Here is a 72,089-nt window from a genome sequence, read left to right as displayed (position 1 = left end):
AGAGGGAAAAGAAACAAAGAACAGATGAAAAAATAGAAAATTACAGACTTAAATCCAACCATTTTATTAAAGATCACAATAAGTGTAAATGATCTACACCCAAATTAAACGATAAAGATTTAAAATAAAATAATTATCTAAATAAAACAATTATCTAATTGCTGTCTATAAGAAATCCACTTCAAATATAAAGATTTGAATAAGTTCAAAGTAAAAGAATGGAAAATATATACTGTATGAACACTAAGCAAAACAAAGTTGAAATCACTATATTTAATAGATTTAAGAACAAAGTATCTTACCAGAGATAGAGGGATAATTCATAATAAAAGGGACTCAAAAAAACTTCAAATCTACAGACTCAATAAAATTTTCCAGTTGACCTTATACTGAACCAAGATTCTATAAATAAGATCTGAACAGCAGAAGTTAAGCCTCTAACATGGCAAACAAACTACCACTAACACTGCTATGATGTTTTAAAGTCAGGGAACAGGGACTTCCCTGGTGGTGCAGTGGTTAAGAATCCACCTGCCAAAGCAGGCGACACGGGTTCAAGCCCTGGTCTGGGAAGATCCCACATGCTGCGGAGCAACTAAGCCCATGTGCCACACTACTGAGCCTGTGCTCTACAGCCCGTAAGCCACAACTACTGAGCCCGCGTGCCACAACTACAGCAGCCCGTGTGCCTAGAGCCTGTGCTCTGCTGCAATGAGAAGCCCACACACTGAGACAAAGAGTAGTCCCCGGTCGCCGCAACTAGAGAGAGCCCATGCGCAGCAACGAAGACCCAATGCAGCCAATAAATAAATAAATAAATTTATTTAAAAAAAAAAAAATAATAAAGTCAGGGAACAGAAACAGCCAAAGAACCAAGTAGAAGGAATTATGCATAGGACAAAAAGAGACCCTTGTTATTTAAAAACCTTGTAAGATTTCCCACTAATACAAACAATAATGTAGAATATTTATTAATATTTCATATGGAAAGCAAAGAATATGCCTAAGTATTTGAGGAACAAGTCAAGATGGCACTTATCATGGGCCCAAAGATGAAAAATCCAAGAGAATTTTAAAATCAGTTTTCCAAGCTTATTACCTTTCTCCTACACTGATGCTTCTGACAGTCCCGCAACTTAACACACTTAGTTTCACAAAGATACGGTTTATGACACGGCATTCGTTTAGTATGCTTTCCACAACGACAATGCTTCTCCACTTCCTGGAAGAATCAAATAAATGCTATTAAAATTGACTTTCGTTGACATGATTTTTTTCACACTCTAATCTCTATAATTACTAAAAAATGAAAGAGAAAATTTTAAGACTGTTTTGTATGAAAGACTTTTAAAAAACTAAAGGAAAATTTCCTAAGACATTTGTTTGTTCCAAAAAGACTTCACAGAATTTCCATTATTAAATTTAGTAAAAATTTGATATTAAATAGTAAAACAACATCACACGTTAAAATCCCTTATATCTAGTTACACAATAACATCTACACATCTAGCTTCAGGAAAACAAGAAAACTGGATTATCTAGTAGTATGTGAAAACCAGAATGACATCTAGGCATTTTTTCCCCTATCATCCCTAGGCCTAATTCATCATTGCTTTGAATATCTTCTGAGGATAAACAATCCCACACTAGTCTACAAAAATGATAACATTCAAACTTTTACCAAGCAAAACAAAAAAAAGGTAATTTCAGATTTAATTGCTGGCATACTCTCCTGCTTCATCATAAATATTAGATCATGACACAGATGTTTATGAAAACAATTACAAAACAATCCCATTTGACATATTATGACAGATAGCTGTTAAAAGTAATCATTATAGGACATGACTAACTTGTCTACATGTTTCACAAGGACCTCGGTGACAACGCTGTGAACATCTGTGGATTCCACATTCAAGTACTTTGTCACAACTGTCTCCACAAGTTGGTACATCTTCTGTACAAGGCAAAGAAAACTCTAGAAGCAGACAAAAAAAATCAATATTAAAAATAACATACATTATTATAAAGTACTAATAACGTGCCATGTACTTCTGGATTCCTAGAAAATGACAGGTCTTTCAGACTATGAACTTTTGCATCTACATATTTATTGGAAAGTTAACTTTAAAGAAAATAACCCCTATATTTGTAAAGCTTATGCCTTTTAAAAAGAATTCGATACATGACAAGTTACCATTCTCAAGAAGCATATATATATATATATATTTTTTTTTTCCTTTCTTTGAGGTACGCGGGCCTCTCACTGCTGTGGCCTCTCCCATTGCGGAGCACAGGCTCCGGACGCACAGGCTCAGCGGCCATGGCTCACGGGCCCAGCCTCTCGGCAGCATGCGGGATCCTCCCGGCCCAGGGCACGAACCCGTGTCCCCTGCATCAGCAGGCGGACTCTCAACCACCGCGCCACCAGGGAAGCCCCAAGAAGCATATTTTTATGAGCTAACTACTTCAGAAATACTTTTCTAAAGAAATGAGTAAGCCCTTGTAAACTACTATGAAGAATTCTACAATATATAGAACAATAAAAAAAATTTGCTCTAAACAACCTCATAGGATGGAGGAAAAAAATAGATCTAGACTTAAAAACTATGAAACTGAGCTTTAACATAAACATATTATAACAAGTGTTTGCAATAATCTCATAAATATGTGTGCTGGTACTGGTGCTGAGTCAAGAAAGTGAACTCGAACTGTAACCCTTCTATGCCTTTATCTCAAAGTAGCCCAAACTAAATTCACCTATAATCTAATACCCAACAATAACAATAGCTTATAATCATTAGGTTTCCTTTATGTGCTGGCCACTATACTAAATACTTTACGTGCATTTTATCATTTAATTCTCACAATTATCTTATAAAGAAGGTACTATTACTGTCCCCATTTAACTTGAGAAAACTGCAGTTCATGAAGGTGAGATTTGAACCCACATACGCCTAGTCTTTTTTTTTTTTTTTTCAAATTTTAGCAGAGATTTATTCATGGATGGAAAAAAAGAAAGGGAGAAGGGGAGAGGAACTAAAAGGAACATATCTTGGAACACTTACATTCATCATAATCTTATTTAAACAGATTTACATGTGTCCGCACACTATTCAGAATGGTGACCCTTGGATAATCGAAAATAATGAATCTCGAAAAACAGCCTATTATTTTCACTCTACTTCACAGTTTTTTTCTGGGTTTTCTTGTCTGTTTGTTTGTTTCTTTCTTTATCAGCATGCAGAGCAGCTTATTGACATTTACTTCCCCAAATGACTTTTCCTCACTGGTTGAAAGAACTGGGGAGTTGGGAGGGGGTACAGATGGAAACCAAAGGTACACCTTCAATGTGCTTTGATGGACTGAAAAGCGGTTGGTCTGAGATTGACAAGCCCCCCATTTCAGAGGCTCAGGAAGTTTGGGCCCAAAATCTGAGTTCTTAATCCACTATGCTATATTGTCCTCTCATCCAAATGTACAGAAATCTAATATCAAATTTGTATTATTATTGAAACTACATTATGAGCTCCCAGAGAAATCTAATTTAATTAGGAAAGTACTCTAATTAGCATGATAAATAATTATAATCCCATTAAAGGTTTTTTAAAAAGTCTTACTTGACTTCTGACAGGGACAGAACCTTTTCCCAGATCGAGGACATTCTCCACAAGCACCTACATGGCAAACTTGCTCACACGTATGATTACCACATGGCAGTGTTTTCCCACATACCTAAAATAAAATGCAATAAGCACTAACGACTTAAAAGTTAACAAAAGACTTTGTACATGACATAATCGTTTCTCAGTCACAAATAAGCAACTTCTTTAGATTCCTCAAATTATTATGCTTTATATCTTACATAGGTATCACATGTATATATGCATAAGCATATACATACACATTTCTTATGCGCCAGGGAGTATATTTTTAAAATGTAATAAAGGAAAAAGAACATGCAGTTTCACATGGTCATCCACCAAAGATTTCCAAATGGTACTAAAACCATGCCAATTCTAAGACAATCTACAGAATCAATACTACTTCCAATTGGATTAACTCAAGAAGAGGGAAAAGAGGAAAGTACATACGTACTAAATCCAAAATTCAACAAATAGCTGTTAATTTGAAAAAAAATTAAAATGATATTAAATTGAAAAAGTTGCCTAAAACATGAATATAATGCATCTGAGTTGCTATTCTTCCTCTCCTTTTATCCAACTAAACCTCATTAGCATTTCTAATTGTTTATGCTTCTGTATACTTTAACACCCACTCCTCAAAATGCATATACACTTACTTGATCACAGTGCCACAGTGGACTTGCACAACTTCTTTCAGCTACTTGTTTGCCACAGACACACTTTTGCCTACTAACTCTTGGACAGGGTGGGCAACTTCCTAAAATCAAAATGATAAATTAGCATGGAATATTATAAAAGCAACACAGACTGCTTTGACTTCTGCTTAAGGCCGGAACACCTAACAGGTATGACCTTTTACCTGCATGACAAGGATTTTCACATTTATGTTGTCCACAAAGCAATTTCCGTCCACATGGCAGGTGACAGGACCATTCCTTAGCACTGCACCGACGAGGGATAGGTTTTGCTTTCTTACAATAACAAGTAGTTGTGACCATCTTAGGACAAGGAGGGCATGGACCTAGAATCCAATGAAAGGGGGAAAAAAAATCAGAAGTCAAAAGTAAAAATTTTCAGTTCCTACACGTATCAGTAATTTCTAAAGCTTTCCATACTGATACTTTAAAAGGCAATCTCTTCCAATATTTTCTTATGTAAACTTAAGTTCTGAGTTCAACTCTCACAATTTTTTTTACTTCAACATGAGAAGAAATAACCACCCACAATTAGAAATATAATATATAACTCACCTGGATGGCAGAGGAGTAAACACTTATGGCCACAAGGAGGTTTAAAATCTCTCTCACATACTTGGCCGCATGAATGAGGCACAAGCCACGGATCTAAAGGTGGATCTTCCACTTTGCCACAATAGCAGTAGTACCTACTAGGTGTGTCAGATCGTTTGTACTCAAACCTACATTTTGGACTATGAAGAATGAAATTGCTGAAGTTAATTTCAATTATAAAAGTGACATGAGGCAGAAATATAAATATACTTAATAACAGAGTATACACAATCAGTTTTATGTTAATGTAACCTCTGCTCCATCTTTATATTAGTAAGAAACAAGATTTTACTAAAATCAATTTCAACCATCTAGAAGAGCTCTGTCCAATAATTTCCTGAGATGATGGAAGTGTTCTATACCTGTCACGTCTAACACAGTGGCCATTAGCCACACATGGCTAGTGAGCACTTGAAATGTGGCTATTGCGTACAACTGAGGAAGAAACAATTTTCTATTTCATAATTTTTAAGAATTTAAATAACCACGTGTGGATAGTTGCTACCATATTAAACAACACATATCTAAAATACAGCTACAAAAGAAAGCAACATTAGCTTTCTACTAACAACCTGAACTTTATTCTTGAGATATTCATTCCAATTTTATAAAGTTCAATGTTTTAAAAGTTTGGTTGGGTGGTCTACAAATAAGCAAAATGTATTAGTAATAGCATTTTGAAGAAGAGAGACATCGGTTATAGGTAGGTAATACAGCAGCAAGAAACATGACTTAAAATCTAGAATTACGGGGAAAAATGTGTGAAAATAAACAAAGAATTTCGTATTTCTCAACATCTAATACAAAATATATATATTTCAAATGCACCTAGGTCAAAGAAAAGTTGAAATACTGTTGCACATTCTCTGCTAAAGCAGATTTTTACCTATCAAGATTAAAATAAAGCAGTTTTAGTCCTAGAAGCCAAACTAACATAATAAATATAGAAAATTTAATAAGATTGGATAATATACACCTGTAGTTTTTTGTTTATTTGTTTGTTTTCATTAAAATTAAAAAGAAAGGAAGAGAGAAAAAATGAAAACACAGTTTGGGAAACTCTGCCTATCCATGGTTATCTTTTTAAATAGATGAAATTAATTGGAATTAATTAAAATTCTCTTCTTGTTTCTTAATAATATAATATGAAGCATATTCCAAGTTTCCTGTGGGGAGCTGATTAAGATCCTTCCATGTTTGTTAATATACAGAGTAAATGCTCAGACAAATTTTAGACATTATTCATACGGAGAGAGGAAAAGAAATTGAAGGGGCTAAAGAAAATGGGAGGTGGGAGTGGAAAAGTAATTTTGTATATGTAAAAGTTTAATATAGATTATTAGAGAAAAATGTTATGTTTTAGTAGTAACTTATAGTAAAAGAAAATTCCGTCACTAGTCTGGCTTTCTGTCTTTGGAAAATTGAAACTTGAGAAGAGAGTCACATGAAAGAGAAGAATAGAGAAATTTTTGATGTTTTCTTTATAAAAAGACGTTTCTGCATTTTAAAATATTTAACTCTTTTTACCTAGCAAATCTTCTAAATTATGGTAAAAGTTTGGATCATTAATTCAAGCTGGAAGGAAGGAAAGTGACTTACAACCCAGCTAAGGCTACAGACCGTGACTTTAAAGTGATACCAATTTACTTAAGTGTGTTGTTTTCTGTATGAAGAAACAGAGAAGGCAAATTATAGTGGTCCTGAAGGAATGTGAGGCTATTGATTTACACCTGCAGTTTTGAGAGATTTTGAGGATAAAATCGGAAGTCATTGATCAAAATGTTAGAGGACAGTCTTGTACAATGTGATACCAATACATACTAAAAGGAGCTCCAGAGAGAAGTACCAGAATTTTGATGGATTCTATTTCTAAAGAAATGAAAGTTCTTTAAAAAGGATTACTAAGGAGTCGTTTTGCAGGGGAAAAACAGAGTCTGAATTATTTATTAGTTAGCAAAAGGAACTAGTAGTTATATAAACTGGGGTGGCGGGGGGAGCCATTAGCAGGTCTCATATCTTCACAAACCAAATGACTAATTGAAGGCCAAGCACGGATACTGAAACTGCCAATAAAGCAACTGAGGAGCTACAATTTTCATTTATTTTACAACTAAACATTCCAACTAAATTAGAAAAAGTTACCAAGGCCAGGGATAATCTCTCTTTCCAAAATCATCATCCGTCAAAGGAGAAGATACCAGAAACTGGCTGTCTTTAGCCCACTTCTGGATACAGGGCATGTGAAATATACAGAAACATCCTGAACAACTCCAAACCTAAGACAAAGGTATCAGAAATTAACAAGTATGCAATGATTTTTCTTTGATAATTCCACAATACTTTAAAATAAGCACCACACTAAACTATTTAAGAGCTACATAAGGATTAAGGAAAAAACTTTCCTTCCGGCATAACAGAAGAAATGTTCTTTATAAAAACTAATGTACATGTAGAACACTTTAAAGAAAAATAGTATTAATCATGCTGATTCATTCAGCTAGAAACAACTACTGCTAACGTTCTGCAGTCTCCAATTTTTTTGTATATATTTCATACTTTTAAAAAATGAGGTCATACTGTACTGATATATAACTTTATAGCCTTTTCTTTTAACACAGTATAAGCATTTACCCTTATCAAGTAGGTTCATACAATATGATATTTATAGCTGTACAGTAGATATCATGTTGATTTGTCTACCATAATTTAACCAAGTTCAGGTTGTTGGAAATTTAAGATTTTTCCAATTATAAATAACACCACAAAAAAATCCTTAAACACAAATATGTACATACAATCTCTATGTTGCCCTACAGTTATATAAAACCTATTAGTCTAGCACTTAATGCTAAATTCTAAAAATTAGGTGAGCAAAAAACTTCAGTGTGTGTATATATATACACACACACACACAACAAACACACATATACGAAATTTAACAGCTTAAGGAATAACAGAAATTAATTTTTTTAACCAGCCAATACTTTGCTATAACTGACAAAAATCAGTTCACTTTTCATCATAACATTTTGCAGTTGTTCAATAAAATCAGACATGGAATATATTGCATAAGCCGGCAGGAGCACTGAAAAAAAGCCAACTTCTTAGATTGAGTTCCCCCCAAAGCAGTGCCTAAGAAAAGAACTGGGATGCATAAGTAAAAGGCCAAGATAGGGAAGAGGAAATACCAATAAACTGTATATTGCTGAGCTGACTATCACTAAGGGCCAAAGTTCAGTCCTGCTAGGGATGCTCTGAAAAACCACGTAAAACATGCCTAGGACACCCCCAGCCCCAACCACTAACAAACAGGAGGCTAGGGCAGTCAACCCCCAGCTCCCTATGGTGGAATGCTGCCCCAACGGACATTAACTCTGCTCTGCACTACACCCATTTCCTGGCTGAGTCAGTTCTCAAGGAGAAAGCACTGAGGTTGGGAAAAAAAAAATTCACACACATAGCAAGTGTTTACAGTGAAACTGCATCCGCATGCAGAGAGCCTATTCCTCCACTGCAGCTGAAATCAGAGTAAGACAACCAGATGTGACTCAGGGCACCAAAGGCACCTGCGTCTGCTACACTATCCTACCCGATATATTTTAAATTTCTGATTCACTCTACACGACCAATCCATTTCACATCTGACCTGTCTTTCTTTCTCTAGGCAATGCTGCTATAATAGCAGTGGATTAAGCTGAGGTCTAAATGGTGAGTCTATCATATTCAGTCATCACATCCCCTTAATTGCTTTATTAATGCCCTTTAAATGTATATATACATAACTTCACCGTTAGGCCATAGCGTCTCTACGTACATGAGTTTTCTCTGAATCCATCTCTCCCCATTAACCCTAGCCACTTTCCACACAAGAGAAGCTCACTAATAAACTCTAATTGTCATTGCTAGGTTTTACTTCCTTGAAGGCAGGGAGCATATCTATGTTATTTTAAACCTGCTGAAAGTAATGAAATATAGTTTACTTAATATTTCAGTATTTATGGGAATCTCTAAAGTACTGATACTAAAAATGCTTTATCAAATTGACATATGCATTGACACTGAAAATATTTGCTTCATTTATTTTAATAGTGCTAAAAATATTGATTGCTCATTTAGAGCTATTTTTCTTTTAATTAAAGATTCCCAAAAATTGAGTATCAATTCATAAAGAGAATTCTCAAATGAAGTATTCTTAAACAAAAATAAGCAAAAAGAATAATAAATGGTTACAAATTATAAATGCAAAATAAGATATTTGGGGGAGATAACAATAATTTAGATAAGGAGAAAAACTTACTGCTTGGTTTCTCTTCACTGAAGCAATACAAATTAAGCATGTCATAGCCCCTGCTTGAAAAGCTTCATTTACATACTGTTTTGTTCGCTCTAACTCACGAACATCTCCATCTTGAAATTTAAAAATTGAAAACTTCAGGTTAAGCAACATCTGAAAATAACACAAACTCACTAACAGCACCACATTATGTGAGAACTGTCTAGTAATACCAATTGCTCAAAATATAGCTGAAAAAATGAGAAGTTTAAGAAAAAAACAACCAGTGAACTGCCAAGAGGTCACAAAGTCCATGCATTACATCTTATGTACTTGATTCAAAAACAGTTACCTTGACCTTCTCTCAGAGTATACTTGCTGTTACAGTCCTTAACAAATCTGGTGGGGGCAGAGTCACAGGCAACAGCAGCAAGATGTCAAGTAACAAGGGAAAGCATATCAAAAAGCAAAGTGAAAGGAACTGCAAAGTCAAAGCTCAGCAAAGCCATTGAACCTAAATATAAGCATATGCGTATGAATGTGTAAGTGTATAAAAGTCTATGTGTGTGTGTGTGTGTGTGTGTGTGTGTGTCTGACGCATAGCAAATTCTTAGTAAAAATCTGTTGAATGAAAAGATCCTGAGATCAATACAGTATAATAACCTTGTTTCATTAAATTATGCTATTTCTGCTAAAAAAGGAAGCATGACTTCTTAGATAAAAATTACTAGACTGTATTTCCTTTAAGCAACTATTAAGCATTTACTTGCTAGGCACTGTACTATTCTTATTTCAGTAAGATTAAATAAGCTATTTTTACTTTCATTTTACAGATGAGAAAACTGAGGCACAGAACACTTAAGTAACTTCAGTATGACTCCAAAGTGAGCCCTCTTGACGACTATGCTATGCCACAGCAAGGGTTGAACACAGGAAGGTCCAAGAAATAACAGCACGATGAAAGGCAGAAAAGCTACCCAAAAGCACACACAACAACAAAAGGACAATAATCTGAGTCACTTTAGTGTAAGAGAAATAAACCTACAGGCCTTTAGTACAATAAAGATTGTTCAATAGAGGTTAACCGAGTCTCCAAGTACACTAATAATATAAACTATCATAAGTACAGAACTTCCCATGGCAATAAAATGGTACAAACCAAAATTTAAGTTACCAAAAAGAAAAATTAAATAAATAGGACACTTAGATAATTCTTTACTTTCTAAGATCATCCAAGTAAACACAACACTCACAAAAACTTGCTCTACCATAATATAAATGCAAGTATAATTTATGATATTATACAAAATATACATAAAATTACTCCCCAACTATAAAATATTATAAACTTATTAAAGACAATTGCTTTATTTTAAACCAATATCAAAGTTTGAAGAGATTCTTAAAGGCAGACTTAATAATCATATTCTGTGTACTTATTCTGCTTTCTGACACAGCTGGCTCTAACAAATGTATAACATTTTAAAATTTCATCTAATTTAACAGCTAACATGTAAAATAGAATATGAAAACAAGATGAACACGCTTTAATAAAATAAAGTCTAATCTTATACTCATAAAATTTATGTAAGATTTCTTTGAAAAATGTGTTAAAATTTGGCTGCAACAATAAAGTATACTGCCCAAGATGTCACGACAGATAGCATGGCATTTGAAGTCATGCATAAAAAGATCACTCTGGCAACTGAAGAAAAATGAGTGTGAAGGAGGCCAAGACTGGAAACATGAAGTACCTGAAGTTAAGAGGCAGTTAACAGCAGATAAAGCAAAAAATGACCTCGAGCAAGTTAATGCGTCTGTCCCAGTTTTCTCATCTTTAAAATAGTAACAATAGTAATAGTAATATCTACCTCACAGAGTTAATATGTGGATTTAATCCACATATTAAACAGCTGTAGGGGCCTGAATTAAGGTGATGATAGCATGTGGGGAGTGGTGGGATGAATTTAAGAAATTGAGGAAGTAAAACTCAGCAGGACTCGGTGACAATTAGATTGTGTTGCTTTGAAAAGTCGATGTTCAGAAGGAAAGAGTGCTGTGTTAGACGAGCTGTCTGACGGGCAGAGGGGAGGAGTAGTAGCGAATAAAACACACTCATGCGTGTATATGCCAACCCTGCTCCCAGATTTCTGGCTTAGGTAGGTGACTGGGAAAATTATAGTATTAATAGAGATAAAGGGAACAAGAGAAGAAATAAGTTATCTTTCAACATATGTTTGTGTTTCCATAGGCCAGCAAGACAGCGATACCCATCAGGAAGCTGACCATTCAAGTTTGAAATCTGAGATATCACAAAAGTATAAAGGCTGTGCTCAGACAGAAAGAACGAACTTCTCTGGTAAAGTTTTGGTATTCAATTCACTAATATGAGATGGGAACCATCTCATGACCCTGGCATTTATCATTCTAAAGTTAAGTGATCAGATTTCCTTACTTTGGTAGAGGCAAAGTACAGAACACAAAGGAACGAAAATCAAAATATTTATGGATTTGACATAATACCGTATAAGAAAAATTGCCTTAACACTTTAAGATGAAAGCCATGTTAAAAATTAATAAAAGTGGGACTTCCCTGGTGGTGCAGTGGTTAAGAATCTGCTTGCCAATGCAGGGGACAAGGGTTCGAGCCCTGGTCCATGAAGATCCCACATGCCGCAGAGCAACTAAGCCCATGTGCCACAACTACTGAGCCTGCGCTCTAGAGCCCGCGAGCCACAACTACTGAAGTCCACGTGCCACAATTACTGAAGCCCTTATGCCTAGAGCCCGTGCTCTGCAACAAGAGAAGCCACCACAATGAGAAGCCCGTGCACCGCAACAAAGAGTAGCCCCTGCTCACTGCAACCAGAGAAAGCCCGCACGCAGCAACAGAGACCCAACACAGCGAATAATAAATAAATAAATTTTTAAAAAAATTAATAAAACTTACAAATGATAAAAGTTTTCTAAACACTAGACAGAAATACTGAGTTATATCACTGAATTTCCTATTTAAAAATAAAATCTGTATCTAGAGTGGTTTCAGTGAGGTCTTCTTGAAGCAGGATACTTGAGGTTACTTTCTATGAAGTTCTCTAAAAGCAAGAAACCTCCTAACCTTAAGGTTCCTCTTTATCAATTTTTACGTGGCTCAACCAGACTTCTTAGTCAAGCTTCCTAATCTTAATTCCTTGGCAGATATGGTAAATTCCTTGGAAAGCTTTTTGATGATGTGTACCTATGTTCATGATGCCGTCAATATACTCAGGCAACTAATACGGATAATGCATGCAAGAATGTTTCCAATAATGACTATAAGCATAAAATGTGGAATGTGTAAGAGACTTACATTTAAAATAATCTACTTCTACACTTAGTCCCAAATCTTCACAGTGACATCACTTTGGCCGTCTCTCTCACAAACAAATGTGGCTTTGAGAGTAACCCGGATATATACAACATATAATGTGATTAAACACTTCAGACCTGAGGAGACTTAGATTTTTTTTACATATAAAAATCAGAAGTTGTAAGATATAAAATAAAGGAATTAAGTCAAGAAATGAAATTGACTTCAAGATACATTTAACATGATGACAAAGAGAATAATGAAGAATAGATTTAAAGGAGTATTCAAAGCCCTAAGTGCAATCAAATCATCATTAGGAACAACCTGACCCCACTCATTGCACAGGGACCTTTGGCATCCCCCTCCCAGCATTCTAATGAAATGCCAATTAAACACAAAAGAGAACTTCTAAGGCTGTAAGAGACATTGCCATCCTATTTGCTTTATAGAAAGATTAGCGTTATACAACGTATAACTCAAATAGTAAAAGGTACAAAAATTCAACTCTACAACACAAAAATGCTCATTCTTAAGATGCAAAACCTATTCCACATAGAGTAAAGGTGTCAGAAAAAGTCAGGAATGTATTTTCATTGATGTAAAAATGTCAAAATTGAAAAGCTCATACAGTACCTGTCTGAGTAGTGTAAGTTATAAACGTATTAGCAACTATTTTTCCTCTTTTTCCTTCAAAATCCTCATCTCCTTCTTCCTCAGATGAAGAGTTAAGGTGTTCTTCAACAAGTTTTTTGGCTGCAGCTTGATTAGCCTTCTTGATTTCCTCAAATTTCTTTTGAGACATCAGCTCTGCTTAAAAGAAAAAAAAATGAGTTTCATTTCTGCAAAACAATCTCTCAAAAAGCAAGGCATGATATACCAATACATTATTAAAATACAGATTTAAAAGTCATCTTTGGCGCATTCTATTTCACTATCATCCATGAAAAAAGTATTTTCAAATTTCTTGTCACACGAGTAAAGAGAATACCACAATACAAACTTACACTTTTGTTAAATATTCCGCTAAATGCCAACTAATTGTTCTCGAATGACTAACAAATCAATTTTTAAAATTATAAAGCTATGATAAAGTATCAAAAAACTGGTGATCAACCTCAAAACAGGATATTAACAAAATTGAAGTGAGATGTTTAAAAATTGAATGGTACACAGTGATTTTTAAAACAAGGGAAGCACACCCACTGGGAGCACATCAGAATCAGCAGAGTCAGGCGCTTTCTCAAACCATCCTCTTGCACACTATAACCCAGCCTGTCTTGGCCCACCAAAGACCTTGCACAAACAGTATTCACTGTCTACCCACTATGTTTACAATCTGCTTCTTAGAAAGCTCAAGGACTTTGTGTCTTTATTAAGATGTGGTCACAAATCATACTTATTTAACATTAATCCCATACAAAATATTGCTAACATGGAAAATATGTCTCTTACAACAACTTCATTCCAAAAAGAAATGTTAAGTAAGTTTTGGATTAGTTCTTCTGCTATTCTGTTTAGCACTGTCTGTACCTGTTTTTTTTTTTTTTTTTTTTTTTTGCGGTATGCGGGCCTCTCACTGTTGTGGCCTCTCCCGTTGCAGAGCACAGGCTCCGGACGCGCAGGCTCAGCGGCCATGGCTCACGGGCCTAGCCGCTCCGCGGCATGTGGGATCTTCCCGGACCGGGGCACGAACCCGTATCCCCTGCATCGGCAGAAGAACGCCCAACCACCGCGCCACCAGGGAAGCCCTGTCTGTACTTCTTGTTACTTGCTCAATAACACAAAAAGAATTAAATTACTTCACAGCACTTTCCCAATGAGACTTCAAACTCCTCAAGAGCAAGGACCATGAAAATTCTCTGCAAGCATTAAGTGTTAATAAACTCTTCTGGACAGCAACCATAGTTCAAGAAAGGAGTCACAACATACTAAACTGATCTTAATTCATTAGTGCCCATAATTAGTGCCACTTTACGCTTGAAACTGATGAGCCACTAAAAATACAAACTTTCTTATTTTAGGTGGTGTATTTGTACTTAATGATGTTTTATCTTTTATTTTCCTCATGAAATGTTTTCCTTCTCTTACTGCAGCCAGCTTGGCTGGGGACTACTCAGTGTTTCAAGTAAAACTGGAGGAAAATGTACAGTGCCCACATCGGAATCTTTGAGTACTAGGAGAAACGTAATTGCTATAAGATATATGACTCAAAACGTTATGTACAATAAGATGATAAATGTCATTATGAGAAATGAGCACTTAAAAGACATTTTTTAAAAGGCTGAATTAGACAGATATAATAAAAACATTCATAACCTGATCAATGGACCTACATAAGATCATCTCAAAGAAAGCTGACAAAGCAACCTTACCATATATTATTTCTTACGGTCAAATCTCAATTATCCAGTTAAAGGATGCTTGGTTTTCTACTATCCACAAAATCCAAGAAAGCTTACCAAAACTGTTCACAGTTCTCCCTCTCGCACACCTCACCACCACCACTATCATAAACTCAGTAACCAAGAGAATACCACTTATCTTTAAGATTAGCTTAGGAGACATTCAGGAGCTCAATTTGCTCCTCCCCGCAAAAAATATATTTTGAAAAATACATTCTAAATACAACAATAAAATGATTTTAGGGATTATTCTCTTAGCCCCCTGAATTCTTTCATTAGTATGGACAACTTAGAATTGCGTGTGTGCTCCCAGGCTCCACTAAAACACTGCCTTGGATGAAGGATTATTGAAAGCTGGAGAAGGCCACACCAGATACATCCCAGAAAGGACATGAAATTTGTAACTGGGAACCGCAGTTGAAAAAAGTACCACAAGCTCAAGTGTTTACAGAACATAGATAATTAAAAGTTACTAAACTAAGGCAATCAAATAAAAATGGAAAATGACAACTGGCCCCAGAAGTAGGAAACACAATGTCAAGTGGAAAGCCTAAACCCAATCTAAATAAGATTTCTGCGCCTCAGCCCAGCCGACTGTTGCCACGCACAAAAGTACCAATGCCACAATACCTTATCTTACAAGAAAAGTTGTTAACCAGATTTTTATGAGATTTTAAAAAGAAAAACCAAAAAACTGCTGGCAACCAATTCAGATTTAATGCATTGTGTTAACCAAACCAAACTATAGGCTAAATCAGCCCCCCAGGCCACTGTCTGCAACTGGGGGGATTCAGTAGGCAAAAAAGAGTGAAGGGAAGAACATTGGACGGAGAAGTAACACTGATTAATATCAATTACAGTGATGATGAAAGAGGTGTGATGGGAATCGGCCTAGAATGAGTAGCTGCCTGAAAGGTTTGAGAAGTGAGACCAATAATAAACTCCCGAAGGAGAAGGAAAGAAATGGATGCGAAGGCAGTTCTGACTAGCAAGTGCCTTAGCAGGTAGGCATCCAGGTGAGCCCGAGGACGGGAGCCATTCTCACCACTGGCCACGGAAGTCTGCGGCGCTTCAGATCCCGCGGGGCTGCGCCGGGCTGAGCTACCTGCAGCCGCAGGGGTTGCAGCTCCACCGGGAATGGGGCCAAGGCCAGCAGCGCCCACCGACCCCTTCTCTCGCCCTCCTCCGGCGCCGCGAAGATGGACTCCATTTCCTGGGGAGGGGACCGCAGTGGCCCGTCCTCGGGCTCGGCCTCGGCCACTGGCCACCTGGCGCCAGGAAGCTTCCATCCCTGTAGAGGAAAAAAAAAAGAGTGGAAGGAGCGTGAGCGCGGTGGTACCAAGGCGGGGAAAAAGGACAGCGCGGGAAGCCGGTGTGAGAGGCGGAATGAGGACGGCCTCCGCGGGGTGGGGACCGGGTTTGAAAAGGTCGCGGCCCTGTCTCTCCCAGAGGGCGAGTCCCCGCTGAGCCCGGGCTTTGGAGATGTATCGAAGAGGAAGAGGACTAGGCAGAGAAATGGACCGCGAGTCAAGGGGCATCCAGCGCCGAAGAAGGAGAACCTGGGAGGAGGAAAGCGCCTCCTCGGATTCAGTTGGAGCGCCGTTACGGGAGAACTGCAGACTGACCCAGCGGCTGCCGCCGGGAACCAACTGCAGTAGCGAACCCAGAGGAAAGAAAGCTACGTCCCCTTACTGACGGCGCCCGCTTTCAACGACTACAGTTCCCAGAAGCCCCCGCCCACCGCTCGCAGAACGCGTGGCATCACTAGCCGCTTCCTCATCCGGAACCGTGTCTGTGTGGGGGGGGGGGGGGGGGAAAGGCCTCGGAACGCATGCGCTAACTGAAGCGGGCCTTCGGAAACTACAATTCCCGGCGTGCTTTGGAGCTCGGACAGGGTGGGCACACAGAGAGGGCGCAAGGTGGGGCGGAGGTGTTCAAAACCCAGAGGATGCCGCTTTTCCCGTGCGACTACCCTAAACCCAGCTCGGTATCGGGAGGCTATCTCAGGGGTCGTAATTGACTGCCCGCCATCTTTAGCCTCGCCTTCGGGCTTTCTGGTGGTAGGAAACTTTTCTCACAGAAGGGAGGAGGCACTTATAAAGAAGACGCTTCGGTGTTGGGGAAGAGGGAGGGAAAGCTGAGGGCGTGTTGCGGAAAAGTGGCTGGAGTGGAGAAAGTGCACTTCTGAATTGTAAAAGCAATGTAGAGGATAAATCTAACGGCATTATTATCATAGTCCTTTATAGTTAACAATATACTTTTCCTGAAGCAGGCCGATTTTTACCGTCACGACAGCTCTCTAAAGTAGCCTTTATTAAGGAAAGTAGGAAGGAGCCAGGTCTGGTCCTGATTCTTCTGACTTCGCTGTTTTCAATAAGAAATAAAGAGGAGGGAGTGGGAGAAATTTCAAAAATTCGGGGCTGTATCTGGGATTGAGAAATACACTGATTGCTGTTTGGGACTACACGGTCCTTTACAAGCCTTCAACCTAATTAATTCCTCTACATTAATAATAAGTACCGGGCTTCCCTGGTGGCGCAGTGGTTGAGAGTCTGCCTGCCGATGCTGGGGACACGGGTTCGTGACCCGGTCCGGGAAGATCCCACATGCCGCGGAGCGGCTGGGCCCGTGAGCCATGGCCGCTGAGCCTGCGCGTCCGGAGCCTGTGCTCCGCAACGGGAGAGGCCACAACAGCGAGAGGCCCGCGTACCGCAAAAATAATAATAATAATAATAAGTACCTAATATTTATATAGCATTTATTAAGTTCCAGGCATTATTCAAAGCGTTTTACATATATATGTATATTAACAATGTGGTACTCACAATAATCCTGTTATCCCCATTTTACAGCTGAGAACACTGAAGCACAGACAGGTTAAGTAAGTTGCCCTTGTTATAGCCAGGTATTATTACCGATTCCATTTTTTAAATTAGGAAACAGAGACACAGAAAACTTTCTTATTCAGCATCCTAGCAGAGCCAGGATTGCAACTGAGCTGTGTGAATCTTGGACTATGCTCTTAAAAACGCCATACTGTATTATTACTGTGAGAAGGTATTTAATGTTTACCTAGAAATTCCAGTTACTTTTAGAGGACCTAATCAGGCAAAAAGACTCACATAATCAGTTTTTCCCCTGCCATATTATACAATGATAATTGATAATCATAATAATTACTGTGGCATCAAAAAGAATGTTATGTGCTCTCTGAATGAGCAAACATTTATTATAGTATTATAGTAAAGTTTAGTAGTGGAGAGCTGATATATATCATAATGTGGAAGCATATGTAAATTGAGAATACATTTCAAAAGCTACCATTGCTGTAATTTTTACTTTGAAACTTCAGATAACATTTGAGGAAAACAAGAGTTCTTTCTGTTTATCAAAAGGGAACATGAAAAATATATGAAGCTGATAAATATATAGTTAAGATTATAAACATTGAGAAATATAATTGTATAGTTCTAATTAATCTTAATTCTTAAAAATACTACCCTCAAGAATAGCTAAAAACAAAAGACTGGCTAACTGTTGGCAACTGGAACTCTCATACTTACTGTTGGGAGTGGAAATTGGTTCAAACACTTTCGAAAAATGTTCAGCAGTATCTATTAAAGCTAAACAGGACTTACTACTAAAGCATGGGACCAAGCAGTTACACTTCTGAATATATACTGAAAAACATGAGTGCATAGCTCCACAAAAACTCATGTTTATAGCAGCTTTAGTCATAATAGCCAAAAACTAGGAATAACCCTCATGTCTATCAACAGGAGAATTTAAAAATTAATTGTGGTATATGCATATAATGGAATGCTATGCCAAAAAAATATATATACGTGTAGCAAGATGGGTGAATCTCAAAAGATATCATGTTGAACAAAAGAGGCCAGATGCAACAGAGTACAGTAGGTCCCCTACTTACGAACCTTCAAGTTGCGAGCTTTCAAAGATGCAAACGTCTGTTCGCATGTCCGATCACATAAGTTAGTTCACGTGTCTGGTGTACACTGTCACATGTGTGCATTGTTTACAAGCGGTTGTGCTTTTGTGTACTTTACTATACAGTACTGTATAGAGTACAGTGGTACAGTATCTTTATTTCAAGCCCAGAATGTCCAGAAGCAAGAGTAAAAGCAGTGATGATGTAGCTTGTACTGCTAAGAAGCGCCAGGAATTGGAGGCCCAGAGAAAGGACGAAGAGAGACAAGAAGAAGAAGAAGTAACTGAAGAACCAAAGAGATTCACAACGCAGGAAATGGCAAGGGGATTTTCTTTATTTGAGGAGGCACTTAGTTTTTGAGGCACAGGAGAAGAACATAGAACGGTACACGAAGGTTGCAGCAACCCTTCAGAATGCAATCCCGTGTCATCTATGAAGAGAAAAAAAGAGCTACTACCCAGACATCACTGGATCATTTTTTCAAGAGGGTAGATAGAATGAATCCAGCAAGGGACCATCACCTGTGCCATCAACGTCAGGCGTGAGTGAAATTGCAGCTCGCCCTCCGTCTCTTATTGCTGATGATCCTTCAGCCCTACCATCTCCCACCTCCTCTCCCTCCTCCAGTCAGTAACTCTTCTTACCTGTTCACTCGATGTCACCCCCTGTATGCCAGCTGTTGTACTGCACTACTGTACTTTTCAAGGTACTGTACTGTAAGATTTAAAATGTTTTATTTTTTGTATTTTTTTTTATGTATTATTTGTGTGAAAAGTATTATAAACCTATTGCAGTACAGTACTGTATAGCGGACTGTGTTAGTTGGGTACCTAGGTTAACTTTGCTGGGCTTACGAATAAATTGGACTTTGAACGTGCTTTCAGGATGGAAGTTGTTCATATGTAGGGGACTTATTATACCTACTTGTGAATCCAATTTCATGAAGTTCCTGAACAAGTAACAGAAGCCAGATTAGTGCCTATTTCTTGTAGGGGTGGGAGGATTTTAACTGGGAAGAGCAATAAGGTATCCTCCTGAGTGGTGGAAAAATTCTATCTTGATCTAGATAGTAGTTTCACTTATGTGTACACATGTAAAAACTCAAAAAATTATACATTTATGATTTGTGCAATTTACTGTATGAATGATACACATCAATTTTTTTTTTTTTTTTTTTTTTTTGCGGTACGTGGGCCTCTCACTGTCGTGGCCTCTCCCGTTGCGGAGCACAGGCTCCGGACGCACAGGCTCAAGTGGCCATGGCTCACGGGCCCAGCTGCTCTGTGGCATGTGGGATCTTCCTGGACCGGGGCACAAACCCATGTCCCCTGCATTGGCAGGCAGACTGTCAGCCACTGTGCCACCAGCGAAGCCCCACATCAATTTTTTAAAAGAATTATGAAATTAAAGATGATACAAATAGATGGAGAGATATACCATGTTCTTGGATTGGAAGAATCAACATTGTGAAAATGACTCTACTACCCAAAGCAATCTATAGATTCAATGCAATCCCTATCAAACTACCACTGGCATTTTTCACAGAACTAGAACAAAAAATTTCGCAATTTGTATGGAAACACAAAAGACCCCGAATAGCCAAAGCAATCTTGAGAACGAAAAAAGGAGCTGGAGGAATCAGGCTCCCTGACTTCAGACTATACTACAAAGCTACAGTAATCAAGACAGTATGGTACTGGCACAAAAACAGAAAGATAGATCAATGGAACAGGATAGAAAGCCCAGAGATAAACCCACGCACATATGGACACCTTATCTTTGATAAAGGTGGCAGGAATATACAGTGGAGAAAGGACAGCCTCTTCAATAAGTGGTGCTGGGAAAACTGGACAGATACATGTGAAAGTATGAGATTAGATCACTCCCTAACACCATACACAAAAATAAGCTCAAAATGGATTAAAGACCTAAATGTAAGGCCAGAAACTATCAAACTCTCAGAGGAAAACATAGGCAGAACACTCTATGACATAAATCACAGCAAGATCCTTTCTGACCCACCTCCTAGAGTAATGGAAATAAAAACAAAAATAAACAAAAGTGACCTAATGAAACTTCAAAGCTTTTGCACAGCAAAGGAAACCATGAACAAGACCAAAAGACAACCCTCAGAATGAGAGAAAATATTTGCAAATGAAGCAACTGACAAAGGATTAATCTCCAGAGTTTACAAGCAGCTCATGCAGCTCAATAACAAAAAAACAAACAACCCAATCCAAAAATGGGCAGAAGACCTGAACAGACATTTCTCCAAAGAAGATATACAGACTGCCAACAAACACATGAAAGAATGCTCAACATCATTAATCATTAGATAAATGCAAATCAAAACTACAATGAGATATCATCTCACACCAGTCAGAATGGCCATCATCAAAAAATCTACAAACAATAAATGCTGGAGAGGGTGTGGAGAAAAGGGAACACTCTTGCACTGCTGGTGGGAATGTGAATTGGTTCAGCCACTATGGAGAACAGTATGGAGGTTCCTTAAAAAACTACAAATAGAACTACCATATGACCCAGCAATCCCACTACTGGGCATATACCCTGAGAAAACCAAAATTCAAAAAGAGTCATGTACCAAAATGTTCATTGCAGCTCTATTTACAATAGCCTGGAGATGGAAACAACCTAAGTGCCCATCATCGGATGAATGGATAAAGAAGATGTGGCACATATATACAATGGAATATTACTCAGCCATAAAAAGAAACGAAATTGAGCTATTTGTAATGAGGTGGATAGACCTAGAGTCTGTTATACAGAGTGAAGTAAGTCAGAAAGAAAAAGACAAATACCGTCTGCTAACACATATATATGGAATTTAAAAAGAAAAAAAATGTCATGAAGAACCTAGGGGTAAGACAGGAATAAAGACACAGACCTACTGGAGAACGGACTTGAGGATATGGGGAGGGGGAAGGGTGAGCTGTGACAGGGTGAGAGAGAGTCATGGACATATACACACTAACAAACGTAAGGTAGACAGCTAGTGGGAAGCAGCTGCATGGCACAGGGATATCGGCTCGGAGCTTTGTGACCGCCTGGAGGGGTGGGATAGGGAGGGTGGGAGGGAGGGAGACGCAAGAGGGAAGAGATATGGGAACATATGTATATGTATAACTGATTCACTTTGTTATAAAGCAGAAACTAACACACCATTGTAAAGCAATTATACCCCAATAAAGATGTTAAAAAAAAGAATTATGAAATAAAACATAGAAAAAATAAGACATCTGAATACCTTTATTGTCCAGTGATTTAAATAACTGTGGTTTAATTGTATTTATTCGTCCATTACTGACATGTCTTCCTTTTTTTTTTTATTGGAGTAAAATTGCTTTACAATATTGTGTTAGTTTCTGTTGTACAATGAAGTGAATAAGCTATATGTATACCTATATCCCCTCCCTCTTGGACCTCCCTTCTCCCCTTCCGCCTGCCCATCTAGGTCATCACTGAGCATCAATCTGAGCTCCCTGTGTTATACAGCAGGTTCCCACTAGCTATCTATTTTACACATGGTAGTGTATTTATGTCAAACCTGATCTCCCAGTTTGTCCCACCCTCCCCTTCCCCCCAGCCGTGTCCACATGACCATTCTCTACATCTACGTCTCTATTCCTGCCTTACACCTCACACTGGTCAGAATGGCCATCATCAAAAAATCTACAAACAATAAATGCTGGAGAGGGTATGGAGAAAAGGGAACCCTCTTGCACTGTTGGTGGGAATGTAAATTGATACAGCCACTATGGAGAACAGTATGGAGGTTCCTTAAAAAGCTAAAAATAGAACTACCATACGACCCAGCAATCCCACTACTGGGCATATACCCTGAGAAAACCATAATTCAAAAGGACACAAGTACCCCAATATTTATTGTAGCACTATTTACGGAAACAACCTAAATGTCCAATGATAGATGAATGGATAAAGAAGATGTGGTACATATATACAATGGAATATTACTCAGCCATAAAAAGGAACAAAATTGGCTCATTTATAGAAATGTGGATGGACGTAGAGTCTGACATGTCTTCCTGATATGGATTCTTTTTGCCAGTGTATCCATACATGCCTCCCTAAAAACATTTACCTTTGACAGATACATCTATACTTAGGTAAACATGGTGCCAGTTATCAATATATTGCCCCTCAACTCCAATTCACCCTTCAATATACGCTCTGGGACAGAGGACAGAACTCCTTTAAACATCTCCACAGACAGCACAATGTTAAGTTTTCTCAGCAGAGAGCACTGGAGAGGCATTGGAGGAGGGAAGACAATCTCCTGTTATTTCCTGCTGCTATACAGTGGAGTTAGCAACCTTGCAGCCTTTGCCTGGCCTGGAGATAAACTTCCGAGCAGCCCTCTCAACATGGAAACTGACCCCAGGCTCTTCTGCTCACACTGGTACCCTGAGTCACTGCTCACTTTGCAGCTGACACCCCCTCCCAATAACTGCCACTCTCCCAGTGCAGACCCAGACACAGCACACCTGTGCCTTGGCTGCCATTCCCTCTGCAAGCTCACCTCCACTGGTTCCTGATCACCTGTACTCCAGAGGAGACTGCAGAACAGCTGTGGCCAGGACAAACCAGCAAGCTTCTCTGCTATCCAGTGGGCTGAATTACACCTTCTCCAATAATATCTGAACCAGCCTTGGGGAGGGGGACCCTTCTAAGTTTGTCCTTCTTTGGGTATTCTCCCTGAGCCCTAGAATACCATACACAGTTTCCTTCTAGTCATTCTTTTATCGGGACTCGATAATTCTTTATATTAAACTTAACCCACTGTGTGGTTCCTATTCTTGATTGGACCCAGACTGATACAAGCACTGTATACATTTTATATCAGTTTTACTTGACATACTGGATATGACCCAATCAAACTGACAGCAAAAAAAAAAGAAAAAGAAAAAAATGTTCAGAAGGAAATAAAGGGAAAAAGTGTTAAGAAGGAAATAAAGGATACAACATAAAGTGCAAAATATACCAGCTAAAATAAGAAAGATGTTCTGCCACATGTGGGGCAGAAGAGAATTAGAAAAATTAAATAAGCGGGTTGATTTTTCTAGCCAGGTTAAATGCAAGTAACTTTAGAGGGCTGATTCTTTTTTGCTTTACTTATTAATACTCAGAATTGAGTGATAAAAATAGTATTGTATAACGTCAATTTCATGAAAATAAAATAATAATTTTTTAAACTGGGCTCTCACTTACTTTTCCTAGGAAAACCGTCAGAGACAAAAACCAACCAAACATTTATTCATATTTAATGTAAACTATTTTCAAATATTCAGCTAAATAATCTATCCGTCAATCAATAATTGAGTCTGGCAGTTATCCAATACTGTCAGGCATTGCATATTTGTACTCAGAGATGGAAGCGTTCACTATAAATAAAGAACCAGGATAGGAATGAAAAGGCTCACTGAGATGCTGAGAACTGAGAAAACCATTAAGGGCAGGGTAAGATTGGATCGGATGGAAAGAAGCACTCCACGTGGTAGGGGCAGCATGAGTCAAGGTTTAGAAGTGAAAATAAACATGGCACATGTTTGAACCAGAAAGGAGAAAATTCTATTGAATCCCCAGGCAAAGGTGACAAATAGGGCTGGAGAGCACCTTGAAAACAGAAGTAAAAAATTTTGGTTTCAATGTTGACACTAAGTAGCCACTATAAGGTTCAAGAGAAGGAAGATGACAGTATAAAAGGAAGATTTTTCAGGAAAACTAATGTAGAAATAATATGAAAATTTGAGCTGGGAAGGGCCTTGTGAGAGAATGGTTGCATAGAATTAAATCATAGTTGATATGACTCTCAGTTTACAAACTCAGATGTGCAAATTATCACATTAATCATCATCTTTCAATTACCTTAATTTGAACTCTGAGTTTTATTTCCTCAGGATTGGTTGGAAAATGCACTTACTACTTCACTCAACAGACATGTATAAAGTCCCTTTTATGCCCCAGACATTTTCTACATACTGGAAATAGAGCAATAAATGAAATAAATTACCTGTCCACATGGAACTTACATTTGAGTGGAGGAGACAGATAACAAACAAGTAAACAAATTAAGATATAATATCAAATAGTGATCTGTGCAGGGAGATAAGGTGAAGAGGGTTTCAAGCTAGATTGGGTAAACAAGGTGACATTTGAGCAGAGACCTGAATAAAGGTCCAACATCCATTGGATACTGGTGAGCTTCCCAGGAAGAGGAAAAGGAAACTACAAGGACCCAGAAAAGGGAGCATACTTGGCATGTTTAAGGACAAGCAAGGAGGCCAACTGAATGAGATTGAGCAGGCAGGGGAGCCGTAGGAAATCAAATCAGAGAGGTAATCAGGGGTCATTTAATATAGGGCTATGGTGAGGATTTGGGATTCAATTGTAAGCAAGCTGAGGCAAGGAAGTGACATGATCTGACATTGCTTTTAAAAGATCAGAGTGGTTGGGCTTCCCTGGTGGTGCAGTGGTTGAGAGTCCGCCTGCCGATGCAGGAGACACAGGTTCGTGCCCCGGTCCGGGAAGGTCCCACATGCCGCGGAGCAGCTGGGCCCGTGAGCCATGGCCACTGACCCTGCGCGTCCGGAGCCTGTGCTCCGCAACGGGAGAGGCCGCAACAGTGAGAGGCCCGTGTACCACAAAAAAAAAAAAAAATCAGAGTGGTAGCTCTGTGGAAATGGACTACTGGGGTAAGGGGAGCAACAGTGGCGTTAGAGATCAGTTAACATGGTGTGTCGCAGTCCAGATGAAAGATGGTGGTTTGAATGAGCATTGGATGTGGTGACTTATAGCCAGATGCAGGATATATTTTGAAGGTTGAGCTGACAACATTCACTGGCAAATTAGATAGCAGGTGTGAAATTCAGAGTCAAGAAAAGACTCGAAGTTTTTCACCTGAGGAACGGAGTCAATGGCAGTGCCCTTTTCTGAAATAGGGAATATTAGAGAAGGAACAGATTTGAGAAACAAGTCATGAATTCTGCTTAGCGCACATCAAGTCTTCACTAGAAGTCAACTGTCCTGTTTCCCTCTATGTACAACAACACTTCTGACACCAGATGTGTGGGGTTTTCCACACAAAATAATTATTCAATTCAGTGTGGATATCAACTGAGTGTCCTACACTTAACCCAGTTCTGACACTAGCTGCCTGGAGAGTGCAGACCCCACAGGTTAAGTGCTCAGTCCCACAAGACTGCCCTCCTCACTTCACATGGCAGTCACAAGTCCTACTGTTGCCACTAGTGCTTCTGACCAACCAGCTATAAACCACAGGTCCCCATTACCCCCTCTTCATGTTCAATAATTTGCCAGAATGGCTTACAGAATCCAGGGACACACTTTACTATTACTGATTTATTATAAATGATACAATTCAGGAACAGCCTAGTGGAAGAGATATATAGGACAAGGTATGTGGGAAGAGGCACAGAGCTTCCATGCCTTCTCTGGGAGCACCACTCTCCCAGAACCTCAATGTGTTCACTAACCTGGAAGCTCTCTGAACCCCTTGGGTTAGGGTTTTTTGGTTGAGGCTTCATTACATAGACCCGTTGATTAAATCATTGGAATTAGTGATTAATTCAACGTTCAGCCCATTTTTCCCTTCCCAGAAAGTCAGGAGGTAGGGCTGAAAGTTCCAACTCTCTAATCTCACAGTTGATTCCCCTGGTAACCAGCCCCTCACCCTTAGGAACTTTCCAAAAGTCACCTCATTAACGTGAACCCAGGCATGGCTGAATAACAAAAGATACTCCTTTCAAGTTTTTCACTCCAGAGCTGTTTCAGGAGTCTGTGACAGAAACCAAGTATAACAAAAGATGCTCCTAAAGTTCAAATCACTTAGGAAACTACAGGGGTTTTAGGAGTTCAGCCCAGCAGCCAGGGACAAATACCAAAATATATATTTCTTATTATATCACATTCGCCAAAGAGATATCAAGTCTCTAGTTGGATATGCAAGTCTGGAGTTTAGAGGAGAGGCTGGAGATTTGGGAGTCTTCAGCATACAGATGTTGTAAAGTGCGAGAGGATATATGAGCTCACTTAGGGTGTGAATTTCGTGGGACACCTCAGCGTTTAAAGATTCAGTGAGGAGGGGAACAAAAAGAGATGGAAGTTCAGTCAGAAAAGTGACTGAGGGCTTCCCTGGTGGCGCAGTGGTTGAGAGTCGTCCTGCCGATGCAGGGGACACGGGTTCGTGCCCCGGTCCGGGAAGATCCCACGTGCCGCGGAGCAGCTGGGCCCGTGAGCCATGTCCGCTGAGCCTGCGCGTCCAGGGCCTGTGCTCCGCAACCGGAGAGGTCGCAACAGTGACAGGCCCGCGTACCGCAAAAAAAACAAACAAAAAAAAAACCTAACTAAAAATAGAGTTACCATGGGAACTAGCAATCCCACTCCTGGGCATATATCCAGAGAAAACTCTTAATTTGAAAAGATACATGCACCTCAATGTTCTTAGCAGCACTATTTACATTAGCTAAGAAGCAACCTAAATGTCCATCAACAGATGAATGGATAAAGAAGCTATGGTATATATATACAATGGAATATTACTCAGTCATAAGAAAAGAATGAAATAATGCCATTTGTAGCAACATGGCTGGGCCTAAGATTATCATACTAAGTGAAGTAAATCAGGAAGACAAAGAAAAATACCATATCACTTATATGTGGAATCTAAAATACGATACAAGTGAACTTATTTGCCAAACAGAAAGACTCACAGACAGAAACAAGCTTATGGTTACCAAAGCGGAAGTGGGGGGTGGTATCAGAAAACATGGTGAATTAGTTAATGGGAAGTCTTTCCATTCTCTTAATAATCATCTAGATTTCTTTGTTTGTTTAAGCATATTTCTCTCAGCCTTTGTCTTTCTGGACTGGAGTCCCATAATCTGCTCCCCCCACCTCTGGACCACTCATTCACATGTGGCAACTCTCAACTCCCCTTTGGTCATTCTCTAGACCCCATCCACCTCTGATAAAATATATTCAGTTCACTAAACAGAAGTGCATACCGTTTTCTAAGTTCAGATGCCCCATGATTTTCCACAAAGGCAAGAATATGTTTCTTCTTAAAACTTCCTAATTAAATCCAGGCTTTTTGGATCTTTTTATAATTCCCCACTGGGAACATTACTAGCTGCAAAAGTCCTTATGTAAGCCTTTATTGCATTTGATTGCTTAGAGCCAATCATTTTTAAATTATAATTTTAATTATTTTACCCCAAATGTACTCCTGTAGAACTTAACCCTACTGAAGCTCATCCACTGGTTTTAAGATTTTGTTTAATTAAACATATTAAATGTGACCAGTCCCATCAGAGTTAATACCCAGAGAATCTATTTATCCTCACCATTTATTGTATGATATCTGTTCCAAGTCTCACATACAACTCAAAAGATAATAATGCTAATCATTGTTATAACTTTTTTAAAGTTTAAATAAGTGATATTTACTGATTTCCTTTTGTTCACAAATCTATTTACAGCTCAAGTAGATTATTCAGTTATGGCTTCCTGTTTGAGAGGCTCAAATAATTTAAAAAGAGTGATTTTAATTGGGTTCAGGGAGCAAATTCTCAATCCGCATTGCCGGTATCCATGGCATACTATATTTGATTGCAAATAAGTGTTTGAAATATGGTTAATGTATATTATGTATTTCTGTGTGTGTGTGTGTGTGTGTGTGTGTGTGTGTGTGTGTGATTTATTTTTGGTCACACTCTCTGAGCTGCAAAAAAGCACTGGCTTTCTGGTTTGGTGTTCAGGCCAACAGAGCAGGCTACCTATCTCAAGGTAAAAAATAGAAACGAGACTAGGTCAGTGGTGTTAAATCAGGAGGTTTATATTAAAAGATTTAGCACTAAAATCTAAATAAAGAATTTCTTAAAAAAAAAAAAGACATCCATTATTTCAGTTCATTAGAAAACAACTCCATTTTTCTACCACTGAAGAGTCTTGTCACTTTTTAACCAATGAATTTCAAATGCCCAGTTGTTTTAGACATGAAAATAAAAGGAATATAATCAAGGTAAATTTCATGTTACCTTACTGTAGTATGCTTCTTTGGTAATTTTATATATTTTGTGCTCTTTGGGCATTTTGAAATTATATCTCAATGGAGTAATGGAAATACCCGTAATGCATATCTATTAATTGTCAGTATTTTTAGCAAACTAAGGAACTAGGGAGAGTGACCTCTTACACTCAAAAATGAGTGGAAAAAAATTACATTCCTATCCTGGAGCATCCCTGATAATGGTAGACAAATGTTGATCCTTCGAGTGCCTTGGGTGGTTATTCTGTCACTCTTTCTGCCAAGAGTGAGCAATGAGGCCACTGGGGGATGTCAGAGAACACCATGGACTTTGGTGCCACCAGGATACCTGTGCTTCTCAGCATCATGGATCTTTGTGACAAACCCAGGAAGCAGGCTCCCTGCTCTCTGAAGAACTAACTCAAGTAGCTTCTTGGACCAAGTCCAAATGGCTGAAGCTCAGCCCAGATGAAACAAAAAGGCACCTAAGTGAAAAGAGGAGAAATTGGAAATCTGATAAGAAATCCAACATCAATTCTTTTTAAGGGCCAACATTGTCAGGCTGGTGAATGATTTTGTGGTAAATTGCTCTTTTCAGAATCTCAAAGGAATGCATTTGTGAAAAATGCATTCTTTCACCTCTAACTCATCAGGAAACCAAGAGCCAGACATGAAATATAATTCTAGAAAGTATTGTCTCAAAGTTACTTAATATGCACTCTGACCGAAAGTGGGAACATACAGATAACAAGGATGTTATCGCCAAGTAGAGCTCCATAAAGCACTCAACTTGGTCTGTGTAGAAAGCAATCAAGTACAACCTCATAGTGAAGTAAACACCGAACCAAGGGTCAAAAGTCCAGGCTTTGCCACTAAACTAGCTGTGTGAATTTATACTTAACTCCTCTTTTTTTCTTCATGTGAAATAGTTCAAATATACCCCAAATTAAAGAGAGAATATATATACATATTTGTACATAGATTTGTCAAATCTCAACATTTGGACTTATCTCCTTCAGATTATTTTGAAAGATATAAAACAGCACAGACAGATGAAGTCCTATGAATTTCTCACTCTCCCTCCCATCCCATTCAATCCATCCAACACAGAAGTAACCACTTTTCTGATTTCTACTCTCATTCCCATGCTTGTTATTAAACTGTTACGTCATAGGTGCAGGTCCATAAGCACTACTTAGTATTGTGCTGTGTGTTTGTAAGTTTTGTATAGATGATATTATGTGTACATACAAGAGTCTGCACAAATGAAAAGTGTTAAGAGCAGGCACCCTGGAGCCTCACTGCCTGGATTCAAATAGTAGTTGTGCCTCTTCCTTCCTGTGCGCCTCAGGCTAATTAAACTCTTTGTGCCTCCACTTCCTCATCTGTTAAACAGGAAACATAATGGACCTACCTTATATGTTGTCATGAGGATTAAACGAATTGACATCTGTAAAGTACTGGGGACAGAGCCTGGCACAGACTAAACTACGTAAGTGTTATTTTGTTACTATTCGAACGTTTTCTAGAATTCTTCCAATTTATATGTCTAGTCTCCATTTGATGAACATTTAAGTTGTTTACAATTTTTTACTATTATAAACATTCTTCAACATGTCTCACTGTTGAAGAATGTGGCCAATTTTTGTAGTGACTATACATACCGAAGAATGAAATTGCTGGGTTTTAGGTTAATCCAACTTTGGGCTCTAGCAGATATTAGCATATTCCTTTCCAACATATGGTAAAAATTCCCACTCTCACTCAAAATTCCTATTACTACATCCTCATCAATTTTAGTGTTCCCTGATCATCATTTCTGTATTTGTGAAATGAGGAGGGGTGAACTAGTTGATCCCTATAGAGTCTTTGTACATTTTCTACGTTCTCTGATTCCCTTTCCTTGAATTTCCCACTTTCTCCCTTCATCTAGAGATAAACTAGTCCAGCAAATAGCAAACAATTTCTTCTCAGTCTATAAGCCTCTTGTTTGGTACTTTATATTCTGAACAGTCTATAAACTAGGATATCCAATAATACAATTGCAGTACTCATAAGGAAGAATATCTCCTAAACTGACAGCGTCCAAGCCAGGCATACTTCCAACACTTTTAAAGCAGATCTGTAGTTTTCAAACATTTTAAAGCAATGGACTTTTTAAAAAATAAAAATATAAACTGGAGTTCAATATAAATGCTGCTTGTTCCTTTTTTCCCCTTTTTGCTTACCTCTAATATATATCTTATACATTAGTAAAAGCTTCTTGTAATGGAATTATTATTAGTGCCTAGATGAACTTCCTGAAAATAATACTGAAAAGCTTCCATTTATCTTGTTATTTTACCCATTAAATTTGCATTTTATACTTTATTTGATCACGTTTTCATTTTAGACTAGTATATATCCTATATTAAAATCTTGTGGAAATATCCACGTTACAAAAGAATTGCCTACTATTACCAAAGAGCTCTGATTTTACCACCTATAATTTCTAGGGGGAAAAAAAATATACTGCTTCAGGCTCTGAAGGTTAATAATTATTGGCCAACATTGCCTCCTAATGGTAAGAAGCTTATTTACATCATATGTCAAGTTAGAAATTTTGGTTTCTTTTTTAAATATGTACAAAACTTTGAAGTGATCTCTTCGTATGAGAATATTACCTTATTTTGATAACAGAGTTGGGGAGGGAGATACAGTACTTATCAGACATACTGGCAAGACTAGGTCATGGGGTTTCTGCTCTGCCTCTGATGGGCCATCTACAAGTCCCAGAATTCTCTCTCTCATTTCCTCTCAGATACAGTTACTAAAGATCTTCAAACTTCAGCCAGCCCTCACTTGTCCTTATGTCAAGCTTGTCTTAGTCTTAACATGTTAAGATGCTAGCTCCAGAAAGCCAACTGGAGTGTGGGATCAGCCTGGAAAACAGATGGTCTCTGGATTGCTAAAAGGTGAGCTCCTGCTTTGACATCCACGTGTACCCAGGTCAGCACACTTACCATCAGTCTCACCAAAGCCGCATGTTCCCTGTCTTTTTTTTTTTTTTTTAATCTCCTCATGAAGCCAAAGCCCAGTTGTGAACCTCTGCTTTGCACTTCAGGTGTCTAAAACTGGAGCCTTCACCACCACCGGTCAGAGCCTCTACCTGGAACAGTCATGAAAAAGGAATTGGCTAAATCCTCCTTAGCCCAAACCTTTGAACCAAGGATCTGCTACCTATCTGATGTAAGTTCACAGAGCTCTGGATCAGAGGTCATCAAATCAGAACTCTTGGATATGTCTCTAGCCCAGGTCAGATTCAAAATCCCCCCCCACCTGGATGCTGTGACTGGGGCCGCTTCTACTTCGGGAGCCAGCCGTGAGCCAGGTGTGTAACCCTCACTCACTCCTATCTTACTGAATCCGCCTGCTATGAAGAGCCAACCAGGCTTTTTACAGTGTCTAGAGGTTTTTATAACAGGCAAGAAAGAACACAAAGACAAGAATAAAATGCAGATGGCGGAGAAGGAATAAGAATAAGAAAGAAAAGAGAGGAAAAGGAGCACTTGTTTCAGGCAGAAACCATATTATATATTACTTACGATCCACCCACTCCAGGACTAGCCACTTCCTCTGTAGTGAAGTACTTGCCTGCCGATATAAAAGAGACAGATAAAATGTAGAAGGGAAACGTAAGGCTGCAAAGACAATGTATAATTCAATAAATATTCTACGGCTTCCCTGGTGGCGCAGTGGTTGAGAGTCCGCCTGCCGATGCAGGGGACGCGGGTTCATGCCCCGGTCCGGGAAGATCCCACATGCCGCGGAGCGGCTGGGCCCGTGAGCCATGGCCTCTCAGCCTGCGCGTCCGGAGCCTGTGCTCCGCAACGGGAGAGGCCGCGGTGGTGAGAGGCCCGCGTACCGCAAAAAATAAAAATAAATAAGTAAATAAATATTCTATTGGTAGAGTAGGATAAATTCTACCATTGGCATGCACCGATTGAGGTCCACATAGATATCTGAAATGTCAAATTAACAAGAAGCCACGTTAAGTCATATTATTACAGGCACGTATAGAAATCTGATATCAATTCCAGTGATCTGTGTTAAGAATTTATTGAGCCACATCTGGGTTTAGCAGTAGAGTTGTATAATTGATTAGCAATGTCTTCCATGAGCACACACTTGTCATATAGTTCCTTTTTCTTTTCTAGAACCATCCTCCCATTAACTCCTTCCTGGTTCTCTAGCTAAGTGCTTCTCAAGCTTTAATGTATGAATTACCTAGGGGTTTGCTAAAATTCAGATTCTGATACAGCAGGTCTGGGGTAGGGCCTGATATTCTGAATTTCTAAGAAGCTCCCATGATGCCCATGCTGGACCATAGAACTTTCAGGCCTCCTTTTCTAACAACAATTTCCTTTCTTCATCACCCAGCAAGAGTATTACCTTTATCTCTTTTTCTTATTGCTGGTCAGTCAGAGAAAGAAGATAGTAGCCACTGCTGTCAGGCCTTAATAATTTATTATAAAAGATTCCTATAACAACTTATGATTTTCAATTTCATATATATATATATATATATATATATATATATAATTTGTCATGCTTTTATCAGTAAGAAGTTTTTCTCAACCATTCTTCCCAAGCCCTAGAGTAAAATGATTAAGGTCCCTAAAATGTCCCAGAAGCTCTAAAATATCCTAAACTCTCTACTAAATTATCAAATAAATAATATCCACTATAGCTTTAGGTTTTATTTTACTTTATTGCATTCTAATTCTTTTTCAGTGGTATCCTGAACATGATGTACACGGTAATTCCCAGTTGCTCCTTAACAATATAAATTGCCTGAAAGTGAGGGATACTTGTTCACTTTTACAAAGAGTGTTACATGAAAGAAGCATAGGGCTTCCCTGGTGGCGCAGTGGTTGGGAGTCCGCCTGCCGATGCAGGGGACACGGGTTCGTGCCCCGGTCCTGGAAGATCCCACGTGCCGTGGAGCGGCTGGGCCCATGAGCCATGGCCGCAGAGCCTGCGCGTCCGGAGCCTGTGCTCTGCAACGGGAGAGGCCACAGCAGTGAGAGGCCCGCGTACCGCAAAAAAAAAAAAAAAAAAAGCATATGTGAAAAAATCAGAAGGTATAAATACTGATAAGTTAACTGGTTTATATCTTTGCACGTTATCCATTGTGACAAATTCTAAGTGTGATGATGCTTTAGCCACAGTACCTCACAAGTGAGTGTACGGCCTTGTGCCCTGCAGCGAAGCATATTTTCCTTACGGAAAAATTCCCAGCTGAATCATTCTCTTCTTTCAACTTACAGGTGCCAGAAGGATCCTTCACATCACCAGAAGGATCCTGAGGCATGTCCTTATGAATAACCAGCTTTTCAGTCCTGTGTAGAGTCTGTGGGCCCGCTTTCAGCTCCAGATCCTTCAATAGCTGAAAATTCTGTGTCAATAAGTGGTTTCAGAAATTGCTCAACCTTGGTTAGTCTTTGCTTCAGTTTCTGCTGCATTGACTCATACTCAGCCAGGATCCGGGCAAACTTGGTTTGCAGGAGGTCTACTGACCCCTCCATTCGAGTGACCTTCTCTTCGAGATCTTTAGGATCACTTCCAGCATTTGCAATGTTTATGTCCAGTAGCCCATCTTTCATCAAGATTTGCTTCCCTTTCTCTTCTAGCATACACTTGGCATCTGGGTACTCGGTTAGAGCTTCCATGAGGTCATCTTTTGAGAGACAGAACAGATCTGAGTAGCCAATACTTTTAATGTTGGCCGTTCTTCGATTGCCAGCTTTGCTGCCTTTAATGTTAAGGATGCTGATCTCACCAAAGTAGCTGCCATCGCTCAATACTACAAACTGAGTGATTCCATCATCTGCCACCACGGCGAGTTTGCCTTCCTTGATGATGTACATCTCTCGTCCAATATCCCCTTTCTTGCAAATGTAATCTCCAGGACTGTAGACTTGGGGCTGTAACTTCAAGACCAACTCCACCAACAGACCAGCTTCACAGTCGGCAAAAATGCGCACCTTTTTTAACGTGTCTAAGTGAACGTTGATGGCAATCTCCGCTCTTAGTTTATCAGGTAGATACTTCAAGACTTCTTTCTCATCCACTGTCTTCTTGTTGGTCCACAGATAGTCAAACCATTTAATAACTCTCTTTTCCATATCTTTGCTTACATTTCGAAAATGCATGTATTGCTTGATCGCATCAATTCTTGCTTGAAATTCCGCTCTGGCTGCATTCATGTTGGAAATCATAGAACCTATGTTACCAACAATGGTGGCAAAAATTAACACTCCAATTAGGAAATCAGCCACCACAAAGATATACTCAGAATCCCTCACAGGAGGTGGTGTTTCACCAATGGTGGTCAAAGTCAGTGTAGACCAGTAAAGGCTGTATACATATTTTCTAGCCAAACGGCCAAATTCAGGATCGTTAACATCAGGATAGACCCATGTATCATTTCCAAATCCAACAGCTTTGGAAATAGAGAAGTACACGCACGCATTCCAATGGATGATAATGACAATATACATAACAAGGTTAGAAATCCTGAAGATGTTTGGGTAGTTTGTCCTTGTTTCTGTTCTCTGGAAGAACTCAAACATTCGAGAGATCCTTAACAGTCTGTTTAGTCTAATTTCTGGATAGTTCCAGCCCAGATTAAAATACAGCAGATCCGTTGGTATCACTGATACAACATCAAGTTTAAACTGAAAGTTTGATTTATATTTCTCTACGAGTTTAAGCTCTTCCTTCACCAGTAGTCCTTGTTCTAGGTAACCTAAAATAGAAAAAAAAAAAAGTAATGTTTTTTCCTTTTCATGCCACTGTAAATTTTTCTAAAGTGACTCTCAACAAACGTCACTGAGTTCCAAACAAGAGTTCATTCCAATAAATATGCTTTTAGCAATGTAATAAGATATGAGTACTGATCAACATATGGCTGTGGAAAATGTTCTTTTGCAGAAATAAAAAGTAAAACTTTGTAAGCACGGAAGTGAGAGATTATATGCAATGTATATATACAAGGTATATATACAGACCTCTCTGGATTCAGCGTCTTGTCCAGGTAAAGCTATGCCTTTTATGAACAGTGTTCCTGGAAAGTTTTCTTTTTCTAGCACTGTGCTTAATTCCTCATGCCACTCTTTTGTCAGAATCCCAGTCCCACCCTTGAAGCTTGGGTACCTCCTTGCTGTTTGACTATTGTGCATATTCTTGCCTTGCCCCTTCAATGTGAAGCATATGTCCTTTGAGGCTTCACTTTCAGGCTTTCACTTCTCTTTCTTGCCCCTCCCAGGCTTCCTTAGACATCTGGGATTTTCCTTTCTACTAAGCTGCTACCATGCACCTTGTGCGTTAAACCCAGAATTTCAGTACCGTGATATATTTCACTAGGGAAAAATTTGTTTCTCTTCCTATCCTGGTTACCAGAGCTGTGCATAGAACTGAACTGAAGCATTGCTCCAGTCCACTGATATTAGAGAATGTCTTTATTTTACATAATGATTCTTAAAAGCAATACTCTGCATACACAGGTTACCTCTGCATATGGTAGTATAGAAAATGAGCTTATACCTACTTAACAAGAATACTTAAAGTCGGAAGCTATCAGATCCTGCCCAGATTATTGGTCAATAATGCCTCACCACGGACCACAAAGTTGAATTAAGGATGTACATCCTGTTTCTTATAAAATTTCTAGTACAGCTCTGCTGAGTACAATGACATTTTCCCCCATGCCTCTTTAAGGTATCTCTGTTAGGTAGCAATTACCCTTTCCCCACAGAACTGGCAGAATATTTCTGTTCTCTCTATTCTTCTCTCCTGGTATAAACCCAGTGAACAGAAAAATGGAGGAAAGCCATCAATCCACATCCAGAAGGTTGCCTAGTAACATCCTTCTGAATCAGCTGGAGTGGCCTAAGCCTGTGGGTGGGTATACGGTACTCTTGTTTTCAAGAGTGCTTTTTCCTCTAAAAAAAATTTTTGTGAGTCTTTTTTTTGTTTTTGAAGAATACTTGAATTAAGAATTTTCAAGTTGGGCTTCCCTGGTGGCGCAGTGGTTGAGAGTCCACCTGCCGATGCAGGGGACACGGGTTCGTGCCGCGGTCCGGGAAGATCCCACATGCTGCGGAGCAGCTAGGCCCGTGAGCCATGGCCTCTGAGCCTGTGCGTCTGGAGCCTGTGCTCCGCAACGGGAGAGGCCACAACAGTGAGAGGCCCGCGTACCACAAAAAAAAAAAAAAGAAATTTCAAGTTATACATAGAGATAAAAGCATGAAATTGCAAAATATCCAAAACTGAACATATTTACCTGTCCTTGTTCGTACAAACATATCGAGAAGATAGACTATATCTGATAAGTAATCAAGAATGATCCAATATTCTAGGTAATCAGACTGAAGTTCATCAAAACATGCTCTGTAAAAGAAAAACTTGTATAAATAAAATGAAATGGGACCAATTTAAGTAAAAGTCCTCTTTGTATAATTTTTATCACGATGAAAAGTATAACACACTAAGGCAAAGAGGGGTCCTTGGAGTCCATTTAATCAACCACAGCTTTCCCAAATCTATTCCCAAATCTGAGGGTTGGATTTAGTTTTCTCACACTTCTGAATTTCAACATTCTTTCCATTATGCTAGTCAGCTTTGTGAAAACATCAAATGAGAATAAATGACTTCAAGCTAACGTCAAAGTATTTTTGGGTGATACACATTGATAGCCAGGTTCATGTTGACTATTTGTACCCAAAATGCCTTGGGAAATCATGCTTTGTCCTGGATGGCTGAGATGTTTACTGTCTAAAAGACAAGGAACCATAGATATCCCTTGGGAAACACATCTTGCTCTATAAAACCTAGATCCTTGATCTTTTTCCCGTCCTGGCAAAATTGTTTTCTTGCAGGCCAAAGAAAATAAAGTTTCTCCCAAAGTTCTAATTAAATGATTGAGCAATCAAAAGTTTAAAAGTATCCCCACCCCACCCCATCCCAGTACTGGATTTCCAAGGATATTGGGAACCAAAGCAGCTACTCTTGCTCTTAGGAAAACACATTGAGAATGATGTAACCTCTCTTCACAACCTGTGGTGGAGAAAGGAGGTACGTCCTAAAGAGCTCTAGGCCAAACTGTTAAGTCAGTTAACTTGGAAACTAGAAGTGGTTTGAGATCCACAAAAATATATAGACACCTTGCAATAATCATGGTCCAGTTGTACATGACAGGTAAGGTGATGCAAAACAGCCAGTTGTAATATGTGCTTCCTGAGGGATCAATAACCATGACTTCCTTCTTCTTCTCCCTAGCAGCAATTGGAAATAAAGGGGAAGGTTACCAAGAAACAAGAATCTTTTTATTTCAAATATCAAATATGATTATGCCCGTCACCCACAACTGATGAATTAGAAATAAGCTGAAGAAGCTCACTCCACAGTGGGAAGACTAGCTTGGCATAAGTGCATTAGTCATAAGAAACTGGTTAGGGAGGGGTGGATAGATAGTTAAATTACTAGTCTTACATTAAACCATACTTTAGACTTTTATTGAAGCCCTTGTTTTACTGTGATGCTGCAGACACTTCTATCACTCCGGCTACTGAGAGAGAACAATGGCATAGATCATGCCGAACTCTGGATATCCCACAGACCCCTTGGGTAGGCAATGGTTGGTGAGACAATGATGATTTTCCCACTCCCCCTACCAGGTAACAAAACAACTGGGGACCACATTGTGAGGGGGAACTCATGGCTTCTTTCTCATCTGTATGGAGAGAAGAATATAACACAATCTAATAAAAAGTGCTTGTTCTTAAGTGTGTATGAGGAATTGAGAGGCAATAGAGGGAAAAAAAAAAAAAAGAAAGAAGGAAGGAACTATATGATCAAATGGACATTTTTTAAAACTTTCTGGTATCAAATTTATATTTTTAAGGATTTTTTCTTTTATACAACGTCAACACATTTCTAACAGGCACAAATAAGTAAAGAGTTTTCTTTGAGTAAGTTTAGAAGACAATATTTTCTTTAATAAAAAGCAAAAAGATAGCTCTGAAAATATCACTCAGCCTTATCCTTGTGAAACTCTAACTCTCAAATGTTTTAAAAAGTTTCTTTCCAATAGCTAATGCTATTCATACTGCTCTCAAAATTAGGCATGGCTTTTGCAATGAGACTACTTTACTTCGGATTATTTGCCATACAGTATTTATGACTCAAAAATGTTAATGAAATTATTAAATTTTTATTTCGGCCAAAAATATTGATGGTAAGATCCTAGAAACGCAATTTTCTTTGGATCCTAAATCTGTCCCAGTGGTAAGTTTATCTTCACCAGTGCTTAAGGAAGGAAATTAACCATGACGCCGAAAATTCTTGATGAGAAAAGTAAGGCTACCATTGCTAATGTTAAGGAAATTTGAAAAAAATTAAATTCACATTTGATAACAATTTATTTAGTCTTTACACCGGGCCTCTTTACTATAAACTTGTGGGAAATTATCCCTTAAACCCATCACAAATTTATTCCTAATTTCAATGCCAGTAAAAATACTTACTCTTCTTTCTTGTCTTTGCCTTTCTCCTCTTTCTTTTTCTTGTCTTTGTCCTTTTCTTTCTTCTTTTCCTTTTCTGGGTCCTTTTTATTTTTATTTTTATCATCTGGCTTGCTGAAGAAGTGAGAGATGTAGTTGGTAAAATACAAAAATGTTATGGATAGAAAAATGTGGGGTTATTCATGCCAAAGTCTTACTTACCTCTTCTTTTCTTTTTTCTTTTTCTTTTTTTCTTTTGGTTCTCTATAGAAAAAAACCAATATATCACATAATCAAATTACATTCTCACCTCCATTCTTGTTTACCTTCCTCTCCACTGGGCAAGAATTCTGGGCTTTGTGTTCAAAGACCTGCCCCTGTGCTCAGAGACCAGAAATATGATCTCCTAATGGTGGGTTCAACAAGAAATAGACATGCACCCCAACAATAAACAAATAAAATTCCTGGGAATTAGTGCATGTGGAAAATTGGAGAAAATGGAGGTGGATAAAGGCATAAACCCAGGGAGGGAAATTTAAGAAACAAGAGCCCCCAAAAGTGTACTTTCAAAGTCTCAATGTATATCCAAAAAATGGGTACTTAAAATTTAAGCTTCTTGATGTCACTTGTATTTATACTTGAATAAGAGTTTTGAGAATTTCAAGAAAATGCCATCAGTTTTCTTTAGAGGGGTAATCCTGACTGAAGCAATGTTTTATGAGCAGACAAAAAGCTCTGTGGTAACAGAGTTACTTCTTGAGTTACAATTTCTTCTTGAGTGGAGAATATGGGATTAGCGGGCTCTTTCTGCAGTTGGCTTTCTCTATCAGCAGAAGAATGGATTCTGGAGTCAGACAGAGCTAAGGTCATAGTAGGCTGTCATTGTTGGCTCAGATATCTTGGGAAAATGTATTATTCAGACATGAGTGATCAGGCATCTCGTTACCACTGGGATAGTCAGAGAGGCTGTTAAAGGGAAGTAGCTCTAAACCTAGGCCTCAGAGTATGGGTAAGAGTTGGAGAGGTTAAGAAGAAGAGAAAGGATGTTAAAGGGAGGGAGATTTTCAGGTGCAAATATACAAATGAACTTAGTCTGGGTAGGAATGGCCCAGCATAAGTGGAAAGCTGCTGCTAAGGAGAAATAGGAGATAAAATTGACAAGGAGATGGATCTTGGCACCTAAGGTTGTCATGTACAAATAGAAACAGAACATAAAGTTAGATACGGTGGAGTTTTTTGCTATGGGAGTTACATTCCTATGATACAAGATTTAACACCCTAACATAGGCCCTGGGAGATGGTGCTGGCACACTTCTTGGATGGCTCTTAGAAGCTCAGAAAAGGTGACAGCTCAAACTAAGTGAAATATAATTTATAAAATGCCATGGCACATGGTGGAGGAAGGTATCAGAAAGATTCAGAGAAGTGGTAGGCTAAAATGGATATACTAAGTAAGAAAAATAGCCCACCAACTGATTATGTTCCCTAAGAGGGCTCAGAGGATATAAAAATGACAAGGAATGTGTTGGTGAGAGGGGCACCAGCATTACTGAGAAGCTCATTGGTGCTGTCCTCTGTAGACCAGGGCTGATAGTGAGAGATGCTGAACTGGGTACAGAACTAGACTTCCCTGAGAGCAATAGGGATGGCAGGATCTAGAAATCACAGAGACCAGTGGCAGTGCTTACCCATCAGAAGAGAAACAGGTCTGATAATTTTAATTATCAGTAAGGTGAGCATAGTAGCCAGGGTCTTAACCTACAGAGCGCTATGGAAGAGGTTAACAGAATACTGTATTCCTAGATAGATGGGCATCTTGTTGACTTGTTAGGGTACTGTTTTACATTTATAATAAAAAACAAATTGGGAATGGACGCTCAGGAGGTTAAGGGCAACGTACCCCAATAAAAAGTCACAACCACTTGAATAGTTTCTAAACCTGAGCTAGCTCTCAGAAATGAAACCACCAGTCAGAGGAGAAGCCCAGTCTCCATGAAGAAGGACTCTGCAACACCATGACAAGTATATTCAGTAATGATTTTCCCAGTCTTTCCTCCAAAGAAAACCAATGATCATTTACTTAAGTAACTGTACACTGGGGGTAAAAAAGAATACCTACATACATTAAAGGCCATTTTCGCACAGGACCCAAGTTGATATTGAGACCCAGGGACTAAAGCATCATCATGCCCCACCCCCATTAAAGTGAGGGACATATGGTGGTTTGGTAGTAATTTGTGGGGCCTCCACTGGGTCTAAGGATGCCCCCTTGTGGTCATTTGTCCAGTTCCTCCATGTAAACATGGAATGCATTTATTTGGTCATTGGCAGAATGACAATCATCTCCTCATCTCCACTAGTTCCTTGGCTTGTGGAATAAGAGCTAACACAGTGGGGAGGACCAAGTGGAAGCCCTGAAGCTGCCTCCTACCTGCTGGCAAAAAGCAATATTGCAACCTGGACAGGAAAGGAAATGCAATCCTTAAAGACCCAATGCATGCAGGGGTGGTGCTTCTTCATCACACCCCGTTTAATTCAATGTCTGGCCCCTATAAAACCAAATGGAGGGCTTCCCTGGTGGCGCAGTGGTTGAGAGTCCGCCTACCGATGCAGGGGACACGGGTTCGTGCCCCGGTCCGAGAAGATCCCACAAGCCACGGAGCGGCTGGGCCCGTGAGCCATGGCCGCTGAGCCTGCGCGTCCGGAGCCTGTGCTCCGCAACGGGAGAGGCCACAACAGTGAGAGGCCCGCGTACCGCAAAAAAAAAAAAAAGAAAAACCAAATGGATCCTGGTGGATGGCAGCAGACTACTGCAAAATCAACCAAATAGTAGTTCCAATTGTAGTCACTGTGGCAGATGTGAAAAACAATACACTCACCCAATCAGTACCATATTCCTAAGGTTCCGGGTCAATCACGGTGAATGTGTTACTTTGAACCACTATCAGGGAAGAGGGTCAGAAACAGTTCATATTCACATGGGATGGAAAACAGTATGTATTTACACTATTTTCCAGGGCTATGTTAACTCTCCCTCCCACTGTCATGACATAATCTAGAGGGACCTGGACCATCTGGACATTCCTCAGAGTATCACATTGGTCCACTATATCTATATCAATGACATCATGTTAATTGGGTCCTGAAAGAGGATTATCTAACCATGGGACAGAAGATGACTGCTGACCATGAGCTGGATCCTGCCAGAACTAACAAGTCATAAGGTTGTATGGCAACCTATCACATGATAAAATGATGTACTTGGGACTGAGCAGGTGGCTCGGCACCCTCGCCCCATGTCGTCTACCGCTGCTGCATCAAGGCTATTCCTCCCCCCCCGACCCATGGCCATACACTGGGCTTATAGGAACAACTGATGGAGCATGATCTGTGGGTGGGTCAGCTTAGCATCTGGATGCAAGCCAAAATGAGCTGTTGCCTACAATACAGCCTTACCTAGAGGTGGCCTTAAAAGATAGTGAAGTTAATGTTACCAATAGCACAGCTTTAAGCAGTGCACAATCATCTACTTTGTGGGGAAAAGGCAGTGGCCCAAATTAAGAATATACAAGGTGGACTTCCCTGGTGGCACAGTGGTGAAGAATCCACCTGCCCATTCAGGGGACACACGTTCGAGCCCTGGTCTGGGAAGATCCCACACACCGCGGAGCAACTAAGCCCATGAGCCACAGCTACTGAGCCTGCGCTCTAGAGCCTGCAAGCCGCAGCTACTGAAGCCCACGTGCCTAGAGCCCGTGCTCTGCCACAAAAGAAGCCACCGCAATGAGAAGACCGTGCACTGCAACAAAGAGTAGCCCCCGCTCTCTGCAACTAGAGAAAGTCCGCAAGCAGCAACGAAGACCCAACGGCAGCCAAAAATAAATAAATAAATTTATTATTTTTTTTAAAAAAAAAGAATATACAAGGATTCATGGGCAGTCACAATGCATTGGGTGGTTGGTCAGAGACCTGATGAAAAAATATTGCAAGATCGGGAAAAATAATTCTGGAGAATAGGCAGGCTGAATGGACCTTATGGGCATGAGCACAAAGTTTTAAAACCTTTGTATCCCATATTAATGCCCATCAGACAGCTATGATGGCATAGCATCAGACAGGTGCTATGGAAAAGAAAAGAACCACCAAGTAGACAGAATAAATCAGCCTGCTGACAAAGACAACCTCTGTCACTGGCATCCCCAGTGCTGGCACGATGTGGATGTGAATGGAGCAACCATGGTGGCAGAGATGGAGACTATACATGGGCCCAACACATGAGGTCCCGTTCACCCAGGCGATTTAACTGCTGCTATTGCTGAATGTCCAGTCTTCCAGGTACAAAGACTAATGCTATGACTCTAAAAGAGCACCACTACTTGAGGAAAGCAATCAGTCACTTGATGGCAAGTTAATTACACCATGGAAAGGGCATCAAATAATCTTGACTTGAATCAATATATATTATGGATACTAATTTGCTTTTTTGCCTCAGGGCTTTGACCAGTGCCACTATCCAGTTTGGGTTGCTGCCAGCTCATAGTTTCCCTCTCCCTTGACTGGCCTTGGCTGAAGGAAGCCACCGTGCTCAAAATTATGCACCCCTTCCTAGAGGCAGTCCTCATACAATGACCGTGCATGGGTACAAAGCCCAGTCCTATTGCCTATCTATGGAAGAACTCTGAAGGGCCATCCCTTCTCCAGAGCTCCCCATAGCATCACATCGCACATCAACTCTATTCTCTGAAGTTCAACTTCTCCCTCTACCCAAACCTACTCCCCTAACTCCCTTCTAGGTATCACTTCTGAGAGCGCTCCCAATAAAGCTCTGTATACAAAGCTCCTTCTCAGAGACTGTCTCCTGGGAAACTTGACCTAAGACACACTGGCTCAGAATGGGAAGGATTAATGATGTTTTATTTATTTTGTCAGCCACTCTAACCCTAACCACATGGTGGGGCAATTTCATATATGCTATAGACATGGTTTTTCTACACGTATTCAAATACATACATACGTACATACACATTACTTGTAACATGAGTAGCTACATTTTTCAGGAGGAAATAACCAAACGACAAAATAATGGAAAAACTTTGCCATTGGATTAGCTAGAGTTTGCCTAATCAATATCTGCAGTATAACACATTCACATGTATTTCTACCTTTTTACTGTCTTTCTTTAAAAACAAACGTTTGGTTTACTATTGTCAATGTACTTACTGCTCTTTATTGCTGCTGTTGTTAACATTGAAAAGTGCAATGGCTCCCGGCAAGTACTGCTCCCTGGGAAATGAAAAAGCACAGTGAAATCATAATAGACACCATGTGTGTAATGTCCATAGTAAATAAAAAGTCTTAAAGTACAAATTCTTTTCAGGTTCTACCCATTACTAACTAATGCCTAGATAATTTTTGAAAATATAGAGTCTCCACGAAGCATGAGTTTCTGAATATCAGGACCATGAACCAAAGTAATTAATAAATGTTTATTAATCAATGCTCACAATGCATCACATTACCATCCTCCACACCCTGAGTAAGCCAGTTTGGATGCTACTAACTCCCAGAAAACGATTAAGACGTAGATTGTCCGGGAAGATAGGAAGGGAAGACAAGACAAATGAAAACAGTATGAAAGCTGAAGGTGGTCAGTGAGAAAAGAAACAGGAGGGGGAAAAAAAAGAGGGAAAAAAGCAAAGTAGAAGTAAATATGTTTGACAGGATGGGAACCCCTGATCCACACCAATACGGCACTCCTTCCACACTCTCAGGGTCACACGTTTGAAGTTTCCACAAGTGCTTTTTTCCCTAAGGATTTTTTAGCTTTTCTCGTCTCGTTACTCACCCTAGTGCTCTGCTTCCCTGAAAGGAGGATTGAATGGGAGAGAGCATTTTAGAGAATGACAGCTAAACCCTCTCACATATAATTGCTTGGAAGAAGGATCAGAAAGAAGGAGGAAATCAGAGAGGACTCAGGCATGAGGTTTCCTAAGGGACAGACATGGGTCTCAGGGAAAATGATCAGCAAGAGCTTGCACGGAGCCCCATGCACGAATTATCATCAGGCAGTGGCAGTTTCCCAAGAGAAGAAGAGGGTAAGGAACAGAAGTAGCAATTTACTCCCGAGATCCTGCAGAGTAGCTGGGTAGCAGGAGTGTTGGCCAAGCCCACTGAGTGGAAGAGTAGAACACCTTTCTTTCATCTAAATAATAGTTTAAAAACTGATGGGGAGGGATAGATGATACTGCTCACCTCTGTGATGGCTGTCCCCTTCCATGTCTACTACTTCTAAAGGAATCCGTTGCATGAGTGTTTTCACTCTCTGATTCTTCAAATATAGAGGCACTGTCATCATCATCAGAAAAGGAGCTATGGTTCAATAGGAGGCAGAGATTAATTAGATCAGTGCTTTAAACCATTGTGGGGGAACAACATGTCTCATTTCTCATCTCTTCTCTTTCTCTCTCAAACGAACATAGACAACAGTTTTTAATAAGAGTGAGATGAGAACTGTTCAGAATACACAGAATTAGATAGAGTATATGCACAATCCAGTAAAATACATGTAATTAAGAAACTACTTTCTAGGCCTTCCATATTTGTATTGTTTGATGCATTGATTAGTTAATATCAAATCGAAAGTATGATATCTATACTTCAGGTCATGTTATACAGTTTTCTGAACCTGTAATAACATTTCCTTCCACTAAAAGTAAATTCGACCACATTTATACAAATTCTATTCATTTATAGGGTGGCCACTTTAAATTATACTTTTAAAACACGTTAGCATTTCACACTTTGTATTTTTTTCACATTTCTCTATGGTAATGTTATCTCTTTAGATGTGAAATGTCCCATGAGGAAAGGTCTTGCCAGTGACTAAGGAAATATTTGGCAAAGGTGCAGCTAAAGAATCACCACAATAATATCTATGTTCATTTGTTAGATAAGTAAGGCTGTCCTAAAGAATAAATAAATTCACTAAAATAAAGTACAAAGTTCAAGGTTTCAAATTACAAGTTAAACTGAAATTAAGCTTAGTTAAATTGAAGAACTTTGGCTAGTATTAAAAATACATAGGGACTTCCCTGGTGGTGCAGTGGTTAAGAATCCACCTGCCAATGAAGGGGACACAGGTTCGATCCCTGGTCCAGGAAGATCCCACATGCCGCGGAGCAACTAAGCCCGTGCGCCACAACTACTGAGCCTGTGTGCCACAACTACTGAAGCTCGTGCAACTAGAGCCTGTGCTCCACACAAAGAGAAGCCACCACAGTGAAAAAGCCTGTGCACCACAACGAAGAGTAGCCCCTGCTCGCTGCAACTAGAGAAAGCCTGCACGCAGCAACGAAGACCCAACACAGCCAGAAAAAAAAAAAAAAAACCGTAGAAAAAAGATGCATTTACCTGCATGCTCCATTTTCCATCCTTCTTATTTCCTTTTCAATATCTGGTACAATCACATTGGGAATGTTTAAAAAAGAGCGCCGTGTATTGATGATAATTTTCTTCATGGTTAGCTTAATAGCTGGGGAGAAAAAAAGTCTTGTTAGTAGGAAGACTTTTTACATATTTACATATATAATCAAAAGTTTCACTCTATCATTCTTCTAAGGCTGAAATAACAATCTTATTTCCAGTTATATGTAGGAATTATATTTTAATAGAATATAGTCATGATCCAAGCACTTAATGATCACTAGTCAGGTTTTTGTGTATTGTTTTAAATTCAAGGGTTTTGTGTATTTTTTAAAATTCAGAGGTGTAGAACTCTTTTTTTTTTTTTAATTTGGATTTACTCCAGCTTTGAAATATTTAGGCAATGTAGGGTGGAACAAACCTATAGGGACCTCACAGGCACATCCAACAATTAAGTAACAATGAAAAGCAGTATAATAAAATACCAAAATGGGTGTAATCAACTGTGAATTTCTACAGGCATTAAAAAAAAAAAGGGTCTCAAGTGGTATTCAAATTTCGGAGTGAATAAAGATACAACTGATCCACATTTCAACAAGTCCCCCTAAATTATTCTGATACACATAGTGCTAAGCTTCCCCGGGCAACCACTCCAGGCATCAGGAAAACGCCAAGAACAAAGTGATCCTGAACTCCAAATCTGTCCTGGCAGCAGGTTCCAGCCCAGCTTCAGGCAACATGAATGGCACGTGGGCACACTCGCGCTTGCCTTCTTTCCTGAGGCTCTGCCGGCGTCCAATGACAACGTCCCTGCACTCATGACTGGCCCCAAGTACTTCACCTGGTCTTCAGTGTGCTGCAGTGACGTGGCCTGGAACTTGGAGAAGTTCCTGGTGGGTCCCAACAGTGTGCCTGTGCACAGGTACAGCCACTGCTTTCTAACCATGGACATGGAGCCCAACGTTGGAGCCCTGTCATCCCAAGGACCCAGCTGTGCCCAGGATGCTCCTCCAACCCCTGCTGCTTGGCAGTCACAGCGCTGTCCTCTGGGGATTTCATCTCTAAGGGTGTTTCCTCCAAACTTGCATGGAGATAACACCTGATGTCCAGGAAAATGGGCCTAGATAGGTGCTAGGTATCCATCCCAGCCTCCCCTCTCCCAGACCAAGGCTCCCCACTAATAAAGTGCTAGGTGTCAGCAGAAAAACAAAAGGACACTGTGGATTTTTAAAAATGCTGCTGTTTCAGTAAACAAAGAATGTTGTCTGCCATTCCAGTAAACAACAGATGAATGTTGTCCGCTATCCAGCCATCAGCCACTGCAGACGCCAGGGTAGGTGCACCCTTGGGGGAATTCAGGATGGAGAAAACAGGATACTGGCCCTTGATAGTTAAGATGCATATCAAAGGAATAATTTCAATGAGCCCAGACTCTTGACTCTTCCCATACATAGAAAAGCACTAAAATCATTAACTTGAGAAGTCTGTCTTTTTGTGATTAGCAGTAATCTTTTGATGTTCGACTACATGATTTTTCTTTTTTCCCAGCAAAAACTCCTATATATTCTTGTTCCTCCCTTACCTCTTTGGATCAGTCCCTCAGAGTTATCTGAGAGGTTGCCTTCCTGGACTATAGTCCTCAGTAATGTCCCCGAATAAAATATAATTCTCAACTTTTAAGTTGTGCGTTTTTTCCAGTCAACAAAACAAAAATCCAGTATCTGTTCACGGGCTCCAGGAACACCAGCGCTTGTACTGAATGTCACTTGCTATGGTCCTGCTGATGAAGACCCACAGAAGGCCAACATGCTGAGAGGATGACGGGTGCTGGGCAACTTCAGCAGGTACCAAACCTCCACCTAATCCTCTGTGGCTGGTTATCCATCCATCCCTCCCCTCCTCCACAACACACACGCCCTAACCTGCACTCCCAGGTTTTTATTATACGGATTGGGGATTTTTCCTTTGTTATTTTTCTACCACCGATCTCTGGGTTTTGGAGGGAAACTTGCCTTTGTTATGAATAAAATAGAAAAGCAAAAACCAAAAAAAGAAAAAGAAAAAAATCATTTGATGTGGAAAAATGTAAAAAGCACACTTCATTTTTTAAAACATTACATCTTCCAGTGAGGATAGCCATAAATAATGCTCTTTATTTCACCCTAGTATTTGTACAACTAATGAAAACAACTAGCAGCCAGTAGTCAATAAATAGTAAACAGAGAATTTTTGTAATGTCTGTTAATAAAAGTGTGCACATATTTTAAAATGTAATTAAAGTAACTTTTAAAGAAACAACCACTTTAAGAAGAGAATTGTTTCATTGACTCCTTTTCAGCAACAGCATGGATATTCTGGTCATATTGATAGCATGCTGGCTTCCTATTGTCATCAATCACCACTTCTGGGAGACCCCATGCCTTATGATTACGAAAAGGAGAATATATGATTATTTCATCCATCACAACATAGAAAAAACTATGTGAGTAAACAAGATTAAACAAGGACAACTAACATTATCCAATATGTCAGAATGAACCAAACCTGCACTTTGCTTGGACCTGAAGAAAAAAGAATCACTTCCCTTGTCCCAAAATTTCTTGTTGGCCTAAGGAAAAAACTTTTTTTTATATCACACAATCACTTTTTAATATATATTCACTCTAGGAAGAAAGAAAATAGAAACTATAAATAGAAAAATAAAGATACTCAAAATTCCACACCAGACTGTATAATTATTTATCAACACATTTTCTCCACTGCTTTTATGGTTTCCTTTTTCACATTTAGATTTTAATCTATCAAATTTATTTTGGTGTAAGGTGTGAGGTAGGGATTCAACTTTATATTTTCTAAATGACTAGTCAATAGTATAAATAGCACTAAATCAATAACCAATAGTCCATCTTTTCCCTACTGGTTTGAAATGTCATCATTCTAAATTTGCCTTGTCAACCGTAAAGATTTTGATGGAGTTTGCATTAAAATGATAAAATAGGGCTTCCCTGGTGGTGCAGTGGTTGAGAGTCCGCCTGCCGATGCAGGGGACACGGGTTCGTGCCCCGGTCCGGGAAGATCCCACATGCCGCAGAGCGGCTGGGCCCGTGAGCCATGGCCGCTGAGCCTGCGCGTCCGGAGCCTGTGCTCCGCAATGGGAGAGGCCACAACAGTGAGAGGCCCACATACCAAAAAAAAAAAAAAATTATAAAATAAGTCGGGAAATTATTTTCCTCTATGTTTTTGAAAAAGTTTCTACCTATCAATCCTACATTTTTATTAATTTCTAGATGTTTTGTATTTTTGTTTCTATTAAGATAGTTAAGATAGTTTTCCCTTGATATATTTTAACTCATTGCTTTTGCTATATCATAAAAATATTTTATTTATTTATCTTGAAACCAGCCAACTTAACTGAGCTTTACAAAAATTATTTCTAATAGTTTTTCTCTTAAATAATTTCTGTTTTCAGCAATGCAATCATAGTACTTACACAAATTATTCTTTCCTCTTTTTCATGAGGTATTTAGCTTTGATGTCTAGTTACCTTGACTAAAAATTCCAGAACAGAACAAGTAACAATCCTTTTTTTTTGCCCACGCAGCATGCAGGATCCTAGTTCCCTAACCAGGGATCAAAACCATGCCCCCTGCAGTGGAAGCACAGAGTCTTAACAACTGGACAACTGTCTTAAGAGATACCTAGTATGGTTCTTGGCTTTATGAGAATGTTTTAGAGTTTCACTCTTAAGCATATTCCTGACTGTTAGATTAAGAGAGATGTTTGATACATGTTAGAGAAATCTCCATTTATTCACATTTTACCAAATTTTAAAAATTAGAAATTGGAATAAATGTTGATTTTTATTAAGGCTCTCTTCCTTTTATAGAAATAATCCTTTTTTTCCTTTTAATTTACCCTATTAACATGATGAGCTACTTTAATAAATTATTTTAATAGTTATGGAATAAACTCTTCTTGATTATGGTAAGTTCTTTTCATATGTATTGAATCCTAGCTTCTAATATTTTATTTTTAATTTTTACATTAAAATTTTTTTCATGTATTAAAGGTAAAATTTGTAGTTTGAGAAAGGATTTTTAATAGTAATTGTTGATTCTTTTCATATACTTTTCAACTCTTTTGGTCTCACAGGATTGTTAACAAGACATCTGAAAAGAACCAAAAAATTCTTCTTTTAGAGAATTCATTGCTTTGCTGGTTTTCAAACATGAATCTTTGAATAAAAATTTGCAAATCAAAAGGAAACAACTGCTTTTAGAAAGTAAGTTTCAGATTTCATTTTTAAATGAATCATAAAACTTTCTCCCTTATGTGAGGCTGTAAAAAAAACTTCACAAAGCTAAAGCAAAGCAAATGATTGGGAAAATCTTATGAACAATTCAGGCAAAATTAACTTGGAACATAAACTATGAATGCCCAGGAAGCAGTCAGGCTCTGACTTGGGTTCAAAACCTGCCTCTGCCACTTATTTGTTGAATGAATTCAAGTGAGCGTTTTAACCTTGCTGAGCCTTAGTTTTTCTTTTTCTTTCTTTTTTTTTTTTTGCGGTACACGGGCCTCCCAATGCCGTGGCCTCTCCTGTTGCGGAGCACAGGCTCCGGACACGCAGGCTCAGTGACCATGACTCACGGGCCCAGCCGCTCCGCAGCATGTGGGATCTTCCCAGATCAGGGCACGAACCCGTGTCCCCTGCACCGGCAGGCGGACTCTCAACCACTGCACCACCAGGGAAGCCCTGAGCCTTAGTTTTTATGTTTCTCATATCAAATAGCAGAAAGATATGCTGTGCACCCACACACACACAAACCCACACATACAAACATAATTAATTATGAGGCAGAGGTTTTCTAAATTTAGTATGAATGATACCTGTGAAGCTTGTTTAAAATGCAGATTCCAGGGCCCTGCTCTCAGAGTATGAATGACGAATGACATGGGCCCCAGGAATCTACAGTTTTATCAAACACCGTTAAGTAATTCTATTTCAGTTCCTGTATCACACTTAAAAAAACATTACTCTATGCTATTGGCCCTTGGTGCACGACCCCAGTCATATCTGTATTTCTGAATACAGTAGTGGGAAAGATAAAATAATGGTCAAGAAAGGCTTCAAGGCAGGAGGAGGGGGGGAGGGGAGGGGAAGGACAAGGAGGGAAGGAGGGAAGGAAGGAAGGAAGGCAAAATAGAAGAAGGGAAGAAGGAAAGGAAGAAAGAAAGAATGAGAGTCTATATTGGAAAAAAGTGAAACTATATTTTCAGATGAAAGGATAGTATACGTAAACAACACTAAAAAATCTATAGAAAAACATTAGAACAAATAAGTGAACTTAGCAAGGTCACATGACAAAAAGTCAATGTAAAAAAGTTCATTTTATTTCTGTATGTTAGCAATGAATAATTAGAAAATTGAAATTTAAATGAAACATCTACATTCCAAGAAATGAATGTCTGTGTCAAATTCAAGAAATAAATACTATGTACAAAGTTCTCTGCCAGGTGCTGTCAGAAAGAAGCCCAAATATGATTATGGCCCTAAAGAGCTCACAACTAGTATTGGGGAACAAGACAAGAGTACCACACTGAATAAAAGGTTTGGGACCCATAAAAGAAACTAAAATAAGTGTTGATAATTGTCAGTCACCTCTTCAATTTCGAAGATTATTTTTCTTTGTTTCAAAATTAGTGAAATATTAAAATATTAAAATTATTATTTGAATAGCGTTATGAGAAAAATTTGATAGCTGAGAAAAGGGAAATTTGGACACAGAGGGAAGACTGTGGGGATACACAAAGAAAACACTATGTGGAGATGGAGGACTCGAGTGATGCATCCACTAACCAAGGAATACCTGCGGCTACCAGAAGCTAGAAGAGAGACGTGGAACAGACTCTGCCCTCGTGCCTTCGGAGGGAGCATGGCCTCACCAGTTTCCTGATGTGGTACTTCTGGCTTCTAGAACGGAGACAATAAAGCTCTGTCGTTTTAAGCCAATACAGGGTGAAAAGGGATCTGGAGGGTCAAACAGCTGCTCTCCAGCACACAGAGATGGCAGGCCAGGGGTGCTGTGGGACTCGTACTAAATCCTCTGCAGTGAGTTTGAGAGAGAGCTTCCTGAAAAGGCCAGGCTAGAGAGATCTCGGACAAAGGGCAGGTACCTGTCCAGCATACCACAACGTGGAGCGACATTCTAGGCAGAAGCAGTAGCAAGTACAGGAAAACAAACATGTGAGACAGTAGGGTGCCTTCAGGAAACCACAGCAGATCAAGTCATGGAGAATACGGCTCTGTGAGTAAATGACAAGAAAAGAGGTGGAGAGGAAGGCAGGGGTTGATTCACTACCTGCATTGGATGCTCTGTTACCTTAACAAGGATGAGGAGTCCCTGGAGGATTCCAAGTGGGGCCAGGTCCAGTTTTCCAATTGCGTGAGGCAACAGAAAAGAGCTGGGGTAGGAATCTGTGGAAGGATTACAGGTATCCCTGGGTCCCAACTGATGCAACAGTGCACACGGTGCTGTGATCTCTCACCATGCCTAGTAGTTCAGGTAGGAAAAAGCCCAAAAGGCAGATACCTGGAATGATCTGAGATTGGGGTCAGCAGTTGGGGTGGAGGGACGAAGGGGCAGAGGAGGTAAGGAGAGACTCATCTAAATAAAAAAAACACAAACCTTAAGCTGAAGGAGGGACAGGATGATAGGAAGGAAGGATTTATTAGGAAGTTGAAGATCAAGGGGACAAATATCTCAGTAAGGTTGAAGAACAGGTTTAGTGAGAAAGAGAGTAAGAGCTGGAAACAGAGGAAGCTGTGTTCAGGAAATAAGATGCTGTACTAGAGGTTACAGTTGTGGAGGTGAAGCACCTTGGAGTCAAGGACTCAGGTGACCACGGTAGAGAGGCTGAAGCAAAGGGAAGGACAGAACTTGTCCAAAGGGAAGGACAGAAGATAGGGACTCAGATGTCTCGGATGCATCACATTTCATAGCTGTGGAGGCTGCCCCGAACGACAGCGAGACTCAGTAGAAAAGGGACGTCTGAATGGTAGGTGCCATTTTATTTGATGAATGTGGAGCAGCAATTGGCAGGTCAGCAGATGCCCAAGACCAGCTCCAGTGGGGAGACAGTGGGAAAAGAAAAGGGTGTAGTGAAGGATTTAGAAAAGGCAGTTGAGAGGTCGGAAAATGTCAGCTTCTTTCTAAGTGGATCAGGTGTGCCCAGTCTGTGCATCATCCGAATCTGTCCAAATTCTAAACAGTTCTTCAGACTTGAAGTGAAATATTTCTGATTGCTTCGGGGAGAACGCCTCTGGGAAGTGTACGTGAGTCCTTCCCACCTGGGTATGACAGATTTAGGCAGGATGAGAACAGGCAAGTGAGAAAGAACTTCTATGTGTTGCCCATTCTCTGCATCAGTTCACCTCTTTCAGCCTCTGTTACTCACTTGGAGACCACAGAAACAGAGAGACAAAGGTAAGAAATGTCTACGGAGAGCCTGCTCCAGGTCAGGCATTACATCAGGTTAGCATATTTAATCACATAAGAATCTGCAGCATGGCTTTATCTTCTCCATTTCACAGGGGAAGATATGAAGCTCAGAGAGGGCAAAGGATTTGCCCAGAGCCATGTGACCACGCTGGTATGCACAAACAGGTTGCAAAGCTCAAGCTCTTTCCTGCACTGCTCAGAAAAGGCGTGATGTAGGAACTCAGTCACCAATGGCCCCAAGTGACACTTGTTTGTCCCTGCTTCATTCCTATCAGTGCGGGCTTCACACTCCACAGAAGTGTGCTTTTTGGATTCAGTTAATTATTTACAATGCAGTGATATAAACTCAAAAAGCATGTCTTAAAACATTGACTTAAACAAAAGGGTGGCCTTGGGGGTTTTAACTTCCAGTGATATCCTTGAGGAGCCCAAGTCACCCCCAAATAATACACTTAAAAAAAAAACAGTTGATTTGGTAAATAAATATAGCTTTAAAGTAAGTTCCTAGTGCCCACCAGATGGCTGCCCTAAGCCCTTACTGTGTAGAAATTCTGAATCCACTATTAGCCTTAGGAAAAATACTGGAAAGGATTTTCCTGTAATTTCACTAGACTGACCACTTTAAGAGAAGGGCTACTTTTTGTTTTGTGTTTCATTCATATATATCCTTAGCTTTAAGAACAGTGCATTGAACCTAGCAAGTACCCAGTTATGTTTGTGGAAAGAATGAATGAGTAAATGAATTAGTGCAGGTCAAAGGGAGCAGGGGTGGAAATGATGAGGAAATGAATCCAAATCATCTCTGATTTGCTTCTACTCCAACCTCTTTTTTAAAGTCTCCTTCCCCACTTCCTCTGTTTATCACTTTCTCCCAACCCATAAAACCCTGGTGCAGCGAGTCAGGAATGTAAGGACACTTGAATGTGATGACCCTGCAGCCACTGGAAAGGTGGCATGGATACGGATCTCACTTTTTCACCAATCAGTAATAAGTTCCAGACTGCCAAAGCGCCAGAGTGCCCCAGCAATTTCTTCCGCTGTGTCCCTCCATTTATAGTAGTAGGACCACATATTACACAGAAATTAGTAATACGCACAGTCCCACATTCAACATCCTGCACTGCTGAGAAACAAACAGGATCGTACTTTCACCCATTTTCTTCCATAAAGTTCTACCTTCACTTCGATGCAGGTATCTCCCAATTTCACATAAGCAGCCCTGACCACCTTCCTTGGCTCCTATACTGTATTTCATTCATTAATTCACTGCAAACATTTTGAATACCTCCTATTAGCCAAGCTCCTTTCAGTTACTTTCTGAAGCAGCCACTTCAGAGCCCTGTGTCCAGTGTGTCCGAAAATGGACTTTCACTTCTTTCCCTGTCAAACTAGCTCTTCTTCCTGACTTGGCCATTTCTGGTTGTAGAATCATTGTTCTTTCGTGTACTTAATTCACTGAAAACTTGGAGCTCATTATCTTTAACTCTTTCCTTCCCACCCAGTCACTCTGTCGAGTCTTAACATACCCTATTTTGCAATTGCTCCCCCTACACTCCCACTTTTTCATTTAATTATCACTAAGGTTTGTTAGGTGCTTGTTACCTCTTATCTTTGACTAAGTCTGTTACCTGATTTATTCATCCCCAGCCTCACCCACCCTCCAATTCATCCTGCAAAGTACTCCCAAATTAATCTTCTTAAGGAGCATATACTATCATATTCTTGTTCTAGAACCTTCAAGATTTCCCCATTGTCTACTGAATTATTACCCTTTCTTCTGCAACAGAGGCCCGATCTCCCTTCCTCCCTCCCTCTCACTTTCTTCCTCCACATTTATTCCTTCCAAAAAGACAGGATGAAATACTATATAGTCATTAAAAATAACAAAATATTTCTAGATGAACAGGTATTAAAAGTTCTTAAAGATACAGTATATTACCATACATAGGAAAAAAAAAATATATATATAATATATATATATATTCATGTGTGTTTGTGTGTGCAGAGAGAGAAAAAGATGCAACAAGAAAGTGGTAACAGTGATTTCCTGCCTCTGAAGAAGGCAAAACATGGATGAGACTGGGCACTAAGCGTAGAAAGGGGTATACTGTATTTTCTGAATATTGTATGATGTAAATTAATGACTTAGTGGATATGCATAGTGACCCCCATTTCAAAATGCAAAACAGTACAAAAATTATATTATCCATACTTCTACCACCAGGAATTTATGTTAACTTTTGTCTTTTGTCAAATTTGCTTCCCCACCTTTGATGGCATGTGAAAAACAATAAAACTTTATACCTAAAGTTAAAGCCCTTTTATCAAACTGCCACTTCCCAGTTCCAGCCTTGTCTTCCCTCTGCCCTCTACCCAGAAGCAACCACTACTGTAAATTTGATGTGTATCCTTCCAGCCCATTCCACCCTTTTACATACTTACATAAGCATCCATGACCAATGCATAGCTTGGGACATGCTGTTTAAGTGTGTAAAGCAGTATCTTCCCCTGTGTATAATTCTGCAACTTGCTTTTCCACTCAAAATTATGTTTGGAAAATGATCTATGCTAATATACATAGAGCCATTTCATTTTATAATATTGTTTGTTAACATTGTAACATATATGTATCATATTTTGTTCCTTTTTTCTGTTCATCCTTCCTCTTTCTATTAATGAAGGATTGGTTCTTTCCAGTTTTTTTTGCTATCATGAGCAGTGCTGCAATAAAAATCCTTTGCATGTCTCCTTAGACACTTGTACAAGAGTGGTCCTTATGTCTACAACCAGAAGTGGAACTGCTAATTCTAGTTTCAGTTTCAGAGACAGCCAAATTGCTGCCCAAGGTTGTGTATCATTTCACATTCTGTGAGCTCTATACAGGTATATTATTTCCCCCACACCTTGACCGACCCTTAATATTGTCAGATTTTAGGGGTTTTTTCCCCAGTTTGATGAGACAAATTTCTTTGCACTATGGCTTTTGATTTGCATTTACTAATGAACTTGGACAAACTCTCATGTGTTTATTAGTTATTTGGATTTCTTCTTTGTGAATTAGAGGTTTATATTCTCAGGCTTCCCTGGTGGCGCAGTGGTTAAGAATCCACCTGCCATTGCAGGGGACACGGGTTCAATCTCTGGCCGGGGAAGATCCCACATGCCGCGGAGCAACTAAGCCCATGCACCACAACTACTGAGCTTGAGCTCTAGAGCCCGCGAGCCACAACTACTGAGCCTACGTGCCACAGCTACTGAAGCCTGCGCACCTATAGCCCATGCTCGGCAACAAGAGAAGCCACGACAATGAGAAGCCTGCGCACCGCAATGAAGAGTAGCCCCCGCTCACCGCTACTAGAGAAGGCCCATGTGCAGCAATGAAGACCCAACACAGCCAAAAATAAATAAATAAATAAATAAATTTTTAAAAAAGAAGTGCATATTCTTGGTCCATTTTTTTTTTCAGTTCAGTTCTTTCATCCATTCAACACATATTTAATGCCTGCTATGTGTCAGGCATTATTATTACCCCTAAGGGAATATGTACCCCTGGCCCTCTATTAATTGCAATTTAATTTTACCTTTCTGAATTAAGCATAAGATTCTGCGATCTACTAATGCCATTCATGCACTTTACTAACATGTAAATCCCTTAAATCATTTAGCAACAAATATTTGTTTACCAGTGTATGGCGTACAAAGCAATCTAACTTCTATATTCTCATTTAATTATCATCACAACTATGCTGTGATTCATAATGGACTGTATTATGTCACCCAAGCAGTGAACTACTTCTGGATAAAACTGATAACTGAACTGAGGAATTCAGTTGGCAAGGCTGGCAGAGTTCACAGACTTTAAAGCATCATCTTTAAACAAAGACAGTTGTGTATTACACAGCTCAGAGCACCCACACCACTTAATTATTTGAAGATAGACAAAGATGATTCGACATGTATGAGGATTCCTGTGTACTGGTGCTTTCTGGAGTAGAATTCTTTGTGAATGTCCCAAAAGATTGGATAAATGATATACTTGGTATTTATACATTATTTGTTATATTGACACTAATAGGTAAATAGGTACTTTTTAAAGATAAATGATGCTCTCTTCTCCATTAGTGCAAAGCTTTTTTAAAGAAGGTACTCTAATCTGCCGACGCAACCAGTAAAATTCAAGCCTCACAAAAAAGTGCAGAACGATATGCAGTAAACTGTAAATAATAGTTACCTCTGGAGGCTAGATCTCTGTATTGTTTGAATTTTATACAATGAACACAAATTAATTTTATAATAAAAGGAAAACTTTTGTTATTTTTCTTCAAAAGAACATTATTTAACAACTTCTAGAAATCTTTGTAATATACTGTTAAGCAGAAAAAGCAGATTGTTAAGCACTATTTATAGCATCATATTGTTTTATTAAAAATTGTGCATATGTGCGTGGAAAGGATACACACTTTAATGTTAAACGTTAAGTTTTTAGTGATGGGAATCATCATTTTTGCATTCTTCTTTGTATTCTTCTGTATTTTCTCCTATTTATTTATTTTTTTTTGCGGTACGCGGGCCTCTCACTGTTGTGGCCTCTCCCTTTGCGGAGCACAGGTTCCGGACGCGCAGGCTCAGCGGCCATGGCTCACGGGCCCAGCCGCTCTGCGGCATGTGGGATCTTCCCGGACCGGGGCACAAACCCGTGTCCCCTGCAACGGCAGGCGGACTCTCAACCACTGCGCCACCAGGGAAGCCCCCTCCTAATTTATTTTTTAATGAGAAAGAAAAGGTAGTATTTTAAATGGGATTTTGTTTAGTAGCAAAAATAATTAATGTCTGCATTTTTGCTTTAAAATAAAGTTTTCCAGTCCTTGCCCAATCTCAGTATCGAACTGCAGAGCTAAGGTTATTTCTTACTGTTCAACAATGCTCCCAGAGCTGTGTAACCATCCAGAACAGGCTTTGCTGGCTCTGCAACAGAGAGGCGGCCAGTGCCTGAAAACAACCATCTCCTGTTCGGCAGACACTTAGGTTCTGGCCCCAGCTCTTCACCAAAATGCCAGTGAGACCTTGACAGAGATCTTTCTGAGCTTCAGTTTCCTCTTCCGTAAGGTGGAGATGCTAATACCTGCCCTGCCTACTATAATGATTCTCTATGGGGAGCTAATGTAAAATATACACAAAGCAATATTGAAGGCTGTGAAGGTTTATACAGATGCAAGTTGATGATATTGTTATATAACCTCCAAGCTCAGAGAGAGAGAGAGACAACTGTCAACTTTCTTATGGAGACAAAGAGAGCTAACATGCTTAAAATCAGCTTTCTTTAACCCCTCCCTCCTTGAACTATCACTTTGAGAAGTCAAATCTGTCAAAGCAACTATTTAATTATTATCATTTAATTATTATCGTTAGACGATCATAAGCAAACTGTAATTCTCATGAAGACTAAAATAGAACTGACACAATACTGTTGCTCCGTGTGCCCATAGCAAACACAGGGATGGGTCCGGGCTGTTAAGCCAATTGTTATCAACTTACAGAGAAAATACAACACTTTCTCAGAAAGAACAATTTCACTAAGGAGGTCATTATCATCACCTTTACAATCTACAGAAAATTTACAAAGCAGCCATCATTAAGCAAAATCTCAGTTCATCAAAAGGCGATTAACAAAACCATCGAATAACCAAATATATGTTCCAGACTCCTTTCTTTAGCCAAAACATTTCACAAGAAAACACGGTGATAGAACAGAGAGATTTAAATGCCAGAAAAAGTAAGCATCATAAGAGCAAAAATTGCTACTCCATTCCTAGTGACCAGAACTAGGAAAATTTTTCAAATAAATTTAAAGTATTGATTATAACAATAAAATCATATATATTATAACCCTGGGGTGTTGCGAGACCCTACATCCTCGAAGGAAGTTTTCTCTAGAATCAATATGTTATACTAATCAAGGGTAAGAATGAAGACTTTCCACAGTGGGTGGAAGCCTTAAAGCATTATCCTTCCCACTTTCTCCACTGAATCAGAAGTATTCTGAATTCGAAAAATTGACCATAAAAATTAATAAATTCTGATTACCTGAAGGTTTCCTTGCCTTTTATGTTACGGTACCTCACTCAAATATTTGTTCCATAATGGAATTTCTCAGGAAATGCATGCTGATAAGAAGTCTTTTGGGAAAGTCTAACTTGGGGTTCCATCTTCCACAAAATCTGTTGTGATTTTACCATCCATTATATGTACAGACCATATTTGAAATCATTCCATTAGCCATAAGCATTTACTTCCTTGTACATACATCTATGTTTGCATATGAATGTCCCACTTTCCCAATTTTTCTCTAAGCTTCCTAAGGGCAGAGAACTTTCTTTTTCTCTTTATATCCCCCGGGACAAAGCAAATACAAACTTTTGATGGAAACAGTAAAGGTCAGTAAACATATAAAAAGACAAATAAATACTTAGAACCCAGCACTGGAAGTCCCCTGGACTCTAATAACACGGAAATTTTGTCAGTCACAATGAGTATTTGAAAGTTAGGATAATTTTTTCCCTGCTTTTCTTACAAATCTATATCTTATGCCCAAAAGAACATGTTAAAAGTGCTGATATTTTTACTTGAAACAATTTGAAGATAACAGAATCCAATCCTTACTTAATTAATATTTTTATGCACCCTCATGCGGGGCTGCTCACAAGTCAGGCTATCTTATATTATTCCTTTGCTACTCTAAAAAGGAAAAAAAAAGGACTGCTCCTTTACTTCCATAATTCTGCTGATGTGTGAGTACGGCACTGCCTGGCTCCCAATCAAATTTATTTTGTCTCTCTCTTTTTTTTTTTTTTCCGGTACGCGGGCCTCTCACTGTTGTGGCCTCTCCCGTTGCGGAGCACAGGCTCCGGACGCGCAGGCCCAGCAGCCATGGCTCACGGGCCCAGCCGCTCCGCGGCATGTGGGATCTTCCCGGACCGGGGCACGAACCCGCGTCCCCTGCATCGGCAGGCGGACTCTCAACCACTGCGCCACCAGGGAAGCCCTATTTTGTCTTTTGATGAGGAAACTGGCCCTTCCATGAATGCTGCCAGCAATAAAGTGACCTGTCCTAACCTATATGTTTGGATTGAGAACTTGAAAATGTAGAGTAGCTGTTATAATTATATGGATGTCATTTCTGTGACTTTGAAGTAAGAAGTAGAATAAATTGTATTCTCCATTAAAAAAATAATATTTTTGCTTCTCAATACTTGTTGAGCATGTGCTATGTGTCATGTAGCTTGCTGCAGTGTGAAGGCGAGAAAGAAAAGAGGAAGGATGGAATGCTAAGACAGGATTCCAGCCCTAAAGAAGTTAACAAGAGAACACTGTAAGTAATAAAAATTCAATATGACAATTTTATGTGTTCAAAGCCCAACTCTGTGGAGTTGGAAGATTCATGAAAAGCTTTCCAAAGCAGGGAATATGTAACTGGGTTTTGAAGGATGAGTACTACATTTGCTAAGGTAGTAGAGGAAATGAGCATTCTTAGCAGAAGAAACAGCATGTGAGGAAGGTAATGGATGAAGAAAAAAGCAAATATTTCTAATGGCTGGGATTAGGATGCCTGGCTGCTTGTGGATTCCCCTCAGCACTCACATAATATGTAGCACTTAACATGAGTGCACCGACCCACTATTTTATCATGATCCAATTATCAGTGTCTTTCCCACCAGACTTGAGAGCAGGAACCAATGAGCTCTGATTTTTATGTTTCCAGCCCCTTACATAATGTCTGGCTCCTAAGAAACATCCAAAAATGTTTTGCTTTATTTATTTATTTTTTTGCACAAACACTACTCTCAAAAAATAAACATCTACACTCCATCATGATTTTAATGATCACATTTAAGTTACTATTGCTACAAAAGTACAATGTGTACATTTATTAGTCCCAGTTGCCTTTAGAATAATTTTATCAAGTTCCCAAGAAAACAATGTGCTTTAAAAGGAGATTTCATTAGATTTATGGATTAATTTGGGGAGAATCAACATACTTAGTATATTAAAATATTTAATCATCTGACAAGTGACGTCTCCTCATTTACTGATGGCTTTTAAAGTCTACTTTGTAAGTAGACTTTGTAAGTCTTTATAATTTTCATTAAATGAGCTATGTACATTTCTAGTTAAATGTATTCGATGTATTTAAATTTTGTATTTATAAATAAGATCTTTTTTATTATATTGTCTAACTAGTTGCTATTAATTTATAGGAGAGCTATTAATTTATATATTTATTTTGTAGCCTATCACCTTATTGAACTTTAGTTTTAATAGTTTTAAATTGATCCATTTGCGTTTTCTAGGTAAACAATAATATATCCACAGGTAATGATAATTTTATCTCTTCAAATTGTATATCTTGTTTCTTTTTCTTATCTCATTGTGTTGAGTAGAAGTTACAGAACGCTGTTAAATAATAGATATTATATCCTTCGCTTTTTTCGGTCTCTAGAATTTCTCCTATTTTGCCCACTGATTTCAGATAAATTTTCTTTATTGTGTTAAGGAAGTTTTCTTTTATTACTAATTTGCTATTTTATCAAGAATATACGTTAAACTTCACCAGTTACCTTTCATCAGCTAAAGCTAAATGAATCGTTAAAGTTAAGTTGATTCGTACTTCAGAACGTTTGTAACATTTGAGAACTATTAGGTGTAATTATAAGCACTTGTTCCACACTATAGAGTATCTCTATATTACCATAGTTCAAGATCTTGGCACGGTGGTTGTCTGCTGATGGGAAGGTACATGCTGTTTTTCCTTTAAGGGAATGTAGGAACGTACCAGCTGTTTATTAGCGCCATAGCCAAAACTTAAAATATGACAGCCTAATTCCCACATACTCTTACCTTAGGTGAAAGCCTCTGGCATTATGTGGATTTATCCCTTTGACCTATTGATGGGGACACAGTAGGAAACAAAGTTTCTGTCCAAGACAATCACCGGCACAGAGTAGGTACTAAATAAAATCTTTGTTGAATAAATTAACGAGTAAAATATATTTAAGGTACAGTGGCTTTTTTTTGTTTGTTTTTTTTTTGCGGTACGCGGGCCTCTCACTGTTGTGGCCTCTCCCGTTGCGGAGCACAGGCTCCGGACGCGCAGGCTCAGCGGCCATGGCTCACGGGCCCAACCGGTCGGCGGCATGTGGGATCTTCCCGGACCAGGGCACGAACCCGTGTCCCCTGCATCGGCAGGTGGACTCTCAACCACTGCGCCACCAGGGAAGCCCTACAGTGGCTTTTTGGAGGTAGTTTTTGGACCCCCTTTTAAAATGTCCATAATTTTTAATCGATTTAATTTTTAATTTAAACTTAGACATCTGTTTATGCAGAAAATAATCTATTTCATCCAAACTTTTAAGTTTTCAGCACTATTAAACTTCATAGCTTAAAAAATTACCTCCATGAAAAAGAGAAGGATTTGCAATAGCTGTTTTGCTATTATTTTCAGCTAAAGAGTTATTTGATATTTCTCCCCCCACCATTTTTTTTTTAATTTCTAAGGGGTCAGGTCCTTAATTTAAACTTTACTTATTAATTTCTAACTTTATTTGACTGTGACCAGAGAACGTAGCCTGTATACTTTTTTGCCTTATTGAGATTATTTTTGTGATCAATATTTATAAATTCTCCAAGAGTAGAGTAAAGAGGGTGCATTCTCTATGGGCTATAAAGTGCAGTCAACAACTATTAGGTTTTTTATTGACAGTTAACACCCTAATGCTTTACCACCACCCCCCATTCTCTTTTGTCTGCCTGCTTCATCTAACAAAGACATGAGTGAATAACGTTTATAGAAAGAATGCTAAGTGGAAGAATGAATATAGTAGAACAAATTGATTCAGGGATATATAAACAGAAAAGGTCAAAAAGTGAAAAGCCAATTATAAGATATGTCTTTATCAGTAGGAACATTCTAAAAGCTTGATTTAATAATGTCTAACCCTCTGATATAGAATAAAATCACAAATATTTAAAATCCTGTAATCCCGCCAACAGGATTACAACAAAGATGATAAAGAGTAGTTTTTGAATGTATAAAAATAAAACTGTCAAGTAATTGATAAGTTTTTAAAAATCTAATTAAAATATACATGCTTATCATGGGGAAATAAAGGAAGGCAAGGTGATCTAAATTCCGGCTCCATCACATAATACGAATATGTTGCCTTGAGGGAGCCATTAAACCTCCTTAGACCACTTATCTCTAAAAGGGGGTGTGCAGGTTGTTATAATAATGCTTATAAAGTACCTAACACTTGAGAAGTTCTTAAGTGTCTCCAATGACTTGGAGCTCATATTTTCAGGAGTTAATTTTTTGTGAAGATTTATATGAATTTGACAGTGTTCTACCTTCAAATATTTTAAAGAAAACCTAGTATATGATACTTCCTTTGGGGAAAGACACATCTGCCAAAGGTATTGTTTTGACTTCTAAAAATGAACGTGAAGATAAACAACAAGGACCTACTGTATAGTACAGGGAACTATATTCAATATCTTGTAATAGCCCATAATGGAAAAGAATCTGAAAAAGAATACATATACATATATATATATATATATATATATATATATATATACACACACACATATGTAAATCAACAAAACATTGTAAATCAACTATATTTCAGTTTTTAAAAAATGAACTTGAGACTTGCAGAAAGGTAGTATTTACTATGTTGTGATATTCAGATTAGCAGAACCATATTGCCAGGCCTTATTTATTGTTATTTTTAACTAACATAGTGTCTTTAACTAAAACTGTATTTAGTAGAATATTCATTTATCTGTCAAAAATACAGAGAAATCAATAAAAATACAACCATCAGTTGTAACTAGAAAGCATGTAACATGAAAAACAAAGCAAATGCTGATGCTTTAATAAATCAAAACAGAGGTATAAACATATGTGAAAATACAATTGTAATTACCACTGAGTTCTTACCTTTGGTTGCTTAAGCAATATATCTGTGTCTTCTAGAAATGCAAGTCAGTGGTGTATCCTAAACAAACAGGGATATAGTGTAAATCTGAACATTGTCAAAATCGAGGTCCTAATTTTTTTAAATAATATATATGCTGATCTTTTTCCTTTCTTTAAAGATGTACAAACGGCTAGTTTTCTTAATCATTCCCAAGGAAAGAAACAGTTCTGTGGCACTAACAAAGGAGGATTTTCATGAGTCAGTATTGGATTTGCGGATTTATATACAGATGAAAATAACAGCAAATCACTATTATCCTTGGCTACAGCCCAAGCTTATTAATATGTATGAGAGTTAGGGATAAAAGGGGTTTTCTCAGAACTACACCTCTTAGAAAATTTGCAAATAAACTTAACCAAAGGTAATGTTGACTGATGAATTTTATTGAAGTTGTATTTTCAATTCACCCAGCGTTACAATCTGGAAAGAATTATCTAGGTTTTTACAAAGTGTGGCTAAATTTTTAAATACAGTGCCATCACAATAAAAACTACTGAAATATAAATAGGGTGCACTTATTTATTCATTGGTCTGTTTATTGTGTGTTTTGTGGAAGAACTGCATGTCTGAAACATATCTGGTCAGAAATAAAATAGGATGAGTCTGAGCTTCCCTGAAAGAATAAGTCATACTTTAGATGTGCAAAAAACATTAAGATATGCCAGTCCGTGTCTAAATGTTATTCTAATGACCTAAAAGTAAATTTCCCTCAGAATTTTTAATGAAATATTTGACAGTGTATATACTCACAAAACTTTTTTTTCTGATTTTTTAGCCACCGAACAACCCAGTAACGTTTACTGCCTCAGTTAAACGGCTTCAGATTCCAGTGGGGCTAGTAAGCTCTTAAGAGGAGATACCCAAGACGCCTGGCAAAGAAAATTAGCAGAGTACTGAGTAATTTCAGAAAATTGGCTTTTGGTTCCAGAATTTTAAAAATAATATTTTATTTCTAGTTATAAAATAAAGCATGCTTCATAAAATTTGGACAATACAGAAAGGAAGAAAATAAAACATATATTCTTACCATTCTGAGATAATCAATATTAACATTTTGGTTTATACATGTATAAATACAACTGTACCCATATAATTTTTAAATAAAATAATTCTGATTTCATTTATTATCATTTTTATATTACTAAATATCTAAAGCATCCTTTTTAAGACTGCATAATATTCTATCATATTCCATTATTCCATGATTTATTGATTGATTTTCTTGTCATTGGATATTTCCTCTGGTTCATTTCAAAATGAATGTTCTTATTCTTAAATTGTTATGTACACCTGTGATTATTTACTATTTTCTTAGAAATGAGATTACTAGGTTAAAGTGTATTATCATTCTTATGACTTTAAATTTGTATTGCCAATATAATTTCCAGAAAATCTGTGTTAACCTGTTCAACTTTATAAAGTTAAATAAGTGTAATTCACTTGTAATTTGTTGACTTCTTTCAATTTTTCACTCATCAATCAATATTTTACCAAATACACTATTTTGACTTTTTTGCAATGTTGTAGTTAAACACAACCCTTTAAGCTGCTAGTGTGTGTGTTTTTGATAAATCAACTCATTGTAAACTTCCTCCAAACTAACCAATGTGGCCACTTGTGTCACAATTTACCTTTATGCTAAAATCTTATTGTGTCAGTCTCATTATATTATGCTCCTCTTTAAGCAGAGTTACATAATCTGCTTAGGTAAATAAGCCACTTGCTCTGAGTAATATTGCTGGACCTTAAACCCATCTCTATGAAATTACTTGTAAATATTTCAAAAAGCACAAAATGGTGATAAATGTTAAAATCACAGGTGTAAAGGAAAATAAGTGATGAATAGACAGACAAAGAGAAATTCTCAAGACAGGAAGGAATTTAATTTTGCTCAATGCTAAATAAATGATTTAAACCCCAAAACTGTGATACAGTATCTGTTTCATTTTATAGAGGAGGAAATGAAGGGTGGGACATGAAGTCATTTACTGAAGGTCACAGTGGCTAGTATAGCGTCAGTTAGCTGTGGTTCACACCCAGATAGGGTTGCCAGATTTAGCAAATAAAAATACAATATAAGTGCGTCCCAAATATTGCACAAGACAAGTTTATACTAAAAACTTATTTGACGTTCGTTTGAAATTCAAATCTAACTGGGTGTTCTGGTTTTTTATCCGGCAACCCTAAACCAAGGTCTATCTAACCCCAGAGCACCACACTGCCTTAGTGATCTGGAAGCTAAGAACATGAAAAATCAGGTCAAGCCACCCATTTTGGCAACATGTCTGTAACAGCAACAGCAAAGAGCACTATACATGAGAAACACTGCTGTTTCTCACCAACTGATTCAATTTCTCACCTATAAGTTGGTCACACCTGTAAACCCTTTAGCACATTACTTGCACATAAGTGCTCAAAACTGATAGTTTTTAGTATTACCTTTCATATTATGTCCTTCGCATCTAAGAACTTTTCTCCTTGAAATATTTTAAATGCTCCTTAATCACCTAATTGGTATCTATCATTCATGAAAGTACTCAGACCCTCTGTGGACCTCCTTAATATACTGAGTTAGATATTACTTCCTGGAAGTAAGGGTTTTCAGAAAATTATACTTGTTATCTAAAATGAAAGGCCCTTTTGTTCTTTTTTTCTGCGGTATGCGGGCCTCTCACTGTTGTGGCCTCTCCCATTGCGGAGCCCAGGCTCCAGACGCGCAGGCTCAGCGGCCATGGCTCACGAGCCCAGGAGCTCCGTGGCACGTGGGATCTTCCCAGACCGGGGCACGAACCCATGTCCCTTGCGTCAGCAGGCGGACTCGTCAACCACTGCGCCACCAGGAAAGCCCAACCCTTTTGTTCTTAAACTCAATGTTCACTTTACCTCTGCCTCTCTTACACCAACTATGGCCACGTACCTTTCGGTGGAGTGGTTTCTGTGACACCATGCTAGGTTTATAGGAGGAGGTTTTGGAGTCACAGGCCAGGTTTGAACCTCAGCCCCATCGTTCACTAGCTCTGGGACTTGGAGCGTGGTAGTGAACCTCCTGGGCCTCAGTTTCAGTCGCCATGGAATGGACATGATAATATCTTGCAGACCTGTTCTGAGGATTAAAATGAGATATAGTAATATGAAGAATTTATTACACTTCCTAAAGCATGGTAAACACTTGAGAAGTGACTATTACCATAATTTTTAAAAGACAAATAGCAGAGTTAAGCTTTATTTTACAATAATTAGTTTACTGTCATAAATTTGCATGTTTTCTTTTAAAAGTTGAAAATACATTTTCTTGGAAATTCCCTGGTGGTCCAGTGGTGAAGACTCTGTGCTTTCACTGCCGAGGGCCCGGGTTCGATCCCTGGTTGGGGAACTAAGATCCCACAAGCCACGTGGTGCAGCAAAAAAAAAAAAAAAGAAAGAAAATACATTTTATGGTTAGGAAGTATACTAGCGTTATTTAGAGCAATCTTTTTCTAGTCTCACCTCATACACGAAAGATGTAACTAAAACAAATATACCTAAAGATAAAACAAGATGACAAGATTAGGAACTTGCTCCCACATACAGCTATGGGATATTCATTTCATCATGGATTGCTTGTTATTTGAAACTCTCTTAAATGATTCAATGAATTAAATAAAAGAGTGGAAGCAATAATTCTAATAACCTTTCTTCCTCCTGCCAACTTAACTCCTGGTGACCTCATAAAACTTCATAGAACTGGCCATTATAAACTAGTTCTTCCCCAATGAATCACACACAACACAAACACTTCACCTCTTTGGAATGACTCATTTGTTTTATCTCGAATGCACCTTCTCTTACTAGCTCTCACACTTCCTTCAAGCACTTTTCCCATTCCAAAACTGTAATTAAGGATGAACTGAATATTTTTGATTGTCGGGATGACACTTATTAGTTGTGTAGTCTTGGAAAAATGATTTAACCTTTCTGAGCCTCAATTTCCTTATCTGTAAAATGGAAATATAAAACCTCCCTCAGTAGGTTTTTGGGAGGCAAAATGGAGCAAAATTATAGCATATGATACAAGAGGACACAATAATGTGCTCTCTCTTCCTTTCACTTTCCTCTAAACTGGAGCTTTTCAGCATATTGCTTAGGCCTTACCTGTATTCAACATGTTGCAACTGAACTTTTGATAGCCAGGTACATGTGGCCATTAAATAACTAACAGGTAAAGATACAGAGCCATTACTTATACCTTGTTTCTAAACAATTTATTATATAATTCTAGCAGAGTGACCAAATGAAATAATTCATTTCTGTTTTTTTTAAATGTAAGTCTGTGTTTTCTGTGTAGAGTACTTAACAATGTGAAATAATAATCCTTCATAAAGGCATAGAACTCATTCAACGTATAATTCCCAAGCACCACACTGTGCTGGGCGCTGTTCTAAGGTCTGTGAGCACACGCAAGCCCTTCCTTAAAGATTATACACAGGAGGGAGACAGGCAAAGGAAGAGATGCTTACAACACAGCGTGATTAAGTGCTGAGGAAGCACATACAAGGAGCCCTAAGATTTGGGGAGGAAAGGAGCTGGGCGAGAAAACTTTTGGGGAAAAATGATCTCTTTGCTGAAATTGAAGGTAAGTAGAAATGTTGTTTTATATATACAACACACATATTAGGACATTTTTCTGATTTACCCAAGTTTAAGAGGGTAAGAGTATGTTTAATTTTGTTTTGTTTTCCCCTTCAAAGTATGATTAGCTTGACCCAGTCTATCTATCAATGGATTTCTTTTCCTGGGACCTGCAGTAACCTTGACTGATAGAAAGAACACAGCCACACTGGATTATCTGGTTAGTAGGCTACTTTTAGTCTGGTTCCCAGCCTTGCTTTGTCAGCTCCCTCTAAATCTTTATAATCCTATTTAAACTGCCTCTAACTATAGATGCTCATTTACATGATATTGATTCTTTTGTATTTTCATTTCAAAACTTGTGTGATTCAAGGGATTCTGGCTCTTGGTCCTAAATTACTAAATATTTGATTGTTTTCCAGCACACCAAGACCTGCAGTCAGAGTGGTCAATGATGTCTCCTCAGCACTTATAACCATAATAATTAAATCTCATGTAAGTCATTGTTTAACGTCTGTCTCCCCTATAAGAACTGTAAACTCCACGAGGGCAGGGACTGTGTCTGTGTTGTTCATTACTGTATCTCCAGTGTCTAGCTCAATGCCATGCATAGTCATTCATTCAACAGATATTCACTGCCAGGCTCCCATCTAAGCACTGAGAAGTCAATAGTAGATGTAACTAAGTTCCTGTCCTTGTGAAATATACATTCTAATGGGGTAGGAAAGACAATAAACAAGGCAGTAAACACAGAAGAAGCCAGATGGTGAGTAGTAATATGATAAAGCAAGGCAGGGTGATAGAGAATGGTGTGGGGATGGGGCAGGACTGTTTTAGATGGGGTAGTCAGGGAAGATCTCATCTAGCAGAGATCTCAAGGTAGGCACAGAGCTGGTCATGCCCAGTCCTGGGGGGAAGATCCTGCCTGGTAAGAAAACATGTGCCAAGACCAAAGACAGGACTGTGCTTCCAGTATTTAAAGAACATCAAGGAGGCCAGGTGGCTAAGTTAGAGGAAGCAAGGGCAGGAGGGGTAGGAGTTAAGGTCTTAGAGGACAGATCACGTGGAGAACAGTTAGGAGGCTATCAGAGCAATTCAGTGAGAGATGGCAGTGGTGCAGACCAGGATGGCAGATGTGGAGGTGATGAGAAGGGGATATACTTTTAAGATAGAGGCAATAAGATTTGCCGATTGATTGGATGTGGGCTGTGAGTGAAAGAGTGGAGTCAAGGTTGACTTTAGAGTTTTTTATACCTAAGCAACTAAAGAAGAGGTTGCAATTTAATGAGATAGGAAGGACACCAAGAAGAACATGATGGGGATAGAGGGACATGGGGGGTTCTGTTTGGAAAATAAGGCATTAGTGCATGTCAGTGCCTCAGTAACACTGAAATGGATGGATGAAAAACTTATGTATTTTCTTGTACCTGTACTTACTTTATTAATCGGGATTCCAGCAAGAGGAAGTGGAGGCTGTATAGTTCTGAGAGCAGCAATATTGATAAAGAGATAAACAGTAGAACTGCCTTCCACTGCCCTTTGAACGCGAAGGTTCTCAAACAAATTCCATTGGCAGAACTTGGGGGTCCAGGACCCCATGATACTGTAACATGATTTGGTATATACAGGAAAATGTGTTCTTTTCTGAGATGATCCATGATTTCCATCAATTTGCCTCCCCCAAATAGCTAATATGTGTCAATATACTAATTTAATATACATTTATTAAGTACCTGTTAACTCTTCTTTGTTTAGTAAACTCAGAGTCCAAAATATGTAAAATGTGCAAGATTGAGAAAACGCTATTGTTCTTATTCAGTTAAGAAAAAAATAATGGGTAGTGTTACATGCCAGGCAGGGGGGTCGGGAGTGTCCATAAGATCACTCACTATGAGAGTCAGTCAGGAATATCAGCTTAGGATGTTAGACACACTTTGGTTCAAATTCCAGCTCTTCCACTTGCTAGCTGTGTTACCTATAT

General features: G+C 38.9%; 2 protein-coding genes across 5 annotated transcripts in view; both read right to left on the bottom strand.

The window, feature by feature from the left end:
- Positions 1 to 16,714, bottom strand: part of NFXL1 (nuclear transcription factor, X-box binding like 1) — a 53,615-nt gene extending 36,901 nt beyond the window's left edge. The window contains exons 1-11 of one of the 4 annotated variants that reach the window (XM_027103037.1): positions 16,586 to 16,714; positions 16,006 to 16,251; positions 13,192 to 13,365; positions 9,234 to 9,343; positions 7,079 to 7,212; positions 4,898 to 5,076; positions 4,507 to 4,668; positions 4,304 to 4,404; positions 3,621 to 3,735; positions 1,854 to 1,978; positions 1,100 to 1,222 (exon numbers count right to left, since the gene is read on the bottom strand). In XM_027103037.1, the coding sequence (XP_026958838.1) occupies positions 1,100 to 1,222; positions 1,854 to 1,978; positions 3,621 to 3,735; positions 4,304 to 4,404; positions 4,507 to 4,668; positions 4,898 to 5,076; positions 7,079 to 7,212; positions 9,234 to 9,343; positions 13,192 to 13,365; positions 16,006 to 16,249 (1,467 nt within the window). In that variant the 5' untranslated portion in view covers positions 16,250 to 16,251; positions 16,586 to 16,714. Of the gene's footprint in view, positions 1 to 1,099; positions 1,223 to 1,853; positions 1,979 to 3,620; positions 3,736 to 4,303; positions 4,405 to 4,506; positions 4,669 to 4,897; positions 5,077 to 7,078; positions 7,213 to 9,233; positions 9,344 to 13,191; positions 13,366 to 16,005 lie in introns of all 4 variants that reach the window. The other 3 variants (XM_027103036.1, XM_027103034.1, XM_027103035.1) reach the window with 3 other exon arrangements.
- A 17,421-nt stretch (positions 16,715 to 34,135) lies between these two features.
- Positions 34,136 to 47,063, bottom strand: CNGA1 (cyclic nucleotide gated channel subunit alpha 1). Its single transcript, XM_027104064.1, is given in 8 exon segments — positions 34,136 to 35,786; positions 37,323 to 37,429; positions 38,203 to 38,306; positions 39,561 to 39,675; positions 39,763 to 39,804; positions 44,761 to 44,823; positions 45,793 to 45,909; positions 46,951 to 47,063. Coding segments are annotated over 8 exon segments (2,070 nt in total). The 5' UTR covers positions 47,058 to 47,063; the 3' UTR covers positions 34,136 to 34,371.
- Between the last annotated feature and the right edge of the window lie 25,026 nt (positions 47,064 to 72,089).

The sequence above is a fragment of the Aethalodelphis obliquidens genome, unplaced genomic scaffold (genome assembly GCF_003676395.1).
Source record: "Aethalodelphis obliquidens isolate GAN/ISIS:26980383/991018 unplaced genomic scaffold, ASM367639v1 scaffold6, whole genome shotgun sequence".
NCBI classification, from domain to species: domain Eukaryota; kingdom Metazoa; phylum Chordata; class Mammalia; order Artiodactyla; family Delphinidae; genus Aethalodelphis; species Aethalodelphis obliquidens.
This window is presented reverse-complemented; position numbering and strand designations above follow the sequence as displayed.